Source organism: Canis lupus, chromosome 18, assembly GCF_011100685.1.
Source record: "Canis lupus familiaris isolate Mischka breed German Shepherd chromosome 18, alternate assembly UU_Cfam_GSD_1.0, whole genome shotgun sequence".
Taxonomy (NCBI): domain Eukaryota; kingdom Metazoa; phylum Chordata; class Mammalia; order Carnivora; family Canidae; genus Canis; species Canis lupus.
In genome coordinates, this window is record NC_049239.1 from 48,956,931 (window position 1) to 49,027,387 (window position 70,457).

At 52.9% G+C, this 70,457-nt stretch overlaps 1 protein-coding gene and 2 long non-coding RNA genes across 6 annotated transcripts; 2 read left to right on the plus strand and 1 right to left on the minus strand.

Annotated features, from left to right (window-relative positions):
• Window positions 1-1,081: 1,081 nt before the first annotated feature.
• On the minus strand, window positions 1,082-10,654 carry CCND1 (cyclin D1). Its single transcript, NM_001005757.1, is given in 5 exon segments — window positions 1,082-1,441; window positions 4,178-4,326; window positions 7,972-8,131; window positions 8,643-8,858; window positions 10,295-10,654. Coding segments are annotated over 5 exon segments (888 nt in total). The 5' UTR covers window positions 10,493-10,654; the 3' UTR covers window positions 1,082-1,276.
• A 3,764-nt stretch (window positions 10,655-14,418) lies between these two features.
• Window positions 14,419-26,556, plus strand: LOC102157321. Of its 4 annotated transcripts, XR_005372968.1 has the most exons (6): window positions 15,089-15,555; window positions 15,687-15,826; window positions 15,982-16,152; window positions 16,379-16,538; window positions 25,743-25,917; window positions 26,299-26,556. It is a non-coding gene; the product is annotated as an uncharacterized LOC102157321 (long non-coding RNA). The 4 variants fall into 4 exon arrangements; XR_005372969.1 differs by lacking the exons at window positions 25,743-25,917; window positions 26,299-26,556 and adding an exon at window positions 14,419-14,525 and having other exon boundaries at window positions 15,451-15,555; window positions 16,379-16,815; XR_005372970.1 differs by lacking the exons at window positions 25,743-25,917; window positions 26,299-26,556 and having other exon boundaries at window positions 15,096-15,555; window positions 16,022-16,152; window positions 16,379-16,815.
• Window positions 26,557-48,320: 21,764 nt separating this feature from the next.
• On the plus strand, window positions 48,321-68,336 carry LOC111090987. The gene is made up of 3 exons (XR_005373562.1): window positions 48,321-48,462; window positions 65,165-65,298; window positions 67,601-68,336. It is a non-coding gene; the product is annotated as an uncharacterized LOC111090987 (long non-coding RNA).
• Window positions 68,337-70,457: the final 2,121 nt, after the last annotated feature.

The window sequence follows — 70,457 nt, forward strand, 5'->3', positions numbered from 1 at the left end:
AAACACCAGTTGGCACCAAGGACTCCCGAACTTCCACTGCTCTACAGAGAAAGGAACGCATCATCCTGGCAATGTAAGAATGCACTTCTTGACCGGAAGCTCATCTTCAAGAACATCCCCTCTCACTAACTCCATAGTGACATGCACTTGCCTCGCAATCCTGTCTGCACACAAGGACGTGAATATTCCCAAACCATTCCATTAAGAAATTGTCCCCCCACCCCCACCCCGCTCCACACACAACATAAACAAGAGAGATTCCCTATAACCGCTGGATTGAAAGTGCTTTGAAATGGAATGGTTCTAGAATATTGAGAAGGAAAAAAAAAAAAAAAAAAAAAAGGAGCTGTGGATTTCACCTGGATGTGAGCAGGCTGCAGGTCTGTGGGGGTGAAAAACCAGCATCTCATCAACAGGCAACTACAAAAATAGGAAGATTATAAAAATAGAATATATTATGTCGCTATGGCGGGTTCTGTTTCGGGCAGCGCAGGCCAGGAGGCGGAGCCGGTTTTCTGTGACCGCTGCGCTGGCCGGGGCCCTGGCCACCAGTTCTGGGGCGGCCGAGCGAGGGTCAGCAGGCAACCACGCTGAGCTCTACGCTACGCTAACCGAGGTTACATCAGCCACGGACAGGTGAAGAGGTGACACGCCTACCTACAGAATAAAATAAACACGCGCAAATGACTTATAAAGTGACTACATGCACGAGCAAGCGAGATGCAGGATACCTAGAGCCGCCTTAAAGCACAAGAGCACGTTGGCTACCTAAAATCCTCTTCTACTTCAAAAATGGTTGGTTGGCTTTTTTTTTTTCTAGTTTTTAAGATGTTTTTATGCTTTTTTGTATGGTTTTGTTTTAAACACGTAAAGAATCAAATCTAATCCTCCCCTGCAGACTCATTCTTCCTGTTAATGCCTATCCTTTACGACACAGAGACACAAACACATCCATATAAAAGAAAATCTAGTTGATTATGGGGTATAAGATCCTCTATTTTTGTAGCAAACCTCCCCCCACCCCCCAGCTCAGGGTTATGCAAATACTATTTTTTTCTCTCCTTTTTTTTTTTTTTTTTTTAAAGATCTTTTTTTTCGGGTACTTTTTTTTTTCTTTTGCTTAAGTCAGAGACGGAAGGGAGAAAGAGCAAAGGAAAAAAAAAAACCAACAGTAAAGGAGAAGGAAACTTTCCCTTCTGGTCGTGACCGGTCCTGGCGAGGAGCGGTCCTGTCCGGGGAGCACCCGGGGCCGGCCCCTCCCGCGTCGCGCGCACCCTCAAATGTTCACGTCTCGCACATCGGTGGGCGTGCAGGCCAGGTCGGCCTCCTCCTCCTCCTCCTCCTCCTCCGCCGCCTTGGGGTCCAGGCTCTGCTGCTGGGCCTGGCGCAGGCTGGACTCCAGCAGGGCTTCGATCTGCTCCTGGCACGCCCGGAGACAGTCCTGGCCAGACAGGAGAAAGGGGTCCTCAGGCTGAGGCCTGCAGGGAGGGCCCTCTCCCAAACGCCAGGACTTGGACTATTTTTGTGAAAGTGAGGCTCATCTACAGCACTGCCCTCCCCCAGATCTGGTGAAGGCCAACGTGGAGCCACGGCCCAAACCCCAGGGCTGACCAGCGTGGGCTCCCCGCTTGGCCACCTACTGTCCCTGCCTGAGGAGCATACACACCTACTTGGACCAAAGGGGGCTGCTGGCCGTCTTCTGTGCACACAGAGGCCCTCAGCCACGGGCCGGGTGCCTCCCTGGCCTGGCCTGAGCCGCCCCAGGGCCCTAGCCCCCCGCTGGATTCCTCTACCAGGCTCTGAGCCCGGCTCGCTGTTCCCACCAGCCCTGCTGCTGCCCTCAGCGGATTCAGTGCCATTTGATCCAGGTCAGAGAAGGCCCCCCGAGCCCTGCTTTTCGGACTTAACCTCTGCGGTGTCAGCCCTCGCAGTGAACCCAGCCTTCTGTGATGAATGGCCATCAAAAGCGTTAGTCCGTGCATGACTGAGGATGAACGTTGGGTGGCCTGGGGGGACCCAGACCCTTTATCCCCCTCCATCCTCGCCGCTTGGCCTGTACCCAGCGCTGCCCCCCGCCCCCCTCCTGCCAGATCTCTTCTGCTAGCAGCCCCCCTGAGGTCTCAACACCCCTAGAGGAATCTTGTAAGTCCAGGGGCCTCTCCTGGTTTCATGGGGGCAAATCTCCCAGGAGCTCAGAGGTGCAGGTGTCAGGCTGCCTGTCCCAACCCCTGGGATGCCACACTGGGGCTTCTATTCTAGAACCAGGTAGACCTGCCAGTCAGGCCTGGAAAACAGACCTGTGCCTTTCCCATAGGACAGGTGAACCACGGGCGCACCGAGGGGAAGGTGCCGCTGAGCTTCCAACCAGGTGGGGCTAGAAATGGGGTGGGTGTTCACTGCCCAAAAGAAGTGGGTCGAGGCCAGCAACGCTTCTGAGTGGACCCCTGAGGACCTGCCCTGTTCACAGAGCTCTATGTTTTTACACGGAGAGCTTTCTTACCCCACCTCTTCGGTATTTGTCACGGCAAGTGAGGATGGCAGAGTGGGTGCAAACAGCCAGTTTTACAGATGAGGAAACAGAGGCCCAGAAGGCCTGGCGTGGGACCCAGGACTCCTGATAGCTTCCCCAGGCTCTGATCCAAGCACCCAGCACAGTCCCCCAGTCCCACCCCTGAGGCCCGACGGCACCCACCCACCCACAGTGGCTCTTGGCAGGCAGCTCGCAGGGGCAACGGGTTTACTTGCACCTGGTGACTTGGGAGGCCACGTGGTGGAGGGGAGGGCAGAGGGGTGCAGGAAGGGACTCCCTTTGTGTGGCCCCAACTTCCTCCCTGCAGCCACTGAGATCCCCAGTGTCAGCCCAGGAAGAGCCAGCTGGAGACCCCGGGGGCCAGCTCTGGGGATGGGCAGCCTGAGAACAGGGCTCTGCGGCCCAGGGTTTTCTGCATCTGGGCTCTGCTGCATTTGTCCCCAGGTGACCAGAATAACGAATTCCAGCCTCAACCAATTTCTCCCCCATCCATCAGCTGCAATCTTGGTTCCAATCTCACTTCTACAATCTCTCTCCACATAAGGGATCGTGTAGTGATTTCCCACAACTCTCTCTGTGCTGTGTCTCCCTTGCTGAGGGTCCCCAGCAGCCAGAACACCCCATTCCTCTAGGTGCTCAGTAAGCACGAGACTGAGAGGGGAGGGAGAGATGCAAGAATGCCACCCCCTCCAGGCAGCCAGCAGTGCCTGGCGGGGGTCGCACTGGCTGCTGCTCACAGCCTGGCGTTTCCGGAACGGTGTGGTGAGGCAGCAGCCACTAGGGCCCACAGGGCCTCCAGGGCACTGGAGGGCGGACCACCAGAAGGCAGACAGAGCCCAAGGCAGACCTGTACCGGGGTCAGGGCGGTCACTCGCTCCCACTCGGCACACCAGCGGGGCCGAGGGCTGACCCACCAACCTCGCAGGTCTAATCTGGTAAAGGCCACAAACCCCTGTAACTGTGACTTCCATTCTTTCTCTAAGACAAGAAAGGAATTGGGAATAAAACAATGGCATTTTTAAGAAGGAAGACACAATCGGCTCCGGCTCTGGGCTCCAAGGGCAGCAGCCACTCAAAGGGGCCGTAAAACACGGGGTTGTCTCCACGGGCCATTGTTGCGTCTGGAGACCTCACAGAAGCCTTTTCAAGCTCCCATTTATGAGCCATCCGCATTGTGGCCCAGACAAAGCTCAACTGGGCCCCAACTCCACATGCCATTAGGGCACGGATCATTGACGGGCCTGCCTTGTGGCCCCTCTTCCTGGACAGCTCACCGGGAGGGCTTTATGGCTCCTGCCTGCTCTGGGAGCCCCAGGCTGGGGGGGAGGTGCACCAGAAGCCGGAGGACCCCCCTGGCCTGCCCGCAGTTCTGGGAGGTGCTTCTCCTTCCAAAGGAGCCCCAGGAGAGTGGGGTGAGACTGGCACCCTGTCAGCCTGGCACCAGGTCCCATGCCTCTGAACCCGGGCACCAGTCCTGTCCCCCAACACGGTCCCCCATGCCCCCATCACCTCTGGGGGTCTTGGCACAAGTCATTGCATGTCATCAGTGAACTGGTTTGGAGCCCTAGGTGCTAAAAGTTTCTAGTACCTGGTGCTGGGCAGGCCCTGCCAAGCTAGCATGGGAGCAGCATGTACTCGATCACTTACCGCATCACACTTAATCACTTTGGAGAGGAACCGAGTGAGGCGGTGGTAGGACAGGAAGCTGTTGGAACTTCCCAGGTGTAGACCTTGCACGGCGGCCACCACACTGCCAGCTGCCACCATGGAGGGTGGGTTGGAAATGAACTTCACATCTGCAGCAGAAATGGAGAGAGGAAGAGAGCCATGAGCGGGGCACCCTCCACGGGACCCCATGATCCCAGCAGGCTGAGCACTGGCTCTGCATCAGGGTGCGTCCCAGCCCGTGGCCAGCCTGGGCTGTGGATTCTGAGGGCTGGTCAGAGGGGCTCTGGCTCCCTGCACCTCCCAGTGCCGGAGAGCAGAAACCAGGCATGGGATCCACCCAACACAGGCTGGAGATGTTCACTTGAAAACAACAAAAAAAGCCAACTAAGGAAATAGCCATGGGCAAAAACAAACTGCAGAGGCCTCTGGGGAGGGGACATTGCTGTACTCGAGCCTTGGGAACATGTCGTGTATTTGCAAAAAATTTATAACGACCTACAAGGGTAAGTGTGCTGGGCCACATGGGTCTCCCCGCCCTCGAAGAGTGTGTGTGTGTGTGTGTGTGGGGGGGGGGTGGCATGGGCACTGCTCCTCGTGGGGGCATCAGATGCTTCTTCCCACCCTCTTTTCCTCCTGGGACACAGCAGGTGTAGCATCACCTCACTACTTCACCTGCCAATCAGCCAGCACACGGTCCCCTCTGCCCCGAGGCTCAGCTCAGTGATGGATGGTGGGAATCCCTGCCTTTCCTCCTAGGCTGAGCCCAGCACCTCCCACATTGGTCATAAAAAGGTGGGAAAGCAGGAAGGACGTAGAAGTGGCCATGCAGTGCCTGTGGGCTGTCATCCTGTGGTGCCCAGTGAGGCATTCTTGGTGGGAAAGGCCACTGACCTCCACATCTTGGGAAGGGGGCCCATGTGCCATGAGCCCCTTGGCCTCATCTTGTGCACACAGAGCACCAGAACTGGGCTGAGTGAGCTGAGCTGGGGGCACTGAGCAGAGGGAGTGGAGTGTTGTGGGCCTAGGGATGCATCTCCGTGCTTCCCCCCAAGGCTCCATCCCAGGAGCAGACAGCAGGGCCCACTGAGCAGGGGCCTCCGGAGAAAGGGAGCCACCCTGGAGGGGCAACAGAACCCGCTGCCTGTGGCCACTTGGAAAAGAAATCCCTAACACAGCATAACACCTCTTACCCCCTCTTTAAATGGGAGCAGCCCCCACCCAGTCTGTGAGCCGGGAGCCATGAATGAAAAGCGCTTCATTGAGGCACATCGGGGCTGCAGGCAGAGGCTGCTGCCATCCGAACAATTTGGCTGGACCTTGAGACGGCCGTCTGAGAGGGAGGGGGGATGTGGGGCCAGCTCCCCATGAAGAGTGTGTGCACGTGTGGTGCAGGGTTTATGGGCTTAGATAAGGAGTGTGGGTGTGCACATGTGTGTACGCATGTGCACGATTATAGGGTGTAGATAAGGAGCAACGCAATTGCACCCCCAAAGCTGACACTTGCTTCCACTCTGTCAAGTGCAGAGAGCCTGCGGCCACTGCCAGAGCAACCACTGGAGCTGGGTGGCATTGCGACCCTTGCTAAGACCCCCTCACTAGACTCAACTGTCAGCTTCCCAAGCACCAGTAGTTTGCTTACCTAACCCACTGCAGCACCCTACAAAGCTCTGGTGTACACATGTATGCACACGTTAACAGAAGAACAAAACTGAACTCTGGTATGGGGGACGTGTGTACGTGTGCAGATATGTAGGAGCCCCAGTTTGCAAGCACACAGAGCAGGAAGAACAGAGTCCGTCCTCCCACAATGGTACCATTAAGCGGGACCCTCGCTCTGTGGAGGACAAAAATATCTTTTGGGCCTTTTGCTCATGCTTCCAACTCAGTTTCTGTTTTTGAGCTGCAATCATTCAGAGAGAGGTCCCCTTGTGATGGAGGGCACAGCTGCATTTTGAACCGTGCAGGTGAGGATCTGGGCCTGGAGAATATTTCTGGGGGACCTGGGTAGGCAGGTGGCCCTCTCCTCCTCTGGCCTGATTGTCCCCCTCGGGGCCCCACCCTGGAGTTAATGCATGTGAGGCGCTGGGTGACCACCGGCCATTCCTTCACCTTCCCCCAGCAGGCTGGAGGTGCTTGCTGGGCGCAGCGTTAGACAGGCTGGGTGTGCTCATGAACACTGACCCACGGCGGCTGGGGAGCCAGCACCAAAGCCCGTTTATAGCCTCTGCACCAGGCTCGCCTCCCTCAACTGCCAGCACTGCATGCAGGCTACACACCCCACTTCCCTGGGGTTCTGGGAGAGGGGGAGCTCCAGGCTGCCCCAGCCATCCTGGGGGGGATGGGTGTGCAAGAACTATTCCTTGCATTATCTCCAGGAAACTCTGCAGTTTCTCTGAACCACTTTCAGCTCCATAAAAGGCTGCCTGGAAGTCTCCAGAGGCCTCTCTCTTCCGAGGCGCCCCAGCCAGAGAATGCCTCCCCTGCCTGCTTGCGGGGCTGGCCCCTGGAGGCTGAGGGGATGGCCAGTGGGAGGCTCCCGGCCCCTGCCCCAGGGCCAGAGATGCCACCCTTCAGATCCATCCAGGCCGATGACCGTGTACCCCTACTCTTCTCACTGGGAAGGGCTCCGTGGAGGGGGGTTCACACCTTGAACAGGAGGTGGAGGATGGGGAGGCCAACAGAACCTTCCCACTCTCGCTTGACCCAGATATCAGGAGGGTGCTGGGAGATGCCGGACTAAGGGCTCTGCTGCTACTGGGGAGTGACAGATGCCAACTGGCCCCTTGGATGCCGTGTGGCCCTTTGGTCACCCACAGTGAGCCCCAAACACGTGTGACAGCTGAGGCCTGATCAGGGGCGAGGGTGGCCCACTGCAGAGCTAGCTGGGATGGGGGCATAGGTCCCCAGGCAGGGTTCTCCAGATCTCCTGGGCCCAGCCCATGTGATCAGAAGGAGAAAGAAAGAGGTCACAGGGTGTCAGGGCCAGGGCCGGGGGAAGTGAGAGGCAACACGGAGTGTACGTATGCATGGTCTGTGCTGAGTTCTCAAACGCCGGCTGCCCAGGGGCTGGGGCCGGGGCAGTGCCAGGGAGAGGCCCCCAGGGACCATCCAGAGCCCAGCCAGGGGCAGGGAGGGCTGGACCCCCGCTGCCAACCACAGCAGCCCGAGCCTGGGGCCTCTCTGAAGCCCCTCCCAGGGCTCAGTTGAGCTCTGCCGGCCTGAGGCACCCCTGGCGGGGCCTCAGGCAGCCAAGCTCCTCTGCTGGCCGCCCCCGCACAAGGGCTGCTGCTGGCAGCCCAGAGCACGTGGTGCAGGCACTGCGGGCCGCCGCTCCCCACCCCTGTAGGCGCCCCTGGCAGGTGGCCCAGCCCGGGAGAGGCCAGAAGGGGGCCCCTTGAGGACACGGGGAAGGACTGGGGATGGAGGGGGGAGGACAGGAGTAGGGAGGCAGGCTGGGCAGCCAAGGTAAACCCCTTTCAGCTCGGAGTGGCCACACCCTGGCAGACCACCCATCCCCATCCCCAGGGCACTGTGTGGTGGTCCTGGGCGGCCTCAATCGCCTGACCCAGGAAGGGACTGCCCCCCAACCCTGCACCTAACCTCAGCACACAGTCCAAGGAAAGAGGAGCACCTCAGAGAGCAGGAGGGGCCTGGGGACCACCTCCTCAGATGAGGAAACCAAGGCGAGGGGCAAGATGCTCCTCTACCAGGGGCAAGGGGCACCCAGGGAGGCAGGGGCTGGCGGGGGCTGCTGCAGGACCCAGCCGCCCTACCTGTGGCACAGAGCGCTACGAAGGTCTGCGCGTGCTTGCGGATGATCTGTTTGTTCTCCTCTGCCACTGGCATCTTGGAGAGGAAGTGCTCGATGAAGTCGTGTGGGGTCATGGCTGCCAGGTTCCACTTCAGTTTGTTCACCAGGAGCAGCTCCATTTGCTGTGAAAGTGGGGTGTACCAGCGTCAGGAGAGGTGCAGGGGCAGCTCCCGTCGCCTGCCGTCCGCTCCATGCATAAGGGCCCGCGAGCGAAGGGACGGGGCATGCTGGAGGGCCGGGAAGTGGAGGACGGCATGCCACCCCAAGAGGAGAGGGTGGGCGCCATCGAGGAGGCCAGCTGGCCAGCGGTCGAGATCCGCACCTGGAACGCAAGCCCTTGCAAGAGCGCGTGCCGCCCGCGCCGCCGTCGCTAGGGGGCGCGCGCCGCCCACTTTTTGGCCGCGCCAGGGCGCTCACGGGGTGGGAGTCGGAGCGGCCGCCGGCCCCGGGTGGCGGGGCGCTGGGGGTGGGGGGCGGCGGGGTCCGGCCCGCTGCTCGGGAGGGCTCCACCGGTGCGGGCGCCGGCCCTGGGGTGCAGGGCGCGTCGGCGGCCCGCGGGCACCCCCGCACCTCCCCCACCCCCGGGCTCCAGGGGCGTGCGTGGGTCGGTGGGCGGCAGGGGTCCCCGGTTACCAGCAGTTCGTCGGGCCGGATGGAGTTGTCAGTGTAGATGCACAGCTTCTCGGCCGTCAGCGGGATGGTCTCCTTCATCTTCGAGGCCACGAACATGCAGGTGGCCCCCAGCAGCTGCAGGCGGCTCTTTTTCACGGGCTCCAGCGACAGGAAGCGGTCCAGGTAGTTCATGGCCAGCGGGAAGACCTCCTCCTCGCACTTCTGCTCCTCGCAGACCTGCCGGGGCACGGGGGCCGTGACCGCCGCCGCCGGGGACCCCGCGCCCCCCAGCCGGGCTCGCGTGGGGGGCGGCCCCCTCCCCCGCGTGCCCCCGATGCCCACCCACCCCGAAACTGAAAGGGAAAGTCCCCGGGCGGCTGGCACGGCGGGGGCGGCAGTGGGCAGGGCGGGCGGCGTGCGCCGGGGACCCCGGCCCGCGTGGGGGCGCGGGGGCTGCAGGCCGGAGCTCGCCAGCCCGGGGCGCGGGGCGCGGGGCGCGGGGCTGCGGGGCGGGCCGCGGGGCCGGGCGCCGCGCTCACAGCGCCTGCGAGACACAAAGGTGGCGTCCCAGGCCGCCGCGCCGCATTTCCCCAGACGTCATCTTTTCAAAAAATATTTAAAAATATTAAAAAAATAACTGGGCGCATAAAAAACCCCTGAAAATGACCCTCGGGCGGCCCTCTACCCAGGCCAGGGGTCGTGAGCTCGTTGCAGGCTCCGGGGAGAGCCCCAGGAATTCAAACTCGGGCCCCCCCCCCCCCCGCTGGGCGCGGGCGCCGCTTCCCTCTCGCAAGGGCACCACGCCGCACTTTCAAAAATTATTTTAAAATATCTGTGGGTGTCCCGGGCGCCCGCCGAGGGGCTGCGGGTGCGCCCCGGGCCGCCAGCTCTCCGCAGACGCGTCCCCCACGCCGAGACCCCTGCGGACCAGGGTCAACCCCCAGGGTCCCGGGGGCCACGCGACCTTGCAGCTCGGCGTACTCTCCGGCCCAGGCTGGCCGTGCGGGGCGCCCCGGGACTCGCAGCTGGAACAAAGGGGCCCCTCTCCCCTCGCGGGGTCCCCCCCGGCCGCCCGCGCTCCGGCCCCGCGCCCCTCCCTCCCGCTCCCGGCGGCCGCGCGGCCCCTCGCGGCGGCCCCAGCGCCTCGCCGGCCGCTCCCCGCCCCCACCCTACCCCCAATTATTAATAAACACTTTTGCTTTGCAATAAAAGAACAAAGATGGCGCATAATACTGGCACGAGCGGCCCTTGCATACGTGTCCATGGATATTAATTTAAAAATCGAATCGATGCCCCCTCCCCCTGGAGCCGGCGGCCCGCGGCCGTGCGGCCGGAGAGGAGGCGCCGCCGGGCTCGGGCGCAGGCGGGGGCCGCCGGCCCGCACCCTCCAGCCACCTGGGGTGCCCCTGGCGAGCCGGCGTCCCGCGAAGGGTCCCCTCCCCGGCCGCCCCCCCACCCCCACCCCCACCCCCACCATCCCCGCCGGGAGAGGGAATTTCAACCGACCCCACCCCCACCCCCTCCTCGTTCAAAAAATACCCACGATATCTATGTATTTTGAAAATGCGGTTCCTAGCAACACCCTGGCACACTTCAGAGTTGGGGCGGGAGGGAAGGCAAAGAACCGTGGGTTCGGGCAACAAGTGGCAGGAGCGTCCGGCGAGAGCCCGCACCTCTAGCATCCAGGTGGCCACGATCTTCCGCATGGACGGCAGGATCTCCTTCTGCACACACTTGAAGTAGGACACGGACGGCGCGCAAGTCTCCTCCGCCTTAAGCATGGCCCGCAGCACCCGGTCGTTGAGCAGGTTGGCATCGGGGTACGCCCGGCGGATGGTCTCCACCTCGCAGCACAGGAGCTGGTGTGCCATGGCGGGGGCTGTCCTGGCGGCCTGCGGACGGCGCTGGGTCCCGGCTCGGTCCGCGCTCCCTCGAGCTCGTCTGCCCCTCGCCGGAGCGCGCGGACGCTGCTGCTCGCTGCTACTGCGCCGACAGCCCTCTGGAGGCTGCAGGACTTTGCAACTTCCAACAAAACTCCCCTGTAGTCCCTGTGACGTTACTGTTGTTAAGCAGAGATCAAAGCGGGGCAGAGAATGGGAGCGGGCGGGGGGGGGGGGCGGGCGCAGGGGGAGGGGGCGCGGGCTCCGAGCGCCGGGGAGCGGAGAGGGGCAGAGCCCGAAAGCCATCCCGGAGGCGCCGCGCCTGCCCCGCGGCTGAGTCGCCCCCGAAGCCTGGTTTTCATAGAAATGCAAATCGCTCGAGGCCGCCTTTCTCCCCGCCGGGGAAGAGGGGGTGCAGGGGGGTCTGCCCTCTCCGAGTGGGTCCCCCCGGATTTGGGGGGGGGGTGGAGGTGGCTCTGCAGGGGGGACCGCGGGGGCGGGGTGGGGGCGGGCAGGCTACACGCAGCGGGGAGAGAGCGCATGGAGGGGGGAGGGACCCCAGGGCCCGGCGACACCCTAGATCCGAGCCGGGAGAATGGGCGCGTTCCCGAAAGCGCCACGAGGGCACCCACGGGCGGCCAGGGGACCTCCGCGTCCACATCTTTCATTTTCATTAACACGTGTAAATTTCAGGAACCACTTAGCGCTCGGGGACGCGGAGCGGAGCCCGCGACCCTGCTGGAGGCTGCGCTCCCGCGCCAGGGGGGGTCGTTGCAAATGCCCGCGGGGGTATCCCCAAGTCTTAAAGGGATTTCAGCCTAGCATGCGCTCGCCCAGAAAATAAAATAAATAAAATAAATGTCCGAAAATTCCAGCGGCAGCCCAAGATGGTGGCCAGCATTTCCTTCATCCTGTCCTCCTCGCCTGGGGGATCTGCGGGTTGTCTTCCTACCTTGGCCAGTCCATCCTTTCAGGGATCCCCAGTGCCCCCCCCCCGCCCCCACCCCATCCCGGCAATTTCAGAACAGAAAAACGCCCTGAATGGAATGCTTCATTCACAGTGGTCTCTGTCCTGCTTTATTTTTTAATTAAAAAAATAAATTAATTAAATCGCTGGAAATATCAGTCGCTTCCCTTGCCTGTGACAAGACCACCGGAAGCTTTTTAATTGGTTTTGTTGGGGGTGTGGACACCATCGCACCTTTACAATGAGCTCAGGTTTGCATTCGCGCCTGGGGAGGGGGGGGGACCACGGCGGGGGGGGGGACTGGCAAAAATCAGAACAATTGTTAAGTTAAAGAAATGGGTGTATTGATCTGGTTTTAAACAAAATCTACATATATTAGTGTCTACCCGAGAGGGGATCCAATGTTATCGCTAACTTAAGAGCCATATAAAATAATAGAGAAAATGTGGGTTTTTCAAAATTTTTGTTAAGATAAGGTCTCTTTTAGTGCTTTTTTTTTTTTTTAATTAGGACATTTTGCTCAATTTCAACTTTTTCTGGGTGAGTTTTTACACTACCTGCCCCCAATGAAGAAAACTGTTCATGGACTTCCCTCTGAATGTAGTTTAGTGTCATCCAGCCGCCGCATCCCCGAACAGTAAAGGCTCAAAGGAAACGGACGAAAAGCCCCCTCCCCTGCGCAAGGGCGCTCGCAGCCGGACCAGACCCCCCTCCCGAGGCCGCTGCTTCCCGCTCCCCTCCCCCGCCGGGAATTAGGGTCACGGAGATTCCGGGTCCGGGAGGGTAATTACCCCCGGCTCGCGCCTCGGAAGCGGTGGGTGGCCCGCGCAGGGAGCAGGGGGCAGGGAGCGCCCACCGCCGGGGCCCGCCCGGGGCACCCACGCTCGCGCCGGCCGCGGGCACGCGGGTGCCTCGCAGCAGCCGCCGCCGCAGCAGCCCGCGCACGAGGGCGGCCCGGCTGCTTTTTCATTCATAAAATCCCGACCGGGCGGCTGCCCCGATGATTTATGGGGCTGCGCGCTATAGCCGGGCGGCCGCTGCCCCGGGGGGCGGGGGTCCGAGCCCCGCGGGCGCCCCGGCCCGGCCCGAGGCGGCCGGCGACGCCGAGGGGCAGCGGGTCATCAAGAGGCTCGCCCACTCCTGCAAGACGGGCTCCGGGTCCGGGAGGGAGCTTCCCCCTAACCCGCGAGCAGGACGGAGGAAACTGGAATTAGCATGAGCCAATGGGGGCGCGGCGCTGTTACTAGGCGGGCCGGGCAGATCTCGACGAGGAACTTCGTTGAGTTCCCCGCTCAGGGACGAGCGCAAAAGTGCAAGCCCGGCCGGCGAGCGTGCACAGCCGTCCAGGAACCCGCGGGGGAGGCGCAGGAATTCGGGGCCTGGCGGGGAGCGCCGGCTGCCCAGCCCCCACCCCGGGGAGCCCAGATACGCGTCCTCCGAGCTGCAGAGGGGGCCGCCGGCCCCGGGCCCTTGAGGGCGGCTGCTTCTAGGACAGCCGAGGACGCGTTTTTAATTTTTTTTTTTCCAAAGAGGAAAGCAACTTCTTAAAAACTTTATTGTTGCAGTTTTAATTTTGCACTGCCTTAAAAAAAAAAAAAAAAAAGACGCAGCACGAGGCGGGCACTGCGCCTTCTGGGCTCGTTTAGAGCGCTCTGCGTTTATTTCCCGGGGACTATTTGGAGACAAAGGGGCCAGCGGCCCAACAGGGAAGGCACCGCGTTGGTAGGAAAGAAAGCCCAAAAGGAACTTAAACCACCTTCCCGCTCTCCTCGCCTCCCCCCCGCCCCCGGGGGAGACCGCGGCCGGCCGGGGCGGATCTCCGGCCCCGAGAGGGCGAATTCCGCGGCGGCAGGCGCGTTTGCCACCGTCCCTGGCTGTGGGAACCTTCATTGAGGCGGGGGAAGGGAGCGCGTTCATTCAGGAACCGGCCCGCCGCGGCGCCGACCCCTGCGCGCTCTGCGGCTGCGCGTCGCCCCGCGGGGGGCCGTGGGGAGGGGGCGCTGGGCCCAGCCGAGGGCTCCCGGGGCCCCGACCTCGCGCAGCCGCACCCCCCACCCCCCGCCACACCAGGGGCCCGAGCGGGCGCGCCCAGGTGGGATCACCTGCAGCCGCATACCTGGCGGCGACTTGAAAGCACTAAGCTCTTAAGTCGCCCCGGAAAAGGCTTTCGAATGTGAGCCGCGGGGTCCCGGGGCGCTGGGGCTCCCCTTCCGCCACCCCCCTCGCCTCGGGCGAGCCTGGAGGCCCACGCGCCGCCCTGTCCCCGCCGGCGCTACGCGGTGCGGACTCCCCCCGCTCCCGAGCTGCGGGGCTCACCTGGGGCAGCCGCACCTCCCGCCGCCCCTGCCCGCGGACCTGCGTTTCCGCCCCCGATCAATTAATTTCTGCCACACACAGACCCGCCCCCTCCGCGCCCCCCAGCCGGGGGCCTGGCTGGGAGCGGGGACGGGACACTCCTCCCCCAGCTCTGCAGGCCTTGAGCAAGGTGTGCCCGAGGTTATAAAGCCAACCCCAACAGGTGTGTGTGTGGGGGGGGGGGCGGCTTACAAAGCCTCTGGTTGCCCTGGGGAGAAGGTGCCCCCTTAGGCGGGAAAGGAGATCTAACTCCTTGACCTTCGTCCCTCAAAGCGCACCGCCTGGTGCCCTGAGCGGTATGAAACCCCAAAGTTCACTAGGAATTCCCTGGCCTCCTGGCTCAGGGCCCTTGGCCCGTCTCTAGCCAAGTGCCGCGGAGTGGGGCGCCCAGACTGAGATCACCACCTCCAACCCAAGCAAAGAAACCGGTTGGGGGGCGGGGGTGATGACCTAGGTGGCCAAGTCCCATCCGCGTCTCCCTGGGCCAAGGGGGCCGCGGCCTACCTGAGGCGGAGCTGCCCCCCGCCCCTGCTGAGCGCGCGGAGCGCCCCTGCGGACTCTCGCGGGGCGGGGGCGGGCGCGTGGGGGGGGGGCGGAGGGGAGGTGGGTAGCCCGCGGGGCGTCTCGCCGGAGCCGCACCTTCCCGGAGGAGGACCCGCGCCGAGACCCTGTGGCTCCCCCAATGCCCCTCCCTCCTCCAGGGTAAGGACTCGACGTCCCCCCTTTCGCCCGGACGCCTGGCCACTCGCTCCCCATCCCCGCGCTTTCCCGGAGACCGTGTTGGGATGTGACCGCATCCTCGTGCCTGCTTCCTGGTGCCCTTGGAATGCCCCAGAGCGTCTCCATCCTTCCCTTCGGCCTTGGGGGTGGGTGGAGGCATGGTGGGCTCTTTATTATGCGGCGCCTCCGAGTTCTGGGGCTCCAGACACTTGCAGGGGGGGAAAGGAAAGGACATTGCTTTCCAGGTGCGGGGAGAGGGGTCGCATACCCAACGCCCTCCACTCCTGCGCTTAGGTCCCTTGGCCTCGTGCCGTCGGGAGGACGGGTGGCGGGGCGTGGACCCTCTGGGGAGTTCCGGGCGTGCGGAGTCCCAGGCGCCCGAAGGGCCGCGCTCCGTCCCCACACCCCGCCAGGGCGCTGCACGGGGCTCCACCCACTCCTGCGCGTCCCGGGGGACCGGGCAGGGGCTGGGGAGCCGCGCGATCGCGGAGAGGTGGGAGGCGAGGGCGCGCGCCGCGGGAAGCCGGGCCTTGGCTCGGGAGGCGCGCGGGACTGCGCCGCGCATTCCGCACATTCCCGCCCGGCCTCGGTTCCGCCGCCACGTGGTTGCTCTGCGCGCCGCGCTTACCGTAAGGCTTGGAGAAGGCGCGCACGCCCGGCTCGCCAGCGCGTGCGGACCTCCCAGGGTGCGGGGCCCGAGGCGTGGTCCAGCCGCCCTGCCCGCGTGCGTGGATTGGGGCTCTTGTTTTGTTTGGTTTTGTTTTTCACGTAATAAGGAGAGTTGTGCTGCTGGAGTGATGACGTATTCATTTGTAAAGGCGGGCAAGGAGAGTCTCAGGCCCCGTGGGTATTTGTAATCGGGTGACTGTCCGTCTGAGGAACAGGAGTGACCACTGTGTCTTCCCAGCGGTGACAGAGCCGGAAGAGGAACTGCAGCTTCTGATCGTTTTCTTCTCCTTTTCCTTATTATTCAAAAGCAGTGGGCGGCACAGCCCAGTGCTCTGCACAACTGGTAAGCCCAATCTGGGAGGTTCTTCCCCCATCAAATAAACTTGCTAGAACTATTTTTTCTTTTCTTTTCTTTCTTTTCTTTTTTTTTTTTTTTTTTTTTGGTAAAGCTCTGAAAGGTCTTTTTTTCTGAAGATTAGTTCAAGATAAAGAGTCTGGTTCATCCCTGGAACCTGAGCAGCTGACCTTAACCAACAGGATGCCCGGCTCTGCCTCTGGGGCCCACTGGAGCCCATAGGACCCTGCATGGATGGAGGTCCCCCCGGCTGGAAAGGGTGAGAGGAGTTCCAAAAGCTGTCCACATACTGCCACCTCTCCCAGTCCCCACATAGACAGAGGGCTCTCCCTACAAACACCCAAGCAGGGATGAATGGGAGGGGGGGAAGGGAGGAGAAACAAATCAGTACCAGCTCCCCCCTTCCCCTTCCAGGTGAGACATGCCTATTTGCTCAGAATTCAAACTACTGCAGGGTTTTGGAGAGCAAGCATCCTCCCCTCATGGACCAATCCTCGTGCCTCACTTCTCCTGCAGTTTACCTTGCCCCCAAGCTCATTGATGCCATGCATTTAATCTTCAAAGCAAACCCCAGAAACACACTTGGTGAGTGGGGAAACTGAGGAAGCTGAGCCTTGTCCAGGGCTCACAATGCAGCAACCGTGATGTCCCCAACCGTGATGAGTTGGGCTCTGCACTGTCCAAGCCCTTAGGCTGCCCCTCCCTCAGGGTCATGAGCACTGTCAGAACAATTTCAGGGGCCTTTGACACTGATAAGGATAATAATCTACATCTTCAAGAATTCATGCAAAACCAAGCCATTTTTTTCCAGACGTCAGGAGGTTTGCTCCCATATTTGTGAGAGTGCCAAGAGTGTCACCTACAGACCTGCATCTGCTGGGAGCTGTCCGGTCTTGGGTAAATCTTTGTCTTCGTCTGTAAAGTGGGGTATGATTTCACTCCAACCAAGGCCATGGAGCAGAGTCATTAAGGTAATATGTGTGAAGCAGTTAGCAGTAAGGCCTGGTGTATGTCAAGGTCCGTTAACTGTATTCATTCATGTATTTGTTCTTGTGCAGAATGAAGGCCATGTGATGCATAGTGTATGTGGAATTGATTAAACATTTCAGTTTATATTCAGAAAGAGGATTTTAAAAAAATGGCTTTCTGGTCTGTAAACTTGCTTTCATTTGCTGGCTTCTCCTGAGCTGTCTGTGGACGTGAGACTTAAATACTAGGATATATTATTTTAATTAAAAAAATATAAAGTTGAACCACATCAAGCTTCCCATCTCCCTTCTCACCCTGGAAAAGGAATAAAATAAGTGTATTTTAAAAATAAGCACCCTGGGGCGCCAGGGTGGCTCTGTTGGGAGTGTCTTGAGTCTTGATTTTGGCTCAGGTCATGATCTCATGGGATGTGAGATCCCACGAGCTGGGCTCTGCACTGAGCATGGAGCCTATTGGAGATTCTCTCCCTCCATCTCCCTCTACCCTGCCCTGGCTCCATTCATGAACACTTGCATGTGCACTATGTCTCCAAAAAAATTTAAGTAAATGTAAGCACATTGATTAAGGGCACAGTGTCAATGCAAGGATGAGGGACATATGTAAAAAGGAAGAGGTTTCTGTTTGGTCTGAGAGGGTGGATACCCTAAGGCACTACTCAGGTCTCTGGATGAACAGGGCTTGTGCCTGCTATCACATGTCATAGAAGGAGCCACTCTGTATTCAAGGGGAAGAGAGGAGGCAGTCACAAGGGAAACTGGCCAAAGATGTAGGTCAGTGACATGGCTGAAAGCAAAGAGGCACAACTCTCAAGACACCATCAGGCTGACCGGGGCACGGCTTGGCCTCAGAGTCTTGCTGCAGTGAGGGGAGGGTAGAGAGGGTGGAGAGGGTGGGGGAGGCTGACTTCAACATTTAGCTATGGTTAGGGCCTTGTGGGGAGAGAGGGCTCCTGGACTGGCCAGGGTGGAGGGGCAGTCCCTACTGTGGAGGCACTGATGGAGTTAGGGGCCGACCCATGGAGACGTATGGCAGCCCTGTGGCCTGGGAGACTGCAGGGAGACCTGGAGATGCTGAGAGGTTCAGTGAGGGGCTCCTAAGCCCTTGTGTGTGGGGGGGCGGCGGGGGGGGTGGTAAGCATCAGGATTAGGGCCCTGAGCTGAGTCCTTAAGTAAAGGACTTGGCATTACATCCAGCCCCAGGATATTTCCTTAGCAGACCATCCACAGCAGATTCACCAATACCAGAGAGGAGGGATGGGGCAGGGTGGGCCAGCTGAGTGCTCACCCTCCAACTGGAGCCTCAACCCCTCCTCGGCCCTGGCAAGACCCCTGTGACAAAGGACCACACACAGGGAGAGGGGTCTTAAAATGACAGACATTTGTTCTATCACAGTCTGGAGGTCAGAGACTGAAATCAAGACGCAGGGCCATGCTCCCCACTGAGGCACGAGGAGAGGACACTCCCTGGCTCCTCCAGCTGCTGGGGGTCAGGCTTCCCTGGGCTGCTGGATGCACCCTTTGAGTCTCTGCCTCGGTCTCCATGTGGCTGCTCCTCCCTGTGTTCTCTTGTCTTCTGTCTCTTATAAGGACGCTTGCTATTGGGTTTAGGGCCCTCATGGATAACCCAAGATGATTTCATCTCAAGAGCCTTCCCTTGATTACATCTGCGAGGACCTTTTCTTCCAAATAAGGTCAAATTCACAGGCTCTGGTGGTTAGGAGGTGGACACATCTTTTTGGGGGACACTGTTCAACACACTCAGGCTAGGGAGAGGGAGAAGCATGGGATGTGCTTTGTAGCAGCTTAGAACAGGCAATCAGATTCTTGGGTTTGGTTTGAGTCAGGCCTTATTAGCTGCTTCAGGGCAGGAAGACAGGCCCTAAACATGACTGAGTTACAGTCTCTGGCCTCCAGGGGCTTTCCATGGACACCTGAGAAATAATGCATGGAAAGCTGCTTTTACTTGAGAGTTTATGGCCAAATTGGCAGGTGCCCTCTGTGGGCTCCCACCGTCCTCGTCTTGCTCACTCCCCTCTGGAGGTAGACAGGTAGACGCACCGCACGAGCAGTCTGATTGCCATTAGAATTCTGACCTGGGTGAGAGAAAGGCTTCACCCAAGCACGAGGAAGGGTGGAGAATGAACAGGCAAAGACGGAGGACAGGGGAGATGTTCTAGATGTTTGAACAGCACAAGAGAAAACCCCGAAGGGAGACAGTGCAGGGTATATACACTTCGCTTAAAAGGGAAGAGTTTGGGCAGCCCGGATGGCCCAGCGGTTTGGCACCGCCTGCAGCCCAGGGCGTGATCCTGGAGTCCCGGATCGGGCTCCCTGCATGGAGCCTGCTTCTTCCTCTGTCTGTGTCTCTGCCCCTCCTCCCCGTCATGAATTCATGCCCTCCCTCCCCGTCATGAATAAATAAATTTTTTTTTTTTTTTTAAAGGGAAGAGTCTGACTCTGCTGGGTTTTCCCTAGGTCCTAAAGCATAGGGGTGGGCATGTGGGATCCGAAGTGTCCCCTTCTAGTCCCGGCTCTGCCACAGCCTATGTGTGTGACCTCCTGTTCTCTGAGCCTCAGCTCTCTCCCCTGTCAAACACACATCATGATAATGTAGACCTCCCAGGGTCGCCACAGAGATTCAACAAGTGAGGGGAGTGAGACCCACCAAGAATCCTGCACCCTGAGGACTCATGAGTAGGCGTGAAGGGGCCTATGTTCTGCCCTGGGTGCACCCGGGGGGCAGCACTGGTGGCGGCAGGGCCATGTCAGCTGTGACTGGGCACTCCCACCTGCACCTTCACAGACACTCTGGGCACAGTCCCCTTGTCCCCATTTTGCAGATGAGGAAGTCAAGGCCGGCAGGGTCCTGCAGCGAGGGCGGAGCTGGGAGGCCTGATGGCTGTGACTCTAAAATCCGAGGTGGGGGAACAGGTGACGGCAAAGCACCTGTAGAGATATTGCAAGGTTCACTTTTTAAAAAGAGCTTTATTGAGATACAATTTACTTAGCATGATGTTTACCCTTTAGAGCCAGTGGTTTTCAGCGTATTCCCCGAGTTGTGCGACCATCATCGAGATCCAATGGTAGAACCTTCTCCTCACCCCCAGGTCCCACCCACCAGCAGCCAGCTTGTTTTCCTCTTGCCTTCCTCTGTCAGAGTCATGCTGTCATGAGCGCTCGGGCGTGAGGTCTGTGTGGCTGCCTTCTCATGTCTCCTGCATGGCAGGGCTCACCCGGGAGGCACTGCCAGCTGCGGGGAGACCTCGGGGCTCTACCTCTCTGGGACCCGGGAGACCCGGGACCAACCTGGATGCTTTTGGAGAGGATCTCTCAGCCGTTTCCACCCTCCCCCTCTCCCTGGTCTGTCCCTCTGTCTTTCCTCTATTCCTTCAGCAGGGAGCTCATAAAGTCTGGAACTGCAGGCATGTGTAAGGGATGACTTTATGTCCCGAAATAAGCACGTGCACAGGAGTGGCACGTTGCCCTAAGTCGCCATGCCTAGCTTGGTGCTCCATGGAGCAGAGGGAGGGTGAGCATCGCTAGGAGCCCCAGCACGGGCATCTGCGGTTGCCTCGGCTCCAACTCCCACCGACTCAACCTGCGTGGTTAGCATCCCAGACATCACCCGGGGGGTCAGCCCGTAAGAAGAGAAAATAATCTTAGACGTGCTTCCTTTCCCTTCCTCTGTCCCTGCAGGCACCCCAGGGCAGCCAACTCACCCCGGTACAGAGTGCTGATGGCCGCACACCCTCCGCTGTTAAGGAGTTGAGGTGCTCTGGGCCTGTTGGTCCACCAGGGCATCAGGAGGCCAGGGACATCCTTCCACCTCCATGGGGATGGGAGCCCAATCTCCTCCCTCCCCGCCAGCGTCCCATACCTGCTCTGGGACCTGAGTCTCCTCTTGCCAGGGAGGGCAGCTGGAGAAGGTGGTGCCTCCCCAGGCCGACCGAGGATCAGAGCAGACCTGCCATGCGCCCCTGTCTTCCCTATCCCTGCACCTCCCTGCCCCCAGGGAGCATGCGTCCAGCAGGGCAAGTGGACGTGCCCCTGGCTCGGAGTCCTGTACTGGGGCAGTGGCCGCAGGCTGGGGAGCAGGAAGGAAGGAACCAGGAACCCCCACCCCACCCCCGGCCAGGGAACTTGAGCAAGGCTGTCAACAGCTGTATTAGTTATCTCCTGCTGCGTAAGGAACGACCGTGACACCTAGCAGCATCAAGCAGGTGACGCGTTGCTCATGCAGCGTCTGTGGGGTCCGGCTCCGGGGGTCTCAGGAGGGGACAGTGAGTTGTCAGTGAAGCCACGGTCACCGGCAGGTGGGAGAGTCCACCTGAGGGCCTGTTGCTCACACACAGGGTGGCGGCTCTGCAGACAGAGGTGGCTCACAACAGGGGCAGCCCCCTCCACAGCCTCCACATCAAAGTGACACGCTGTCGCTCTGCCACATGCTGTTGGTCACACAGACCAATCCCAGAATAGTGTGTGTGTGTGTGTGTGTGTGTGTGTGTGTATGTGTGGAGGGGAACACACTGCACAAGGACACTAATGATGCAAGAGGCTGTCACAAAGGCTCGTACAACCGGGTGGGCTTCCAGGCACAGGTGGGGACAGCGCGGTGGGTGCGGTGGACAAGGCAGGTGGGGCCCCTAGTCTTACCTGGCTTCCAGGGTACCAGGTTACCTGACTTTTCCACCTGAATATCCAGTTAATCCTGCACCACTTCTGGAAAGCACCATCCCTTCTCTCTAGCTTGTTGTTGGTGGTAACTTTGCCCTAAGTCAGGTGCATATGTGAGTGTGAGTCTGTTTCTGTCCTGTTCTACTGATCCACTTTTCATCATGAGGTCACAGAGTCTGGTGATGGGGTCTGAGCCATCAGTCATGCCAGAGTCTGGTGGGGGCAGTTCAGGATCTGCGTGAGGCAGGGCGCGGGGCGTGGTTTGGTTGTGATTCAAGCTGTCTTATCTGATTGTTTTCTCCATCTGCTTTTCCTTTTTAAAAAATATTTTATTTATTTATTCATGAGAGACACACAGAGAGAGGCAGAGACACAGGCGAGGGAGAAGCAGGCTTCCTGCGGGGAGTCTGATGTGGGACTTGATCCTAGGACCCCAGAATCATGACCTGGGCTAAAGGCAGATGCTCAACCACCCAAGCGTCCCTGCTTTTCCTTTTATACCTAAATCCACCAATGATGGTTTGTGTTGCTTGCAGCCAAAACCAGGTGAGGAGGGCCCTGGGACTGGGCACAATTGCAAGCTGCCTCGAGACCTACCACGTCTCTGCCAAATATATTCCTGTAAGAGTAGCCCTTGAAACAAGCTCATGTCTGACAACTGGGGAACTATAGCTTATGGTGTATTCAGAAGATGGAAGAACATTAAGGGGAAAAAGCAAGATTCAAACATATATGGACATCATTAGCTCAACTATAGGACAGACACAGCTGGTTTGAAGGACATAGGACAAGATGGAAGGAGCTGAGACTTTTGGGGTGATAATGAGTTTTTCCTCTTCTTCTATACTCTTTTTATATTCTATGTGCTGTATTTTCTTATGAACAAATATTTTATAACTAGAAATAAAAATCCAACCAGGAACGACTCCAGAGGTGCCCGGCTATTTTCAGATGCCCCAGCCCTCGCGGATGTCCTTGGAACACCTGAACCAGGTTCCTGGGGTTCGTCAGGCAGTGGCCACATGGGATTCTTTCAACCACTGGCCCCAGCCCCAGTCATCAGCTTGGGAAGATCTGCAATTCTAACAGGACCCCTCTTCTAGCAGACAAAGGAGTGGGGGTGCTGGTGTCTTAGGTAGAGTTTCATCCCCCCTGCCCCTGGGTTGACACTGCTTGCAAATGCAAGGCCAGGGTGATGACCACTCAGGAGCAGGAGAGGCCCTGACTTGCCTCCTAAGATGCAGGTCATGAGATGAAAGCAGGAACAGGTGCACACAGGAACCACGAGATGCAGCCTAAAATGTGAAATACTCTCCCCTCTGTGGATGGCTGGGCTGGTGCCCAAAGAACAGCTATCTTTCCGTAAGGTGGATTTCTCTGAGGATTCATGTGGCCCTTGGGAGACACGTGTGTTGCTTGATCCAGCTCCGTTACTGCTGTCAGGACACCTAAGGATGCCTTGATGGGGGCCAGGCCTAGAGAGTGCCCAGCCCTAAACCAGCAGCAGCATTGTCTAGACAGAAACGAGTGGGAGAGGCCCACGGAGAGGAGGTCATGTGGCAGGTACCAGTGGGGTCCTCCAATACTCATTCCCTTCCACAGACACAGAATTTTTAAGGAGCACTTACTACTCAGCTCTCGACGACACTTCCCAGCCTCCCCTGCAGCTGGTTGTGGCCGCGGGACCAAGTCCCAGCCAGGGGGCTGTGGGTGGAAGTGATGAGGGGAACATCTGGGTCGTGGCCTTAAAACGCAGGGGCACGTGGCAGGGTTGTGGGCTGTGAGGTTGGCCTACAGACGTCAGTTGCTTTTCTATATACCAGCAGTGAACAAGTGGATTTGAAATTAAACACACAACACCACTTCCATTAGCGCCCCCCAAAAGTGAAATACTTAAGGCTGCGTCTAATAAAACACGTACAAGATCTACAAGACGAAAAGTCTCAAACTTGGATGCCTGAAATCAGAGGACTAAATACATGAACAGAGATTCACGTCTGTGCATGGGAAGGCGTCCCCTTGTCTAGACGTTGGCTCTCTCCAGCTTGGTCTGCAGGTCCAGGGCAGTGACCATCAAAGTCCCAGCGAGTTATTCTGTGGCTGTTGACAAACTGATTCTATAATTTGTATGGAGGCAAGGCACCCAGAACAACCCACGCGATTCTGCAGGAGAACCATGCTTGCAAGAACGACATCACTCAACGTCAAGACTGACTATGAAGCCACATTGTAGAGTAGAGCCCCCGGGTACTCTGTCACGAGGCTCTGTGTGTGACTGTGCCCTTTCCCCGCCTGCCTTGCCTGATGCACTTGAGGACTCCACCTCGTGAGGCCACGCCGTGCTCATCCATCCATGCCGTGCTCCCCACGGCCCCCCTGAAGATGTTCTGTAATCACCAGCCTGGTGTTCCAAGACTGTGTGCCCTCATCAGCTTCAACCTTACCTCCCACTCGTCCCTGTAAAACCTCCACTCCTGCCGTTACACGCCCGCCACTCCCCTATGTCTGCCCTTGACCTTCGTAGCCCTGTGCAAGGGTGTCCCCTGCCCCCAAGTGCCTCGTAACTTGGCCTTCAAAGCAAGATGCAACTGCAGTCTAGACTCTTTAAAAAGTCTGCTCTGTGCTCAGCCTCACGTATTGGCTCCCATGGTGGGCTCCTCTCGCTCTGCTGGTTGCTTTGCATAGGAGTTATTTCCTACAGAGTGACCCCTCTGTCCCCTCCTACCACCATCCCGGCCTTCCCAGGAGCTCATGGACGGGAGAGACCCCACGTGGCTGGCCTCCCAGGGAAGACCTCTCTGGGGAGTCTTTGGAGTTTGGAAAACCAGCTCTGAGCTCTGGCACAGAGGCAGGCTGTGGGGTGGGGATGGGGTCGGGAGTGGCTCTGTCTGCAAAGGCAGCTCTTGGAAGTCCGGAAAGCACAGAGGCTCCTCTTGACCAGGTGCCCCACACTGGAGCACGGGGGCCACAGGAGAACCCACTCACAGGCTGGCCTCTCGGGTAGAGGTGTAGCCGGCGCATGTCCAGTGCTCTCAGCGTGGGTATTTGTTGTTGTAGACTCGGGCTTTCGATGCACAAAACCTCCTCAAAAGAATACAGAGAGGAAAATTAAAGGGAGACTGCCCAGGAACTTTGCAAAATTGGGAAAATGAGCATGCTCCCCATAGCAGAGCGCGTTGGCCCATCCCCTCGACCCTGATTAAGGGGAACTGGTATTTGTGGGGGCGTTCAGCAAGAGGCCTCTGATGGGGAGACAATTTTGTGGCTTCGGCCTGTAATTTGGATTCGAGGGCTCAGGCACCACTAATGTGATAAACTTGCAAACCTCCGCCTGCGACCAGTCGGAGAGAACAGCCCGCACAGACAGCTATCACAGCCGGCGTGGCCAGTGCTCTGCTCCTGAGGCTGCTCACCGCCAGTGGGGCTGGGCCCTTCCACGGCTGGCTTTGAAAATCTGGAAATACAAGTCACTGGTCTTGTTTATCATCTAGTTCTAAATCCACACTGTTGTTGCCTTTCCTTTTCGTTAGATGTTGGTTTTTGAGATTATCCATGTCCTGGGCAGGATGGGAACCCTCCCTACCCTATCCTGGGGTCTGGCATGTTATAGGGGCTTTGCAAGTATGCTGGACCAAGGAATGAGGGCATCAGTGGAGCTGAGGGTGAAAAAAGACATGGTTTTGGCTTGAAGATTGGTGGCTACAGGCCAGTCCAGGTTGAGCGTTTGCCCCCAGGAGATCTCACTGATGGTCAGGGTCATTTGATAGGTCACCGGGAACGGATGGGCTCTTTCTGGCTAGTGATCACTTTAGTATGTTTCTCTTGCTTCCTAAGTCACCCAGGTCAGGCTGCTGAGAGTGTGTGTGCATGCGTGCATGTGCGTGTGCATACGTGTGTGTGTGTGTGTGTGTTAGATGTTGCAGGAAAATTGGGAGGAGGGAGGAAGTGGTTCAGGAGGTAGAGGGAGGAGGGTGGGGTGGGTGGAGTAATCAATATCCAGCTGTGGGTCCCCACCCTCTCTCTGTCCCTGGAGGGTCCCCTGGGCCGGCATTCACCACCGTGGCCCTCGAGGACATACATCATACGTTGGCATCTCCGATGCTCTGGTTTTATACCTGTGTTTCTTGCGGTCAGCTCCCCCTGCCTTCGATGGGACCCAAGCAGGGTGAATTCCCTGCTCCCCCTTTATTTGGCTGGGAAAAGATCAAACGTTTTTAAGCAGGAACACCTCCGAGGAAACAGAAGGCAAACAAACCAGCAGCACAGGAGACTGAAAAAGACATGAATGAGTTTATCCGGTGCAAATTTCTGGTCCCAACTCATAGTCAGATCTAATCAGGGGCCGGTCGGTTAGCTGAGCTGACACCATCGATGGGGAACCAGGCTCTGCTTCTTCCTCTTCCTAAAGGTTAGCGAAGATACGCGAACATCTAGTGCAAAGTATACTTTCCGGTTTGACTTCAGCGGGGCATGTGATTTTGGATAACATCTCTGGTTTTCCCAATTAAACAGGGACCCTGAGCCATGACAACGGGGAAACGAGACTCCAGAGATGACCACAGTACTCGCCTCCCGTTCACCTCCACACAACGACTTCATGAAGAAGTTGAAAAAAACCTCTTTCTCTACCCGGCCAATGAGAGAGGACTTAGCCTCCAAGGATTCTTACTAAATACGGCTAACCTGGGTAAGCTTTCCTACACTGGGGTAAATTCAGGTGGTTTCAAAGTTTTCAATCTTATAAATAGCATCCTTATAGGAAACACTTATCTGATTCCCAGCAGCCTCGTGCCCTGTGAGATGGCGGTAGTTATCATAAGAGGATGGTGAGGTCAAATCCATTGAGTAAAGGCTACTTGCTCTTGGAGATTCTCAGTGCATGTTGCACGTAAAGGCACTGAGAAGTCCTGCAGTACAGAGACACGCTTGTGACCAGAACATTCTTTTTATGTCGCATCTACGGACATCCTGGGGCAGGGTTCCAAAAAGTTTACATGGGAAACACTGCCTCAGAACGCATTTTTGAAGTCATATAAAAGAGTATAAATAGCTTGTCTTTTCTCCTCAGTAGGATGAAAAGGGCAGTCAGAGTACTTGCCAGACAGAAGCAGATTATGGCAGGCATCGCCAGCGAGTGGGGGGGCATTGTTTTCCTGCCGCTCCCCCCACACAGGGTCCCACCAGTTTGTTTCTTTTTTGTCTGGATTAACATGCCCAATAATGACGCTTTCATATTGTCTAGTGTTTTATCTGTTTATTTTTTTTAAAGATTTATTTATTTATTCATGAGAGACACAGGGAGAGGTAGAGACATAGGCAGAGGGAGAAGCAGGATCCCTGCGGGGAGCCCAATGTGGCACTTGATCCCCAAACCCTGGGATCACAGCCTGAGCCGAAGGCAGACGCTCAACCACGGAGCCACCCAGGTGCCCCTGTTTTATTTCTTTAATTGCTGTCGAAGAAGTTCTGACACAGGGATCGATCCCAGGACCCTGGGATCATGACCTGAGGCAAAGGCAGATGTTTAACTGACTGAGCCACCCAGGCACCCTGAGAGTTAACCGTATTTACGTAGGTTTATTACTTACTTTCCTCACGCTGTTGCTCTTTTTGCATTTTATCACCCATGTGATCACGTAAGAAATTTATTTATTTATTTATTTATTTATTTATTTATTTATTTATTTATTTATTTATTTTACATATTCAAACCCCCTCCATCTTGCCTCCAGTGAGGCGCTTCCATTTCTTTTGTCAGAATTCATCTCTTTTGCATGGATGGGAAAATGCTATTCTGTTTTCCTCTAGCTTGTTAAAGTGAACCTGAAAAAATATAAACGTGCGTTTCCCCAACGTACAAGTAATACATGTTTTAAAGTGGAAAATAAAAATAAGAAACAACAAGGAACAAAAAACCCACCTGTGATCTCACCACCCAGACCCACTGGTAATACTTTTTGTAGCTCTTTTCAGGCTTCGCTCAGTGTTTATACACACATTTAAAAATCTTTCACTTGAATTTCTTCACGCGAGCACACCCGTGTGCGTGCATACACGCGCATGTGCGCACACCCTTCTTCCTCCGTGTGGTACTTTCTTCTGACTGTTTCAAGAGGGATTTTGGAATTTCAAGGGCAATTTTAGAATTTCATCATGAATTTATCATATGCCGAAAAGTATCAGTAAAAAAGCTCTGGCCTTCACCCAGTCTGATGGTGTGCAGGGAAAACTGCTTTTAAAGGGGAAGAGATTAAAAAAATAAATAAAGGGGAAGAGATGCTCCGATTTGTGGCTTTTGCTGATCTCTGTGGTGTAAATAACCCCCTGGGGCTGAGTTCGAGCTCTGTATGATGTCACCATACAGGGCTTGTGAATTCCCTGGATTTTTAGCCATTGGCTCCCACGTGTGGGCAGGGATGTCCTTGTCACCGTTAACCGTGCTTCTGCTTCCCAACAGGGGCAGCGTGAAGTTCTGCTTTTTGTTTTCCTCTTATTAGAGTCTTATCAGGGCCTTTTTTTAAAAAAAGATTTTTTTTTTAATTTATTCATGAGAGACACACAGAGAGAGGCAGAGACACAGGCAGAGGGAGGAGTAGGCTCCCTGCAGGGAACCTGATGTGGGACTCGATCCCAGGACTCCAGGGTTAATGCCCTGTCATTAAGTGGTTAAGGCAGATGCTCAACCACTGAGCCACCCAGGTGCCCCTTCTCAGGGCCTTTAAATAAGTGTTTTGTGTTCCCCGAGTAAATGGATACTCAATTATCTGAATTTTAATTGCTTCCGAAATCTCTTTTATGCTACACGCATATTCTAGTTGTGTGATATTTGTGTGAAACCCAGTTGATACACATTTTTTTTATGTGCCATATCTTCCAGAATTAATTTACTAGCACTTCTGATTGCTTTCCTAGGTTTATACTCATGGCTCCAACAAAACTGATATTTTTATACCTTCCATTTCTATACTTAAATGTTATTTCTTTTTCTTAATTAGCTCTCACCAACATTTCTGGTTGTCCATTCAAATAAGATTGCTCCCTGCACGGGGCACACCGTAGGATGATTTCGATGCTCAGTGCTAATGAATTATTAATTCAGGAACATTAGCTTTTGGTTTTTAAATTCACAGTGGTCATCATGTTTAGAATAAAACCTGTCACAGGGATTTTTAAATGGTGATTTTTCCCCCCAAATGCCCCCTTGACATCTATTGAGATAATTAAATGACATTTTACTGCTTCTCATGTTAATATGACAGATCATTTTCCTGCTCTATTACCTCTCGGTCTGGAGATAAACTCTGCGTGTGTGCTGCAGACACCTTTTTTAAAACGCTGAAAGTTTCTGCTTGTTTGGAATTTTGTAAAATAAATTTTGGGGGGTGGGGGATGGGCAACAGGGAAGGGGGGATGAAGAGGTACAAACTTCCAGTTAAAAAATTAAAAGAGAGCAGGGCTGTAAGGTACAGCATAGGGAAGGCGGTCCGTGGCATCGTAGGGAGCGCTGCGTGGTGCCAGATGGTGACCACGCGGATCGTGGCGAGTGTTTGGTGATGCATATAAGTGTCGGATCATTATGTTGTGCACCTGAAACTAAACACTATTGTATGTCAGATCCAGTTTAAAAATAAAATAAAATAAGCATTTTGTTTAGGAATAACTTTTGCTCGTGCAGAGGTCCCAGTCATCCCTCAGGCAGGGCCTCCTCTGGTTAACTTCGTACGTGCCCGCCGTGTGCTCAGCGAAGCTAAGAGCTGCCATCAGTACACTGCTGTTCACTAACCTCCAGGCTTCGTGGGGTTTCAGTAGTTTACTTGCTGGAAGAATTGCTTATTCCTGGAAGGATATGATTGTCCATGATTCAGGCAGGTGGGTAAACAGGTGGAAGGTTAAGGGGTTGTGATAATCATCTGTGTTCTTGCTGTTCTTGGAAGAGTCTAGGAAAGAGAGCTGTCTTTCCCTTCCCCCTCTCTCCTTCCAGAGTGCTTGCAAGACCTTGAGGCGGGAAGACTGGGGCTCTTCTGCACCCCCAGGCCAGTGCTCATTCAACTCTGTTTTTATTTATTTTTTTTAAGAGATTTTACTTATTTATTTATGAGAGACACACAGAGAGAGGCAGAGACACAGGCAGAGGGAGAAGCAGGTTCCCTGGGGGAAACCCAATGTGGGACTTGATCCCAGGATCCTGGAATCACGACCTGAGCCGAAGCCAGAGGCTCAACTACTGAGCCACCCAGGCGTCCCTCAACTCTGGTTTTAGGGTTGAAGTGGCTTAAAAAAGCAGGTAAGGCTCAGGTTTGCATCAGGTGGCCAGACCTGGTCGGTAAGATGGGGGGCTTTATTTAAAGGGGGGCATTCTGAGAATGGAAACGACCCTTGCCATGTCCCCCCAGCACCCAGGAAAGTGGCAGGCCTCTGGCAGAGTGGCAGCTGAAGGCCAGGATTGGGGACAGACAAGGCAGTGTGGGGTGGGACTCAGGTTGTCCACACCTGGCACGGCAGGGTGGAGCTCCGTCTCAAATGGCCAGTGAGGGCAGCTCACAGGTGACCCAGGTGGCCCAAAGACCAGCGGCCTCTCTCCCACCCCAGAATCATGTAGGTTGAACTGTTCATTTTAGGACTTGGCCCGGGACCCCCACATTCATGGATGGCCCTGCCGTTGAGATCTGCCCAGGTCACCTAGCACCTGTTGCAGACTGAACATTTCCGAGACATCTCCACTGTGTCCAGGCTCCTGACCCTGCCCCCGCCTCCTCACCTGCAGCCTCCCCAGTCGTGCGGGTCCTAAGTCCATCTCTCCAGTTCAAGCAGAAACCTTGCTGTCAACTATGACCCGTGTTTCTACTCATACCCGTGGCCAGTCCATCGGTGGGGCAAGGCCTTTCAGCTTTACCGTCCAAATATATGTAGGCCGGAGCTGCCGTGGTCTCCGGTGTGGATCATGGCCATGCCCTCCTGCACAGCTCCTCCATCTCTGGGTCAGGCTGCGTCCTGCTGTGGGAACAGGATCACCAGCCTCAGTGTCAGAGACAGCACAGGCTTCTTGTGCGTTCATTGAGTGGGTCGGCAAGGGGCTGGGTCCAGGCAGTCCCAGGGCCCAGCAAGGTGGGTCCTCACGCCCGAAGGGCATGTCTCTGGCTAAGTGTGCTCTGGCTTTGAAAGTGGCCACTCAGCGTCCCTGCTGACTCTGGATGCTGGTCCCTGGACGCTGCTTTTGCTGGCACTTCACTGGCCTCCAAGTGGGGGGGACAGTGTGGTCCTACCGCATGCCTGGAAGGAGACAGCTGGGACATTTGCGGCTGGTTCCAATCCCCCTACAGTTTCTCCAGACAGGTCTCCATGTCACTCAGAGGAAAACCAAAGTCCTTCTAAGAATGCCCCAGGTCCTGCCCTACTTCACCTTCCCACTGTCTCTGTCCTTCTGCACTACGATTTCCTGTGGCAGCACTGACCTCCTCGCTGGTCCCCCCACGCAGCAGACATGCTCCTGCCTCAGGGCCTTTGCACTGGCTGCTCCCCCGAGCTATCAGCACAGCTAGCTCTCTCACGGGCTTGAACTCTTCAGCTGTGATGCTTTTGGCGCCGCCTGCCCTGCCCACCCGATGCATCCCCTCTGCCCAACATGCACCACCCCCTGGCCATTTGCTTCTTCTCTGGTATGTATGGCTTTTTGACCTGCTCTGCAATTCACTTACGTATGGTATCGCTTGGATGTGAGCAATGTGGGGCAGGGCCTGGGTTTGTCTGGGACCCACCTCGTCCATTGCTGCATCCCAGAGCAGGGCCTGGCTCAGGGGAGCTGCTCTCTGCCTGCTTGTTGGGCCAACAAATGCATGGAGCACTGATGCATCAGGTGTTTTACTGTTACATTTTGCAGATGTCTTCAAGAAGGACCCTTGCCTGAAATATTATTCATGAGACTGAATTTCTTGCCTCTGTAGTTCAAAGTTAGACCTAATTTGATTTGGAAAGAACATGTGGCTCGGGAAGGATTGCTGGGGAGCAGCTGGGCAGAGGCCAGGGTCGGGAGTCAGGAGACGAGGGAAAGCCGGGCAGGGCCCAGGGAGAGCCCTGGGCTGGGCTTCAGGGAGCCTGCTGGTCATCATGTCATCAGGAGATTTTAAAGTTCGAGGGTCACTGGACAGCCGCCTCTTTGCTGTGTGCTCACATGGTGGAGAAGGGCGAGTGAGGTCTGGTCTGCCTCCCACAGGGGCGCAAATCCCATCGTGGGACCCACCCTCATGACTTCATCTGACCCTGATCACCTCCCCCAAAGCCAGTTCCAGATACCGCACATGGGGGGTAGGTCTCAACACAGGGATTTTGGGGGGACACATGCAGTCCATGGCAATCCACTTGGGCTCATGTGGCTCGGTGGCACCCATGGGTTCCTCCCTACCCTATTGCCTCCATAGTGGGTCATGGATGGGGAGAGATGTGCAAAGGGACCACCAAGCAATCATGAGGGCCAGCAGCATTAGGTCCTCCACCAGTTCCTCCTGGGTCCCTTGGGGGTTCGATTATCATCCAGTGGCTTCTACAGACCGGCATCAAGGCGTCTTTAGAATCACCAGGTCACCCTCTGGGAAACCGGCCTGCCCATCTGTAAATTGGGAGGTGGAGCCTCCCCGGGCGCAGGGCAAAATCATGGTTCAGGAACCGAAAATAATGTGGTTAACAGTAATTTAGAAGGCTTTTCACTGAGCAAGATTTAAAACAAGGAGGAGAAAAATTGAAAAAGAAAAAAAAAAAACAACACCAGCTTGTAAAAATCTGTTTTAAAAACTTCCCTGGAAGTCATTGCTTTAAAACACTACCATTGTTTCTAACTAAATTCAGTAAAAATTTTTATTAACTTAATTATTTTCCCCGGGTCTTGTTTTTGCACTCAATAAAAATATCTAAACAACGTTTTCAAAGGGTCCCGAATCAAGCCTTTTATCTTCACGGGGCAAATTCCACCTGCCAATTTGCAAATGGGCCTGTTTTGGTCAATAGACCGCAGCATTCCCTGCTCGGCAAAGTTTCCATCTGTAGCTGGTCCAGGCCCTCTGCAAGAGGGGCGGTCACAAATTCAAATAGGACTTTTTTTTTTTTAATTGATTGAGGGTATGCGTGGTGGGGGAGCAGAGTACAGATGCACCAAACTTCTTTTTTGTCCCAGTTTATGGCTTTCATAGCTTTGAAGGTTCGGAGGGAGGGAGGGCTTGCCTGAGAACGGAGCGTCCATCGTCGGAGACCTCCTACTGCTGGGTCTGAGACCTGGGGATGTGTGTGTCCTCTGTCCTCTCTCGCCTTGCTCAGGGGACCCTTCTGATGCCGTTGGCCCCCTTCCCACTCTCCTTGCCTTCTGCCACCATCTGCCAACAACCTGGGGCAGGCACTCACCTAGTAGCTACTAAGCATCTTCCTGTGACCTATGCTGGGCTGGGTGGGGTATTGCTGCCTTTTCCCTGCCCGGGGCTTCCAACATCTACAAACATCACAAAACAGGGACACCTGGGTGGCTCAGTGGTTGAGCATCTGCCTTTGGCTCAGGGTGTGATCCCAGGTCCTGGGATCAAGTCCCATATCGGGCTCCCCTCAGGGAGCCTGCTTCTCCCTTGGCCTATGTCTTTGCCTCTCTCTGTGTGTCTCTTGTGAGTAAATAAATAAAATCTTAAAAAAGAAAACCCACAAAAACAACAGGCAATGATCAAGAGGTAGAGGGGGTGCACAGTGGAGAGGGCAGGCTGGTTTTGGGGTATGGGCATGTCCTGTGAGTTGGAACCCATAGGGAGGTAAGAGTTCTTTGGGGCGGGGGGACAGTAGGTGGGGTAAGAGGCAGGACTTCCAGCATTGGGCTGGGCCAGAGCAGAGAAGGTGGGGCGCCAGGCCAGGAGCCTTGGGAGGTATTTCAGGGATGTGGAGTGGATGGCCAGGGTTCTCATAGAGGGCACACGTCCACACGTCTTATAGGAAGGGAGGGATTCTGACCCTGCCGTAGAAGGCCAGGCTCCCAGCCCGGGTTGGCTGCCTCTCTGGATCCTCATGGGAGGATCACACTCCTTAAACAATAACAGGAGAATCTTCTTCAGAAGGGCAATGTGTCATTCATTTTGTCCTCCCTAGGAGCACTTGTCCTCCATGCATCTGGCCTCTGTTAGCCACCGTTGAACACAGACCCCACATTCCCACACGTGAAGTGCCATTCTCATGATGCTAAACCAGATTGGAGCTCTGTTCTGTTTAGGCACCTTTCCATTTCGGGGCGTCTTTCCAGCTGACGAAGTTCATCCTGCGTCCCAAGACACAATATGATGGTTATTTTGGCACCACCACCACCTGCCAACACAGTAGCAGCCAGACGCTTATTTCCTAGCTCGTGGAGAGCGACACAGCCCTTCTAGGTCAGGGGTCCCTCATCCGGGGTCCGTGACCTTGGAGAGGACGAAAATGGTATGTTTGTTTTCACCAACCTCTGACTGCAGTTGGGCATTTTGAAGGTGGGCAGCAAACCACAGTGGAAGTGGTGGAGTGAGTGGCTTGCTGCTGATGGAAATCACGGATGGGTGATTTCCCCGGGTGGCTCAGTTGGTGGAGTGTCTGACTCTCGGTTTCAGCTCAGGTCATGATCTCAGGGGGGGCTCTGAGCTCAGTGGGGCATCTGCTGGAGATTTTCCCTCTCCCCCTGCCCCTCCTCCTCTGAGCTCTCTCTCTCTCTCTCTCTCTCAAAAAAAAAAAAAATCATAGATGTTTTCAAATCACATCACGGCCTTTGCAGATGTCTTGAGATGTTGTTTTCACTCAGCACCCTTCAAAACCACGGAAGCTTCTAGATCTCCTGCTCAGTTGATTTTATCTATCAGTGAAGCAGAGAAATTTCTATATTACAAATTAATTTAAAAGAATATTCGGTTAAAGCCGGGGCATGTGAGTGGCTCAGTGGTTGAGCATCTGCCTTTGGCTCAGGTCGTGTTCTCTGGGTCCTGGGATCAAGTCCCGCATCAGGCTCCCTGCAGGGAGCCTGCTTCTCCCTCCACCTATGTCTCTGCCTCTCTCCCTCTCTGTGTCTCTTATGAATAAATAAATAAAATCTTTAAAAAAAAGAATATTCGGTTAACCAATTTTGATGCAATTTGTTTCTTCTGTAACCCTATACATATCATGTTTTGCATTCACAAGTGTTAGTCTAAGATTTCCACAGAATTTTACGCCCTACCGAAGATCCCACAATGCAGAAAAGGCTCAGAGCCCCCACCCTGGGCATCTCTTCACTCCTGAGGAGTGAGAAGTGCAAACCTGAGCCTTGAAATCAGGAGCATTCCAGATGGTTTTGTGTGGGTGTTGTGCGTGGAGGACGTGGTCACTAGAATAAGCACAACATTAAAACCTTCACAAAGAAATTGTGGACAGCCCATGTGTGCAAGGATATGCCTGATGCAACAGGTTCACCTGGGCTTCCTAGTATGGGCTGTGTGCGGTGTCCACGGCCCTATCCCATCCTCGCCTGTCGATCCCAATGTTACATATCCTTCAAAGCCCTGCTGGGCTTCACCTCCTCCAGGAAGGCTGCCTGGACCCATGGAGGCCATGGGAACCCACCCGGCGGCCCAGGCTCATGCTCCCATGGTGAAGTGATGTCTTAAGCAGGCCGTGGACTTCGCTGCTGGTTCTGCTGGAACCTCGAGGCCTCACTGAGGCTGGCGAGACCTCCCCATGGGCTGTCCTGGCCAGTGAACCCTTGAGAGAGGGATCCTGCTTGGGGTCCCAGTGCCCACCCCGCTGCCAGGAGTGATAGGTTCCAGCAAAGTTTGCCCATGGTCAGAAGAACCCGAAGAGTCAGGAAAGACAGGAAACAGCCACTCTGCAAGCACTAAGGAATAAAGGCACTCACTTTCCAGGTGGCACCACCACCAGCCCCCTTTCTGGGGTGTTGCCCGGCCCCCCGGCTTCCTCACCGTCCCCCAGGCGGTCACATTAAGGTTTTCATCTGAGTGTGAAGTGCCATGTGGCTGAGGGAGCATGGGATGTCCAACTGTGAACCAAATCTGGGGAATAAGCCCTGAACCCCCAGACCTCTCTGGGCCCCCCAAGCCTTCTGAGGTCTCCCAGACCCTCCTGAGGCCTCTGGATCTCTGTGGTCCCCCAGACCCTCACAGCCCACCCAGACCCCTGAGGACCCCATGGACTTCCCAAGGACCCCAACTGCCCATGACCCCCCAGACCTCTCAAAGACCCACTGGGCCCCCAAAGCCCCCCAGACCTTGCCTGGGCGGGTTGTTAGGAATGGCCTGGCTGAGGCCCCTTTCCATCCATGTGCCATCAGCCAGGGCCTTCTCCAGCCAAACAGGGCTTCCCTCTGCCTTCAGCCATGTCCTCTGGTGGTCAGCATTCTTTCTGGACCAGGGTGGAGCAGAAATGAGGCAGGAAATCTGGGGTCCCAAGAGCTGGCTTTGAACTTGAGTCCTGTCCCTTCTACACCGTGCCACCTCTCTGAGCCTTGCTTCTTCACCGATGAAAGTGGCCAAAGGCTGGTGACCCCACAATCTGTGAGCCTCAAAGGCTGGACTTAGGGCAGACACATCGTATTTATAACACAAGCCCCTCTCTTCATGGGGCAGAGCAAGCGGTTTGGAATCAGGTAGACCCCAGGGTGCATTTCAGAACTTCCAATGGATTCTTGTGTATCTTTAGATCTTCAGCGTTTTTATTTGTAATACGGGCAGCATTTCGTCTGACCATGTTAATTCCTCGTCCTTACTTAACACAAAAAAACCCAGATGTGCAGTGTTTTGGTGGGCTGAGTGTGGACCCACATCATGAAATAGATGGTCACAATCACACCTGGGCTCCCACTTCCCACTCTTCCCTTCAAAATCAGGGCCTTGATGCAAGGGCGAGAAGCCCAAACTCTTTCACTCCATTCTGCCTGAATGCTGGTCCCTGAGTTTAAAATCCAGGCAGTTGCCTTCGTGCACTGCCTCATGGTGAAGATGACTACCCCCGTCAGTATGGCAGTGAGGATCACGTTCCTGGGGCCAGACCAGGTGGGGATGATCCTGGAGCACAGCTGCCCAGGTGCTCACCTGTAGTTACTGGGGAGAAGGTGCTCGAGGAAGGTGAGACACTGGGCCAGGCAGCCAGGCTGTGGCACTTGAACAGTGCGGAGTGGACTGCCTCCTGCTAAATGGCCCCTGTGGACCTTGGAATGGGAAATGACAGGTTTGGAGTGGCCAGCTGATAATTCCAGTCACTCTGGGGAAGCCAGGGCACCTCTGGCAACATTCAGAGATTTCCATCTTTTGTAGGATGGGCAGCAATGACAATCAGACCCAGGATCTGGTGATAGGAGGGGCAGAGTGCAAAGGAGATCACTGCTTGGCCAGACAGGTGTGCTTTGTCCACCTCAGGTCCCGGCAGGATAGATGTTCCTCTGAGATACAGGACGGACAGGAGGAGCTGGGAACACGGCTCCCCCGGACTCCTCTGAACCCTCCACCTCAGCAGGAGCGACCTCCTTACCTCACATGTTCTTGATCAGAAAATGTCTTATTTCAATTCTCTTCTTTAAAAAAAGACATTGTCACTGGATATAACATTCTGAATTGATAAGTCTTTTCTTTTAATACTTGAAATATCTGTGATCTCTTTCCACTGGCCTCTGATCGCTACATTTCTGATGAGACATCAGCCATCATTTGTTTCCTGTGTGTAATGTAACTTTTTTTCTGTGGCTGCTTTTAAGAATTTCCCTTTATCTTTGGTTTTCAGTGGTTTTGCTATAATGTACGTAGGTTCCATGGATGGGATTTTTTTGGTTTTGTTTTGTAATTATCTTGTTTGGGATAAAAGTGAGTTTCTTGCATCTGTAAGTAGCTTTCCCCCTCCCTTCATTATATGGAAATCATCAATTTTAGGACATGTTTTATTTGATTTCTTCAAACATCTTTCTCTGCTTCATGTCCAGCCTTTTCTTTCTAGGACTGTAATTACACATACATCAAGCCATTTGGTTTTGTTTCATAGGTGTTTGAGACTCTACTAATCTTCTTTTAATTTTTTTTTTTAGATTGGATGGTTTCTATTGATCTGTCTTCAGATCATTTCTTTCATCATTTCTAATCTTTTTTTTTTTTTTTTTAAATTTTTTTTTTAATTTTTATTTATTTATGATAGTCACACAGAGAGAGAGAGAGTCAGAGACACAGGCAGAGGGAGAAGCAGGCTCCATGCCCCGGGAGCCCGACGTGGGACTCGATCCCGGGTCTCCAGGATCGCGCCCTGGGCCAAAGGCAGGCGCTAAACCGCTGCGCCACCCAGGGATCCCCATCATTTCTAATCTTTTAAGTAAATCCATTTACTTTTTAATTTATTATTGTGCTTTTGAATTCAAGAATTTCCTTTTGTTCTTTTTTTCAAGTCCTGAATTCTCTGCTGAGATTTCCTATCCATTCACTCATTAGAACCATACTTTCCTTTAAGTCCTTGAACATATTTGTAATAATACCTTTAAAGTCTATCTGCTAACCCTAGCATCTGGGCCATCTTAGGATCACTTTCAATTGACTGTTTTTGTCTTTGATTATGAGTCACATTTTCTTGTTGTTTGGCATGCCTAGAGTTTTCTTCTATTATATAGAGCTGCATATTGTATATGGCATTGCCTATGACGCATTGTAGATTTTTGAGATTCTTATACTTGCCTCTGAGTAGTGCTGGTTTTTATTCTAGTGGGTGGTTGGATTCTTGGCTGATAACAGAACTTGCATAGACTTGGATCTGGTGTTTCCCCTCTAAGTTGACTTGACTCATCCCCCAGATTCTGTTTTCTCGCCACATGAAAGGCCCATGTTGAGATGTGGTTTAGAAACTTAGACTAAACCTCGCTCTACATTATGGTCTTCACTCCTAAGCCATGACTTTTCTGATGTCTCTTATGTCTAGAATATGAATGAAATCCCTCTTTTCTGGCTGGCCTGGAACTCCAGTATGTCTCAATGCTGTTTGGCCTCCCAACCCCACAGCAGCTGCTTTTATGTAATTGTTGGGTTTCTTTCATTGCATATGCACAACCCCACCCTTGGCAAGGACTTGCAGGTTACCACACAAATGGCTGAGGTGCCCCTGCTTGGCACAGCTCCCTCCTCTGGTGTCCTAACCACAGATTCAAGTTATTTTGACTGCCTCTTCAGCTCAATAAGATTTCCATACTCTGCTCTGCCCCAGCCACCATAGTCAGGGAGTCACCTCATGAGTTTTCTCTCTCTTGGGGATCACAGTCTTTGCTCCCTTTTGTCCAAAGTCCAAACACACCTGTTTCATATTCTGCTCCCCCTAGCTTTATGGTTGTTTATAGCAGGAAGGTTACTCTGGTAGTTACTTCTCTATCTTTAATCTAGGAATGGAAGTTGGATGAAATGCTTCTATTGATATAATGAATGTGTTCTTTTGCATCTCCATCAGTGAGGAGCATAAAAAGCAACTTGTCACTATATGAGAAAGATAGCAGGACAGATTCATTATCTTACTCCAGATCCAGGAGATTAATTCTCCTGTTCTGCGAACAAGATACCTCATTGGGACCATAGTCATCTTGCTATTCTGTAATATCAAGAATTAACTCTGTTAAATTTATAACATGTGCTACCTTGAGCTGGTAAGCAAAGAGCAGCAAGTACCCTAGAAGCCCTAGCAAGATACACACATGCCCAGGAAGTGGGAGACAAACTCATGAAAATGTAGAGGCCTGTGTATCAATGAAATGTATAGGGATCCAGTGTCTGGGACATGCTGGGACAGCCCCACCGAAGCAAACAACAGTCTGTTGTCCATCTCGCATCTCCTACTACTGAGAAAGGAATACAGCACTTAATGACTTTGGATTGAGGGGAGCAGCATATATCACACTTCAAAATTCTGTTTTAACCAGTTTATTGAGTGGCTTGAAAGGCATTCTGTGGGACCTGGGGTAAGAGAGGGCTTTGCAGCAGGTGGAGGCTACAGTTTGGGCCTCTATACCACTAGGGAACTGTGATTAATGATACAGATGGTGCCGACTATATCCATAGGTGGAACATGCAGAAAGCCTCTCCAAGAGAGTCTCAGTGTGGACCTGTAGAGCTCTGGACCAGACATGCTTTTTACAATATAAATAACTTGCGTTTGAAGGGCACGCCATTAGGCCACAGAGGAGGTCAAGCAGCTGGCCATGGCATCCCAAGTAAGTGTGTAGCTGGAGCTGTCCATCGTGAGCAATACGTTATGTTATAGGCGTGGCGCATCAGGGCCTGGATGGATGTGAGTAGGTCTGGAAGGCATGAGTAAGTGACACGGACTGGTATGCAAACTCCCATGTTGCCTGCAACTGATGAACCTATATTTCTCCAAGCTCACACCTATGATCCTATGGAGATGTACTCTGCAACAAACTATGGAAGAGGGAAGAGCTCAGACCTGGTTTTCAGAAGGGTTGACCCAGTATCATGGTGCTGGCTGAAAACTGACTTCTGGTTTTTTTTCTTTCCAAGTTTTTATTTAAATTCCAGCTAGTTAACCTATGGTGTAATAGGAGTTTCAGGTGTATGATATAGTGATTCACCATTTACACAGCCTGACTTCTTTTATATTTCATCTGCACTGAAGAGTAGTTGTGGAAGAGAGTGGGGTGTTTGAGAAATCTTTAGGCGGCACACTTGGCATCCATTCTGCATGGAGAGAGCAGTGCCCTGAAGTTTGAACACGTGTAGACTCCTGAACACAGAGAAATGGCTTGGCTGACTGGCCAGGAGCCTGGAAGGAACAAAAGGAGCAGATTATGAACAAGGTAGTCTGGAGAAAGGGCATGTAGGTAAACCTATGGGAGTGGGCAAATGCATGTGGATCTTAAGTGCCCAGCAGAGGGCTGTCCCACAAAGCAGGCTCTCAATACCCAGGTGAGTAGGATGACTTGTTCTGTGGATGACAGCCAGTCTTTCTCCAACCACTCTGATACTCATGCTGGATGCCCACCCTTTCAGCAGCACAGACAAATGGCAAACCTTCGACAAGTCCCCATTCTTTGAGGGCACCAGCTAACCACCTAGTGGCAAGGGAGTCACATCAGACCCCTTATAATCTGGAGGTGATGGCTATTTGTCTTCTCTGGAATTGACACTACTCTAGATACGGATTTGCCCTCTCTGCTCACAGTGCTCTGCCAGCGTCAATAAAAGGGCTTATAGAATCTCTCACCAAGGTATTGTGGCATGTCTTGGACCAATCACTTGTTTTGTAGCTGGGGACATACAGCATTGAGTACAAGGTCATGGGATCTACTGCTCTGATGACCTCTGTCAGCCAGAAGCAGACAGCCTGAGAGAATGCTGGAGTGTCCTGTTAAAGACTCAGCTAAGGAGGCAACACCCAGAGGCAATGGGGACTCTGTCTTCCTTCCATTTACCCTGTGTGGTGGATGTACCTGACCAGTGGCTATTATATGGTGCTGTGTTCCCCAAAGTTGGAATGCATGGATTCAAGAACAAAAGCTAGAGTAGAAGAGTAGGGTAGGACACTGCTCATCATCACGTCCACCTCTGCGCCTTGTTAGAGGTACACACTGCACGTGCTCTTTGCTTCCTACCTCCTGGATTCTCCGAGGACCTTGTGGGTATGTGGGCACTTGGAACTTGCACATCACAGTCAGGAAGGGCCACAGCAATAGCAGTTCCAGTAATCTTTGTATTGGCTCTCTCTCTTTCCCATCCTTGCTTACTGTCCTCTAGATCATGCTCCTCCATAGGGATTGACACTTAAGTTTTTTTTTTAGGTCTCTGGTCTCTGGGGGACCCAGAGCTAAAAAAGCTGGACAGTACCTACCATCCTATGCCACTGATGGTGGCTGAGGCCAACCCTCTAACAGTATTTCTTGAGTTCCTACTGTGTGCAAGGTAGTATTTTAAGGCTAGGGATATGGCAATGACTTAGACAGCCCCTGCCCCCATCCCATGGACCATGTGCTCTAAGATGGGAGATGGACAATAATATATATAAGAACAGGTCATCAAGGAAAGAACATCAGGTAAGAGATTGAGAGTGACAGTGTGTGAGGGTGAGGGAGAAGCTGGGGGAGTGCCCGGGGGCATTTGTGTGGAGCTTTGATTCATGCAGAGGAAGGAGCCAAGAGTGACCTTTGGGAGTAACGTGTCCTCTGTGGGGAGGACGGCAGGGGGGAACCTCACCAGGGAGGTGAGGGTCACTTTCATTCCAGCCTGTTCGGTGTTTAGAAGTAAAAAATATTCGACTTCACATAATACTCCTGAGAAAGTGGCTTAGCAGGATTACACAACTACTTCGAGTCCCGGTGAGCCTGGGAGCTTCAGACCACACATGATCCTCCATCTGTTTTTTTCTTGCCAAGTGGACACAATCTGAGCAAGAAAACCATGTTTCAAAGATGGCAGATCAAAAGGCAAAACAAAATTATGTGCATCCCAAATCCCTTCATTAAGAGACCAAATTTAGTTAAAATCAGTCAAGTCTTTTTACTTCATTATGGTACAGAAGAATAAATAAAACACGGTGAACCCAAGACCTCTCCTTGGCTGTTCATTAAAAAAGACCATTGTGTTTTGGGAGCCACTAGGCCAGGTGTGGTGGGTACCAGTCATCACAGAATGATGCTGTTGGGGATGGAGAAATGAGCAAGAATCCACGGGAAACAGCCAAGATTCCTTCTCCTCCCTGGAAACCGTGTCGCGAAGGAGTGTGTTCAGACCTAACGACTATCGTCTGGGAGCGTGGTAAGTGGCCCATGGAGGTCAAAGGGCTTTGCTGAGGTTCAAAAGCAGGTGTGGTGGAGAGAGGGACAAGGTAGGGAACGCCACTGCCGGAAGGGACAAAGTTCAGATAACGCCCACAGCATTTTATTGCAGAAAGGACGGCATCCGATTGGATCCCATAATAACACTCTGCGTTTGTGGTCTATTTTCATCTGAGGAGCTCAAAACATTTTCAAGCATTAATTAAGTTTCACAACGATCTGAGGCAGTGGGTATAATTAGACCCATTTCTTAGCCGGGTCCTCTGAGGCCCATTAAGAGGAGCTGACTTGTGGAGCGCCCCGGGGGCTGCCTTCGGGGCTGTGTTTAACTCCTCCTTGCCTCGTTTGTCTGAACGTCTCTAAATCCGAGAGGGACGTGAACATTTAAACAACTCTACTTGGAAACCAGTTACCAGCCACATTCTCGGGCGAGCCCTCTGTGGGCGTCCGTGGCCTCCGTGCGATCATGCTCTTTCATCACGGCGGATCGCCCGAGGTATTTCTTACACGCCTTTTGGAGAAGTGGTTGTAAGGAAATATTGGAAAGCGGGGGGCTGGTCCGCAGGAGTGGTGCAAAGGGCCCCTTTCCCAGGGCCTGACACGGATGCCCTCCCGGGCGAGCAGGAGCCGCAGGTATGCTAATTTCCCATCATTCTGCCGCGAGGCTATAAAATGTCTTTTCATCTTGAGTTACATACGTATCCAACACATAAGAAGACTGTTATTACAAAGGCAGCCACACAGGGGGAAGAAGAGGTTTCCTTTATTCTGAATATCTGCGCCCAACACTTTTGATGCCTTTTAAGGGACTCCCAAGTACTAAGAAGGAGAAAAAGGCACAAAAGTCCTTTTAAAAATGCAACCTGGCTGTGGCTAATGTTGGGTCTGGTGAGAAATCTATTGTCCATCGGGCAAGGGCTGTGCGATCATAATCCATCCTATGATATTTGCATTTGCTTCCCCTTCTGGCCAACAGGCAGCTTATGCAAAGCAGCTCGTGGTATTCTTACGGAGGCTGGGGGCAGGGATGGAGGCTTGTACGTTTACTTCAAAAACCTCTGCTCCCGACAATGGAGAACATTTGCAGTAAATATGTCATGCTCTGGATGTTTGCTCCCCACGTCTTCGGGAAAACAAATGGGGAATTTCTCTGACAGGGAGATTTATAGGTAACCGAAGGAAGTGTGTGGCAAAAGAGTGAATTCTGTGTTTTTAATGTTTTCCATAATCAAGGGCCTCTTTCACCGAGGTACCCCACCGCACTCTGTCTCTTCACATTCTTTCCTCTTGACTGACTCTCAAAAGATCCATTTCAACGAGGAAGAAAACCCCCAGCATCTTGGATGATGGTTGCCGATTCTGACACGTAGATACGTTGTCTGTTAAACAGATAGCTCTGGCTCCTCCGGATCGGGCGACCGACCTCGGGGGGTGAGCAGACGCGCGGACGGACGCACAGACTTGCTCCTGGAGGGGGGGACCTCGGGGGGCCCGGGGGGCGGGAGCCGGCCCTTAGATTAGGAACCCCCCCACCCCAGGAGGGGGAGCCCAGATGGATGCAGGTGCTCAGTCTTGTCTGTAATCTTTCTGGTGACGTGTGTTCAGTCGGCGACTCCTTCGGAAGCCTTCAGCTGCGTGGAAAGCAGTGTAGGTTCCGGTCTCTTCCCCGTCTCTGTCTCCAGGGCCACCCAGACGGGGCCCTGGCAGCGCGGGATAGCACCCACACCACGTGCCGCCGCCGAGGAAGGTGGCCTGCCTGGGGAATCGAGGAATTCGGTCCAGGCAGGGTTTTAACTTGACAAACGGGGCCTGAGGGTTTACTGGGTCCTGTGGGGAATGCAATGGTCAACAAATTGTAAAAAGAAATCTCTGCTGGGAAGGATAGGACTGTATGGGACTAATGTAAGGCAACATTATAAACATATATATATATAGAGAGAGAGACACAGAGACACAGAGACAGAGATGGAAAGACAGACAGAGAGAGGCACAAGAACATTCCAGATAAATGGTTCATTCTTTCTCAGAGAACCTGAAATGATAAGCTACCTGGATTATGAAGGAAATAGTCAACATCATCGAGAGGAAGGCTGGATGCCTTTGGTCTGGCTGCTGTCACAGAGAGGGGTTCAACATTTATTGTCTCCCAGGCTGGAGGCTGGAAATCAGCAGGTGGGGTCCTCCTGAGGTCTCTGTCCTGGTGTGTGGTGGCTCTCCTCTCCTTGGGTCCTCATGGGGTCGACCCTCTGAGCGTGTCTGTGACCTGATCTCTTCTTAGGAGTTATATGGGATTAGGGCCCACCTTAATGACCTTATTTTACCTTAATTACCTCTGTAAAGGCCCAGCTCCAAATAAGGTCCCACTCTGAGGGGCTGAGAGTTAGGACTTTAACGTTTGACTATTTAGGGGATACAATTTAGCCCATGACAAGGGAGGAGGAGGCCTTTCCACTGAGGACATACAGGGAGCAAAGTCAGAGATACGAAAGGGCAGGGTGTTGGGTCAGGTTTCCTGGACACAGAACCTGAGGCAAGGGTTGGGATCAACACGATTTATTGAGGGAAGGCTGTCAAGAGAAATGATGGATGTGAAGGAAGCAGGACAGGGCAGGGACAGAAGGTAGAGTGTATGTGGGGGGAGCTCTGCAAGATGATGGTTCTAGTCAGAGACTGCCCTGGGCCTGATCCCTCAGAGGGCTCTGGAGAGTCCACTGTACCATAGACTTGTCTCCACCTTGAGGGCCACCGTGGGGTCTTTTGTACCCCGGGGTAAGTCAGGTATTAGGCTGTGGCTCTGTGACTGCTGTGTGATATTGAGGCCCCCAGGCAGTCGAGAGAGCTCTCTGGACAAAAGGGTGGTCCTGAGTCCTCAGCGGCTGATGTCAGAGGCTGGGGTGCTGAAGGTGGCCAAGCCCATAGGGAGAACTGGGCAAGCACCCACAGCTTCCACCCAGTCAGCTTGGGGGTGAGAAGGTGACTGCCCTGCTGTGTTGACCACAGGGACCTGAAGCTGCAAAGTCCCACTTGGGGAAGAACTGCTGGAAAGCAGTGGACCTGTACAGACTCAACCTGTAGGAGGCGAGTTCCCATGTGACCTGCATCTGGTGTCCTCTTCACAAACACAGGATCTGCCTGTACCGCTGGGTCAGGAATAGGAAGCAGCAGGGCCCCACTTCAGCCTTTGCCCCCCACGACCAGGCTGGCCTGGGAAGCCAGGGACGAAGCTGCACTGTCTCCTGTGACCTCTCTGCCCTGCTGCCCTCGCCCCGTGGCTGACACATGGCAGGGACCCTGCAAGAGGGGTTAAGAGAAAACACGTGGGGACCAGCCACAGACCAGCCTTTGCACCCAGAGAACTGTTTCTGCCCCCACGCTTCGGCCTCTTATCAAAAAGAGGTGATTTAAGTCTGATGAATAAATCAAAAATGGATTGAATAAATAAATGGATCCGCGCTTCTCTGCAGAGGAGCCGGCTGCCCAGCAGAGAGGCAGCAAGAGGACAGCCACGGCCCTGGGGGACAGCGGATTCTGAGCCAAAAGCCAACACAGATCCTCCCTTCCTAAGAGGGACAGAGGGCATAGCCCGGGGGCAGGTATTTAGAGTGAGGAGCCCTGATTAATACCAGTCAGGGTTGATCCTTTCTCCATTTCTCCAGCTGGTCCTGTCTACACCCGCACAGGGGTCAGCTCCATCCATTGTTGGTTGGAACGAAGCCTTCCTGAATTCGATGCCATCATCACAGACTGCTGGAGAACGATGATGCACTTGAATTTCCCAAGAACGCATGAGTTTCGCCGGGTCTGAATTTGGCACCAGCTGCTGGTAGTGGGGGTGGGGGGTGGGGGTGGGAGCCATGTTATAAAATATCCAATCCAGTGTGGACGTCACAGGACACTTCATAGTGCAGGACACATGTGCATGGCAGCAAGCCTGCCCCCCAGTGCATCTCCCTGTGGTGGACACTGGCCTAAAAGACTCTGCAGGACGCCAAATGGCCTAATGAGGGTGTTAATGAAGGAAACCAGAATCGTCAGCTCATCATCCTGTTGAATCTGTCCAGGGCCTGAGGGTGGAGAGCAGGCCGGGGGTGCTGACCCAGCTCCTGCGGTGCCCCTGTTTTGAGTCTGTTTCTGTGATGGGGGATGCTGGAAGAGCCATACAGGTCAGCTTGGGGAGGCAGTCACATTTTGCTCATATCAGTGACTTTGGGAAACAGAGCCGCATGTTATACAAAGGGATCGGAGCACCTGGGTGGCTCAGTGGTTGAGCGTCTGCCTTCGGCTCAGGGCGTGATCCCGGGGTCCTGGGATTGAGTCCCACATCAGGCTCCCCACAGGGAGCCTGCTTCTCCCTCTGCCTGTGTCTCTGTCCCTCTCTGTGTGTCTCTCATGATTAAATAAAATCTTTAAAAAAATAAAAAGGGATCATTTCCTTAGAAAGTTATTATAGAGAGTTTGTGTTCAATTCCTTATGGAAATAGGTTCTCCTCCCCCCTTCCCCTTATGGCCCTGACAGCCAGATGGATGCACCTTAGACCTGAGGCAAAACTCAGCTTCCTGCTTGGGCTGCGTGAGCAGGTGCTTGGTGGCTGCGTCCCACGAGGAACTGCCAAACGGCAAACATACGGGTTATTAATTTTTATAAAACGATGATGTTTATTTGTAAAACCGAACGGCAAAAAGACAGACAAAGAAGGTAAGGGAGAAATGCTAATATAACCCGAGCTATTTTTTTTTTTTTTAGCTGACTTTAAGGCAGGACAGAAGTCTGGAAAAGATAAAGCCTCAAGTTCAAATGTATAGAGCTTACTTTTCGTTTGCATCAAAGCAAACCAAACACTGAGAAGGTCTAGAAGCAGAGCTAACAGACTCAATTGATCCTTTTTTCCCCCTGACCGACTGCTGGGGACCGTGGATGCCTCGGCCTCTTAAGTAGCGCGCCGAACAGCAGGCCGATTGTGCCGCAGGGCCAGCGCTGCCCCAGGTAGCCGATAACTTCCCGTGTTGAAATGATGACTTGGGAGATTTCATCGTGATATCCCTGCACGGCAGGAAATATCACCTTACAGACCTGCCATTTCTTAAAGTAATCGGTGAGAATGCCATTAAAGTCCATGTCTTAATTAAGCCGAGCATTAGCCAAGGAATTGAAGGCATCCGAAGGCTTAGCCCTCCTGTGGGATCCGGTTTCACGGGGCGGCCGTGTGCGGAGGGCTGGGAGCTCCGAGGGGGACATCCCAGCGGCCGCGGCCAGGCCGCCCAAGCCCAGCCCGGGAGGGCCGCTCCGGAGCCAGTGGGAGGTGCAAGGTGAGCTGGAACCCGAAATGCTCTGGCCTTTAATCCGATTCTTGGCAGCCAGTCAGCTGCCCTTGCGCCCTGCACCGACGTGCGGGGCCAGGCTGTGGGGAGGGTGCTGTGGGTGTGGCGCCTCCGACTGACCAGGTTCCCCTGTCACGGAGCCTACACAGAGGGAAACTGAGGCCAAGCGGAGCCCGCCATATCCCCATAGAGCTAGGGAGCCATGTGTCAGGGATTCCACCCACCTGGCTGCCCCTCTACGAAGCCAAGACGGCCAGGAAGACCTGGAGGCCCCCTGGGGCAGGCCTGGCTTCTGCTTCCCGCTTCTAGGCTAGGCGTTGGGCTTAAATGCTTCTGTTCTCAGTTTTCTTTTTTTTTTATTTTTTTTATTTTTTTTAATTTTTATTTATTTATGATAGTCACAGAGAGAGAGAGAGAGAGAGAGAGAGAGAGGCAGAGACATAGGCAGAGGGAGAGGGAGAAGCAGGCTCCATGCACCGGGAGCCCGACGTGGGATTCGATCCCGGGTCTCCAGGTTCGCACCCTGGGCCAAAGGCAGGCGCCAAACCGCTGCGCCACCCAGGGATCCCATGTTCTCAGTTTTCATCTCTGGAAAATGGGATGGATTCCCTGGTGCCCACGTGGAGTGAGCCTGCGTGTTGCTAATAAATGGGGATAAAATGTAACTTCAGTGTATGCACCGTCCTTCCAGAGCGGGTCAGGACCAAGAGGAATGGGTAGGAAAGCTTTGTGAATACCCGAATCCTGGTGCACCTGCAAGTGGTGATCGTTTTTAAAACAAGGGCACCTGCCTTGGTCTGCTTGGGCCGCGGGCGCAAACAGCACATGTTCTGATGGCCTGGAGGCTGGCGGAGTTTGCTCTCTGGTTAGGACCTGCTTTCTGGCTTGCAGGGGACACTTCCTCACTGTGTCCTCACAGAGGAGAGGGGGAGGGGAGGGGGAGAGGTCTCTGTCCCTCTCCTTATAAGGCCGCAGTCCTGTGTGATCAGGACCCCACCCTTACGACCTCATCTGACCTTAACCACCTCCCTAAAGCCCCGTCTCCAAATTCAGCCACAATGGGTTAGCACTTCAGTGTATGAGTTTTGGGAGGACACAACCCAGGCCTCGTGGACTTGCCATGTGTTCTGTGAGGTAAAAAGGGGATCGGGCTCCCTTTGGCCTTAAGGTAAAACAATGTGGAGCTGACTGTCTACGCAGCAGACCACCTTTCCTTCCTCCTCTTACCCACCTCCTTGCACTTCCTGTAACCTCTCTCTTCATTATTGGGGAGGAGGGCAGCACAGGTGCACACAGGTGGGGTGTGAGGCTACCTGCCTGGGCCCTGGGGCCTGCATGGCCCATTCTTCCTGGGCCCAGAGCCGCTGTAGGAATGCACCTGCTCCCAACTGCGCAGACAGGGCAGGGGATGAGAGCAGACACCCAGGGTCCTTGCAGCCCACCCGCGGCAGCCCCGTCTTGTGACGGTGAACCCAAGGCTTGGAAACTGTGAGGAGGGCTGGGAGGGAGCGGCACCCTCACCCCCGAGTTCTGGTTTGTCCTGTTTCTCCTGCACGGAGAGGCCAGGGACACCTCGCGGACTCTGTTTCTTCTCCAACTCTTTTTCTGCTCTGATGCTGCATGTCCCCTTCTCTCGCTTTCCTGGGGCCGCTGTCACAAATCGCCACAAAATAAGGGCCTGACAACAGCAGAGATGTATTCTCTCACAGTGGTGGAGGCCAGCGGTCTGATTTCACCATCACTGGGACTCAAGGGGTCGGCAGGGCCACTGGCCTTCCAGAAGGTTCTCAGAACCCTTTCCTGCTTCTTCTGGGCCCAGTGGCAGCCATCATCCCTCAGCTTGTGCATCAATTCTCCTCCTGCTCCCCTCTCAAGAGGACCCCTGTGGTTACATTTAGGGTCTGCATAATCCAGGATGATCTTCCCACATCCAGCTCCCCAACATAATCACATCTGCAAAGTGCCTTTTCCTTCTAAGGTAACATTTATAGGTTCCAGGAGTGAGGACCGACCTGAAGTCTCCGGGTGACCACCCTTCACCTACCACCTGCCCACAGGTGACCGCCCTTCACCTACCACCTGCCCCCAGGTGACCGCCCTTCACCTACCACCTGCCCCCAGGTGACTGCCCTTCACCTACCACCTGCCCACAGGAGGTGCTTAAGCAGGACTCCCTGTGAGAAGGGAAGCTGCTGCCTTGGTCCCTTCCCGTGTCACCTCCTCTGCGTCTCCTGCCTCATTCATCCTTCCTGGGCATCATGACCTGTCAGGACAAGCCCTCAGCAGCCCACATTTCCTCCATTGCTGCCCAGGTGAAGGGGGTTTCTTGCTGGCCAGCCTCGCCATGCCGCAGGCAGCAGATAGGAGCACAGACAGTCCAGGTACTGCTCCCCGTGGTGCTCTGGCCATCCTGGTTCAGGTGTCGGGCTCTGGCTCCCCACCCCTGATGTAAGCTGGTGGCACATTCCTGCCCACTCATGCCTGGGACCCTGGGCTGTGCACTTGACCTTGCCAGAGGCCCCTACACCTCCATACTTCACCCCTTGATCCTGAGCTTGGAAGCTTGCAGCATGTAGGTAGTTATCCACAACCACATAACAAATCACCTTGCAGACTTAGCGCCGTCAGGCAAGAATAAGCACCCATTATCACACTGAGTGAGGCATTTGGGAGCAGCTCGGGGTGAATGGCCCCAGTTCAGGACCCTCATGAGCTTGGGGTTGAGGTATTGGGCGATGCCGTCTGAAGGCTCGAGAGGGCCCGGAGGGTAGGCCTCCAAAATAGTGTCCTCACAAGGCCTCAGCTCCTTACCATGTGGACCTCTCCACGGGGCCACTTGAGTGTCCTCACAACACGGTGGCCAGCTTTCCCCAGAGTGCAATTCTGAGAAGTCCAGCCCCTAAGTCACACGCTGGTGTCACCACACTCTTAATCAGCACGAGAGGGGTCTGCAAAGGACAAGTGACAAGGAGGAGATGCGTTGGGAGCCATATTGGGGGCTGGCTGTCACCCGGCCTCTCCACCACACTGAGCCTGCCTTCTTTCCTCAGACAAGAGGAGACCAGCTCCTTGGTCCCCTTCCTCCTTAGCGAGACCACACAGCCTCAGACCAAGGCCACACTGAGCATGGCTGGTCCCGAAGGACTCTGCCAGTCACAGCTCTCTGGGCGGAGAGGCGATGCCCTACCATTCCACCTTCCTGGATTTGGTGCAGGGGGTCATCTGAGGGTGTTAACCAGGTGGGGGCAGGTGTCTTCCTTAAGCCCCACCTGTGTGGCCTCTACTTTCTTTCTTGTGGCAGGGCCAAAACCAGGGGGACAAATGTCCCCTGTGAACACTTCACCAGCTGCTGATGGCCTCTGGGGAATGACCCCCTCCAGAGCTTCCCAGGCTCAAGGCCGTGGCTGATGGCTGCAGCTTCCCAACCCGCCCCTTGTTCCCCAGCCTAATGCAGGAGCCAGAGGCTGTGCTGCATCGAGTGTCTGGAGAAGAAGCTTAAAGAGGGTGTCCAGTGCCTTCTATGTAGGCTGGGAGAGGAGCAGAGGCCCCAGGAGGGACCCCAGCAGCAAGCAGGAGGCTCCTCTGCGTAGAAGCCCCTGTGGGGTCGGGGCCGGGGGAGAGCAGGGGAAGGGGCTGCTTTGGAGGCCACGGTCTTTCCCGTGGTCACCCTCCCCCCTTCCGCGCATCTGCACACTGCCCGTCTGTGTCTCCATCGCACTTGGGAGCCTGGGTGGCCCTCACCTGGGCTCTCCAGGAGGCCCCTCACCCCCACCCCGGGGCAGGTTTGAAGGAAGATGTGAGGCTGCATTCGTCTGGGTTTGTCTAAAGCTTCCTCACGGTTCTGAGGTGGAGCCACATTTGCGACGCGCTAGGCCAGGCACAGGCAGCGGTTCTTTAAAAATTTTTTTTTTTTAATTTTTATTTATTTATGATAGTCACAGAGAGAGAGAGAGAGAGGCAGAGACACAGGCAGAGGGAGAAGCAGGCTCCATGCACCGGGAGCCCGACGTGGGATTCGATCCCGGGTCTCCAGGATCGCGCTCTGGGCCAAAGGCAGGGGCCAAAGGCAGCGGTTCTTAAACCAGGACCCCGGACAGCACATGCGGACCCGGGCAGGGGTGGGTCTTTGGGGCGAGGGTGCAGGGCCCCCGTCTTGAGAGTCCAGTTGAGGCAACCGACGGCCTGTTGACGCCCAGCGTGGTTAAGAGGCCACGGAGGCCAGTCGAGCCCCCCCAGCATGTGGGTGGCGCCCGGGCAGGGCCCCCGCAAACCGCCCCCACCAAGCACCCTCGCCTCCGCGCGTGCCGGGAGGGGAAATCATTTAGCCAGATTTAGCACTTGCCTGGGTTCTGGGCGTTCTGTCGGTGGCATGGAGAAGGCCGCGGGGAGGGAGGGGTGGGGGCAGGCGGGGATCGTCTGAATTCATTTAGAGCTGCCAGAACGTGATTCAAAGCAAAAATGGCTTCAATGGGTCTATAAAAAGAACACCCAAATCCTCTTAGACAGACAAAAAAGCATTTTGATGATTTCAGTATAAATGAATCTGGAACATAAGGATTAAATTTCTCCGAAAATACTTGAGAATCTAAAATGGTGCAAGGAAGGAAAACGATGGTGAAGAACATGACTGCTTTTGGAGAATTTTTCAGGGAAAACGTGGCTTGTCACAGCGCCCGGAAGCAGGTCCTTTTGTTTGCCAGTGTCAGGCTAACGAGACAGTGGCTCGCAGGAGGGTCTTCCTTCTCTCGCGGAGCAGGGCCACCCTAGTGACCCCATTTTGCCTCAGTTGCCTCTTTCCAGACCCAACTACAGCTGGGGGGCTTTGGGGGTCAGGACCTCAAGGTATGAATTTTGGGGGGACATGGTACAGCCCATGACGATTGCCATCAGGGTGTTTGCTGGGGTCAGCCCGATGACCAGCAGCATTTCTCCTGCTTTTCCAATCCCAAGAGCATGTCACAATCTTATGACAATCAGTGGCTTAATTGAACACATATCTCAGAGGGGAAAAGATATTTTGGTGTTACTGCTGTGATAAGGGGGTGGGGGACACTGGCGGTGACTCCGAGCCCACCCACCAGAGCAAGAAGTGACATTGGGACAGGACGTTGGCACGGTGTGTCTCCCCATGCATCGTTTTGTGAGATGTTTACCTTCAAGTGGTACATGTTACCTACGGGGTGGGGTTCTGTTGATCCGTTTTGTATTTTTGTCAAAATGCAAAGGCCTTTTCCTTCGTGTGGCTCTGAAAGAGCTCTTCCCTGTTTTCCCCCAATCTTTCGTGATTTGTTTCTCTTCTTTTCTCATCTGGTCCCTTGGTCCACCTGGGATTTATGGGAGCATGTTCAGGGAGCTCTCCCAACACCGTTTGTTGGTCATGTTCTCCCCATTGACCTGAGGACCCTTCCATGCTCCGCGTCTACCTGGGCCTCCTGGGCTGTGTCTCTGGGCAGCCTGTGTACCCCTCACTGTTTTAGTGACCGATGCTTTGTGATCTGTTTTACTACCTGCCAAGATAATGCCTCTCTTTGACTCTCTTCATTTTCAAGGTCCTCCTGGCCGTCTTGTGCATTTTTCTGCACGGAGGTTAGCACTGCCTTGTCTGGTCAGAGAAAAAGACCTGCTCGTGTTTGCAATGGAGTTAAGAAACTGTCATAAATCTATTTAGGGAGAGTGACTTCTAGAATCTGGCCTACCTTTCCCATTGTCTTCTGTCCTTCAATAGTTTTTTACGATTTTTCCATATAGGCCTAAAAAATTCTTGTTATGCTTTTTCCTCATATTTTATCTTTTTAAAAAATTAGCTGAAAATCAAGTGTTCTCTTCCAAGATAGCTCTGGGGTGTGTGTGTAGGGAAGCTATTTTTTAAAAATATAGTTGGTCCTTTGCTCATGTGTTTTATTGTTTAGAATGGCTTCTCAATGGATTTTCTAGGAATAAAAGCATATCATCTGCAAAGAGTAAGACTTTGTCTCCTTTTTGACTACCATACTTCTAATATCTTTTAAACTAAATTTGCTAGTAATTCTGGAACAATGCAGAGGATATTCTTAAGAGTTTCCCTGTTGAGCACGGGGCTGGCCGGGATGGATATATTTTGTCATATTAGAGACACTTCCATCTATTCTTACTTTGTTGAGGGTGTTATCAGGATATTGTCAAATGCCTTTCCAACTGTGGAAACAATCCTTTGATTTCTCCCACTAGGTCAATTAATACGATCAATTATGTTAACGTATTTCCTAGTATTGTACCTGGCCTGGTCCTTTAATATGCTTCTAAATTGTTATATTTTATTTTGGATTTTCCCCATGATATTTATAAAAGATATTTATCTAACCCTTCAGCAAATTTTGGTTTATGAAAACAATTTGAGAGTTTTCTTTCTCGTTCTTTGCTCCACAGAGTTTTAAACAGCACTGGGATGAAAGGTTTAGGAGGTGTGTTCCCTGTAAAAGCATATGGGTTTGGTGTTTTTCTTTGGGTGGGGGAGTTTATGTAATTTGCTTTTAAAAATAATGCTCTAGTGAAAATCCTTTTATGTCTGTCTTTATACACTTAATGAAAGTTCTTAGCTTAGATTAATTTCTCAATGTGTAATTGCTGTCAAAGAGGATTAAAGTTTGACTAATAGGGCCACACAGATCCTAACTCTCCTGTGAAGGCTAGAAAGGTTGATGCTTCCACCAATAACCAGTGATGCCAGGTATTGCCAACCTCTTTTGTCTTTGCCAATTTGGTAGACAAAACAAAAACAAATCCCTTATATTATTTCAATTTTTGTTGCTTTAACTAATAATAAAGTTGGGTGCCATTTCATATATTTACTGGTAATTACATCTTTTTGTTTTTTGATGAATTGTCTGCTCCTGTCTTTTTTACATTTTCTCATGGCATTCCTTCTTTTCTCATTGATTTTTAAGAGCTCTTTATGTATTAGAGATCCTTAACCATCCCATGGAATATGTTATCCTAGGTCTGCCTGAGTCCTCCTGGTGAATGGCTTTTGTTATAAAAATTGTGTAGTGAGTCTGTGGTATCTAAGTTTACTCTACTGGGCAGTGGCCAAAGTGTGGGTGAGTCAGTCTTGGGTCATGTGGAGAACTTGAACTAGTAGATTGAACATCCAGAACTAACTTGAGGAACTTGACTCAACTATTCTGTATCCAGTTCCAATAAGCTCTTAGAGCACTGGGGAAAAAAACCCCAAAAACAAACATGCCAGTAGCTGGAAAACTCCCATTGATCGGAAACATACCACAGATAACGTGTAATTCTGGTCACCAAAATGCATTTCCTGAGGAGGGTTAGAAGCATGAGTCTGTGCCTAGGTCACAGCTCTAAAAAGGGAAAGGAGCCATATGCAAATTTTAAAAGTCAAAATTCAGCCAGGTTTTCTATGAGATTATGTTTACTGATGTGCTATAGATTTCTGGAGAAAACCATAAAGACACGGTTGAGATGCAAGAGAAGTTTCATGGCATTCTCTGCTGGCTCTCACCCCAGGGTGTGGCCAGGAATTCTGATGGGTTCCAGCTCCTGGCTGATAACCTCAGGGGGCAGGGGTGGAGGGGGAACTATCTATAAGGCATCTATCATAAACAGCTTTTTAAAGTGAAGCAAACCAGCCGTGACTATTTCAGACCCATCCCTTTGGAAGCTACATCTTTTGCCTCAGACTTCAGTTCCAGCCCATGTGTCCCAGCAGGAGGAAACGCAGTGATGAGCCAAAAGGACAGGTGAAAAATGTCAGGTAACACTATGTGGGGAGAGCATGGCTCTGTCCCCCAGCCCCTGTGACAGACAACACTTTATGCTTTAGGCATCGACCCTGTGTCAGGCACTGTCCAAGGCCCTGGGGAGACAGAGGTGTAGAGGGTAATGAGCACACAGTCACAGTGATGACAAAAGCGAACATTCCTTTCCTGGTACTGGCTCTGTGGGGAAGCATGCTACAAGCACTCTCAAGAAGGAGGCAGGTGCTATGGACACCCCAATTTGTGGATGAGTAAAGGAGGCATGGAGAGATCAAGCCCACACCCATGTTCCATGCCACACTGCCTCCCACATCATCCAGCCCTAGGGCAATCCTCCCAGGGCTGAGCACAGTGATGCTGTGGAGAACATGAATCAGTGGCTTAGGGCACCTGCTACTATGGGGACAGGCAGTGAGGCTCTCGGAGGCAGAGTGATGGAGCCTGCCTGAGGCTGTCAGAGAAGACTGGGTCCTAAAGGATGAACTGGATTTTGGCAGGAAGAGGAGGAAGGACATAGAAAGAGGGTGGGCCTTCCAGGTGATGGGCCAGCCTGCAGGAAGGAGCAGAGCCATTGAAAGGACAAATGACATCCAGGGCTGGTGAGGAGGGCCAGTGGGTCTAATGAAGTTGACCTCAGGGGACAGTCTGCAGAGGCTGGGGGCTGCTCTGTGAGGGGTCTCTCAGGGCTACCTTAAGGAGTTTGGCCTCCGTGTCTCAGCAGTGAGAAACACTGCAGTTAATTGAGCAGAGAGAAGCTTGATTAGATTCATGATTTAAAAAGCTCATGACGATTGTAGCCAGGAGGGAAAAACCAGGGGGGCACTCAGTGTTCTCCACATAGCTCACCATCTAGGACCACATTTGGAAAAGTCTGGGAAAGGTGGAGTTATAGGTGCAAAGTGACACCCTGACCAGCCCAAGGAAGTACATGTTTGCTGAATGAATAGGTTTAGAGGCCGAATTGTCATGCTGGCTACAGATGTGGGGCTGACTGACGCAGGCTCCAGGGTTCAGTACTAACAAAAGTTGGCTGTTAGACACCTGTGTAGCCCAGTTCTGTCAACAAGGAATGCTACCGAGGGTCTCATCTGTCTAATGACATTGGATTTTTGTATGGGAATGTGATTTTTAAGGCTAAAATCTGCTGTCATGATTATCAGAGTATTTGCTGCAAGGAAAGGTTTATCACTGTTAGACTGAGAACAGATGATGTCTTGTGTGTCTAGGTAAAACCATCTGCCATAAGTTTGCTTCATGGCTCCTTTTTGCCTCGTTCGCCACCATCATTTTATGTCTGCGGGTTTATGTTAAAATTACAAGGTGCTTAATGCGTGACTCAGAAGAACCAAACTTTACATGGGACATGATAGCATGAGTTGGTGGGGGATGAGTTAGCTAACCGGTTCAGGTAACAACCAGAGCTAATTCTCTTCCAAGCTAATTCTCTAGTAAAGCACCTCCAGGGACATTGAAAAGATGAAGATGTATGACCCCACAGCGAGCAATGAGTGATGGCCTATATCAAAACTGAAGAAAAACAAACAAAAATGCACCCAGCAGATTCTAGGTAAAGTTCTAGGATTCTAGGTAAAGTTCTGCCCAAGGAAACTGGGGATCAGATTGGAATTGAGCACTTAGCTTGCTTTCCTGTTGGGATCTTAGAAAGGAAACCCAACCAGCAAGACTGATTTGCCCAATTGTTTAAAAACATGTCAACTGGACAAATCTCACTTTGTTCAGGGATTTTAAAAGCAAGCAAACAGGGGCAACTGGATGGCTCAGTCGGTTGAGCATCTGCCTTTGGTCTGGGACATGATCTCAGCATTTTGGGATGAAGCCCCGAATCAGGCTCCTTGCTCATCAGGGAGTCTGCTTCTCTCTTTCCTCCCCACTTGTGTTCTCTCTCTCTCTCTCCTTCTCTCTCTCTCTCTCTCTCTCAAATAAATAAATAAAATCTTTTTTTTTAAAAAAGCAAGCTAACAAACAAGCAACAAAGAACAAACTCACTGATGTGGGACAAGACAGGACAAGTGGGGTAGTATCTAAAATATGAAGACTCCTGAAAATGATCTACTGCAGAATTCAGAGGGGAGAAAAATCAGGGAACTGATCGGCAGGAGATAATGGCCAACTACCAGATGGAGCTCTATAAAATGTCCATATCTATAATTCCCAAACTGCTGACTATAGGCAATTTCATCAGATTCAACTTCGTATAGATTCTACACACCAAGACAGAAACACGATGGATGACAAGAGGCACACGCACACAATAATCAAACAAGGAAACAAATAAGACCGAATATCTCCCTTATAATAATAAACATAAATAAAATAGATTCTTTTGTTAGGAAGACTCTAAAATTGAACAAAAGAGTTCAAATATGCACCATTTCTTTTCAAAAGGTAAAAAAATGATAAATGAATATATTCACCTATTCATGCAGATTTTACTAGAAAATGCAAGTAAAAATAAATAGGAGTCACAATAATAATATTGGCTCAAGTAAAATTCGACAGCCAAAGCACAAGCAGAACAAAGAAGGCAATTTTATTTTGATAAATAGTACAAGTCACCAAGCCTTTTGGTGATAATTATTGCCTTAAAATATGTAATGTAAAATTGTTAGAAATGTAAGGATGGAAACCCACCAAGGCCCACCAGCTCTTTTCCATATTTGGAACCTCCAAGACTCTGAAAGACAGAACTTCATCAGCCCTATGCCCGTTAGGCAGCCAAACTGGATCTGAATTGATGGGAGGTTGTTACAGTGCTGTGTCACTTAGTGCTAATGTTTGTGCATTTCACTGAAAAGAGGTATCTTCTGTGGGAGTTTTAGGTAAAATACCATATGCTACCTTTCTCAAAACTAAAAAATTCTGAATTCTGAATCATTGTCTACTAGTGGATGAAGTTTGTGGGCCTATAATAAGGAAATCTATTAAATAGGCAAAAAATAGAGCATACAATATAATTATAATTAAACATTTTTTAGGTGTGTGTGAGTGTACAGACATATCCACAAGCTGATTCTATAGCCTACAAATAGGGAATGAACATTTTTATGGCTCTTATGTCATATTTACATAAGTCACATGCTATGATTACAAAGCAATACAACCAGAAATTTATAACCCAACCATGTGGTCTTAAAAAACACTCTTCTGATTTTACTCACAAAAAGAATTAAAAAATAAAAATGAAAACAGTCAAAATTAGGGCAAAGCAGAAGTAAAAACTGAAATTGCAGACATATTGACGTTTGCGGGATGAGGTCAAGACTGCTTTCTGAGACAGATTAAATGCTTTCATTATTAAGGTACAAAGAGGGAAGCAACGAAGAGTGGGTGTTGGGTGTGGCCACAGAGCAGGTGATATATAGTTCTCAAAAAGGCTATGTAGGACACACTGCTGAGAAGTCACTTGTGCTCAATGGGTGCTCGGGAGATGCCTGTTGCTGCCTAGAAAAATGGGAATGACCCAGTGATTGAATGAAGACAAGGTTGACAATCTGAGAAAACAAATACCTAGAGGAGAAGTTGAAAAGTTATCAGAGAAATGTCCTCCAAAAAGACTGAGTTCCATCAAACCCGCCAGTAATCCCACATCTCCGCACAATTTAGACTACTCTTCCCAATGAAAATAAAGATGGACAGTCTTCCTATTTGCACAAAGCAAAACTACAGATATACCTAAATTATAAATATAGATTATTTGTAAAGTAAGGTTTCAAATATAATAATGACAAATCAGTTCCAATCAAATTTTTTAAAAAAGATTTTATCTATTTATTCACAAGAGACAGAGAGAGAGAAAGGCAGAGGGAGAAGCAGGCTCCATGCAGGGAGCCCGATGTGAGACTCGATCCCGGGACCCCAGGCCAAAGGCAGATGCTAAACCACTGAGCCACCCAGGTGTCCCTCTAACCAAATTTTTAAAAGCAGATAGCATACATAATCGGGCAGGTTTATTGAAAGAAGGTGGGGCTCCATATTAGGAAATCTGCTAACATAATTCTCCACATTACTAGGTCAAAAGGAGGAAAAATCTATAATCATCTGGATAATTTCCAGCAGCTGCCTTTATACTCAATGACTGAGCACTAGACACATTTCCATTTAAATATGGGACAGGGGAGAATGCTTCGTTATTGCTGTTACTCATCAATATTATTCCAAAAGTCCCCACAGAGGGTAGTTTTGGTAAGACTATATATATATATAAAACATGATTTTCTACAAATCAGGAAACATTCACAAAAAAATGAGTGTAGGAGAATTCAGAAGGTAGCTAGTTAAAAACTAATTATACAAAAATGAACAGCTTTCTTATATGCCGGTAATAGCTCAGTAGGAACTATCATAACAAGTACAGACCTTACGCACGATGGCAACCCAGTTTGTAAAATCTCGAGTAATAAATTAAACAAGGACTGTGCAGAAAGAACGCTATAAAAGAAGAGAACTATAAAACTTTACTGAGGAACATAAAAGAAGATTGGAGTAACAGACCACTTTTTTATTAATGGACAGAATATCCATGACTTCAAAGATGTCAAGTGTCTGCCCAAATAATCTATGTGTTTAACACAAGTCAAATAAAACCCCACTAGGATTTTTGGAAGAAGCTGACAAAGAGAATTTAAAAGCTATCCAGAAACCTAAATGTTCGAGAAATGTGAAGGAAGCCTTAATGAAAGCTTTTACAGTATGGAGGTAGAGATAGTGTATGGATGGTACAGTAATGGGAACAGACTTACAAATTAATGGGATGAAAAAGAAAATTCATCAACACGCCCCCAATAGGTTGAATATAGTTTGTGTGTCAAATCAATAGGGAGTATATGGGAAAAATATAAACATAGATCCACACTCATCCCTTACACCAAAATAAATTCCAGATGGCTAAAAAATGATTAAATGAAAAAGCAAAGAAACAAAAACCCCAACCATGAAGACAGTATAGGAAAGTGGAGGTGAATACATAAAGGAATCTTGGAGGGAGACCACTTTTCCTAATTGACAGTACAGAGGTCCTTTCCTCGATGGAAAGATGAGTAGCTACTTTCCTGTCCCCTCAGTCTGGTGTTCACTGTACCCTGGTCCGGATCCGTTTTCCTGATCTACTCCGTAGGTATCGTTCATCTCGTTGCAGCGGGCAGTTTATGGAATATGGAACAATAATTGCTGCCTCCCTGCAGGCTGTCAGCCTCGTGAAGGCGGGGCGTCCAAAGGGGGCCGTGCAGGCCTCCCCACCAACGCAGGGGCTGGGAGGCAGCAGGCGCTCAACAAAAATTTAGTTAAATGATTAAGTTAAAAAAAAAAAACACTATGTAAGCTCAATCACAATTGATTACAACTAATCATAATTCACAATACAGACACGAATTAATAAAGTAGTTTATACAACATGATGTCCCCCCACCTTTTTAAGAAGGCTCCACACCCAGCATGGAGCCTAATGTGGGGCTTAAACTCACAACCTTGAGATTCACAGCTGAGCTGAGATCAGGAGTCAGGAGCTCAGTCGATTGAGCTACCCAGGCACCCCCAACATGATAACCTTTTAAAACATTGAAAACACGTTGGTGCATCCTCAGAAATAAGCCTGCAATCGCATGCAAGAGTTGGTGAGAGTGGTGCATTCTTTTCTCTATTCTCTAACTGTTCTAGAGTCCAAATACATTGGTTTTGTAGGAAGAAACTTTTCTTTTCTTTTCTTTTTTAGCTAAAAATAAAAGCCAGTATGCAATGGAGCTGGAAAGCATATGTCCAGGGCAATACATGTGACCCTTTTTCCACACAGTGGGGTCACTTCCACACTGTGACCTCTTTTCCATCTCTCCTTACTCGTCACCAAGCATGGCTGAAGCCAGCTGACGTCTTGTGCTCACACTGCCAACGGCACCTTTCCAGCTCACCGTGAACGGTGGTTGGGTGGTCAGTGCTCCCCAGACTAGTGCTGATTCGGGAACTTCAATCAGTAGAGCATTAACACCACGTCTGTCGTGCTGAGCCCGGTGACAGGGAACTAGTCCTGCCACAGTGGGTGCTGGGCCCTCTTCCTGATGGAGACAGTTTCTCCTCCCAGCTGCCCACCAGGTGACGCGACTGTTCGTCCACTGCTTTGCAAGCACCAGCAAACAGATTCCAGCCAGCCAACTGGTCTCCCATGGATGGAGGGTGTTACTGTTCACAATCTTTTCCGAAGTCTAAATCAACTCCAGTACAGTGAAGTCTATGGTCCCGCTTGCGACGACCTCTGGCTTTTACAATCTGCCATTTTTAGGAGTGCTCCTTGTCTTAAATTCTCTACTTATACCCCAAAAAACATTTAAAAATAATGAGAAGGGAAGACATTTTGTAAAAAAGCTTTGTGTTGTTTCATCTCTGGTGCCAGTCTGAAACCCGGCTCTCCAAAGTGGTTAAACCACCGTGACTTAAGTATACCTAAAGTCTGTTTTTAATGGGAAGAAAAACAAACGAAGTGAGTTCTGTGTAATCAGGTGAAGCAGTGAAATATTCTGAAGGGACATTTAACTATATCTCTGTATCACCTGTACCCCCCAGATTCACACTCAAGTTGTTCGAAACCTCTCAGCAATGTGTCTTGGAGTCCTGGGACACGAACCAGCAGAAATGTGCTTTCTCAGGCTGATGGAGAGGAGAAGGCTGAAATCAAGGTGTGGGCAGGGCTGTGTTCTTTCTGGAGGCTCTGGGGAGGGTCCTTCCTGCTTCTTCCAGCTTCTGGGGCTCCACTGCTCCCAGCCTGGGCCTGCACGTCCCTCCACCCCCAGCACCTTCTCCGACTCCATGGCCTTCTTCCTTGTGAGTTTCTCTTCTTGTAAGGACATCAGTCACCGGATCAGGGTCCACTCAACTGCAGCATGATATCATCTGAACTTATTACATCTGCAAAGGGCCTGTTTCCAAATAAGGTCCCGTTCACAGGAACCCGTGGGTAGAACTTGATCTTTTTGTGGGGCACCGTTTAACTCACAACCCCATCTAAACAACAAACAACTTATTTGCTTGCTTTCTTCACACCTAGGAAGTTTGGTTATTGTTGCGTGATGGGTCATAGGTTGTTACTGAAGCCACAGCCTTCCTCTGGGGAGGCCTTAACAAAAGGAATGGTTTTGTAGGGTGTCCAGCAGTCCCGAGATCTCACAACTGCATGAAAATGGGAATCTGATGGTCAGGGAGCAGTAGATCCAGGATAGAGTGATTCCCAGGAGTGATGACATCCTTTCCTTCATGTCTGGGAGTAGGAGCCCTGGAGAGGCTGCCCAGGGCCAGGCCTATCTTGGTTAAGGGTGACCCACCTCCAGGGGCCCAGAGATCATGCTGAGGTTCCAGCCAGTGCCGAGGGCACCTGTTATGAATACAAGGCTTGGGAGCTGGGTCTGAGTGTCTGAGATGGGGTCAAAGCAGCCTCAGGGAGTGGACACTCTACCCAAGACCTTGAATGACCCACGAGGGACAGGGGGCAGGTTAAGATCCAGGGCTGAGAAGGGCAACCGATGATGCTTCCATAGGGCCTCTCACACCTGGAGCAAATTTCACAGGACATCCACCTGATTAGAAAACACTATTAGAATCATCACCAGCATATCATTAGTGTATCATTAGCATGTCATTAGAATCCACACGATTAGAATGTTTCAGATATTACTAACTATAGAATAACATGATTAAAAAAATAAAAGTATAACAATTTATTTGACCAAACGAGTCTTTGCAAGTCCCTTTTCTTATCCCACAAGACAGTTCTTTTACGGGCCTGATGATCCCAAATGGATGGCGATGGTCCTCCCTTTCCCCAAAGGGGAAAAGATTAAAGGAGGGTTACCTTTTGATGAGCTTGACTCTATGAGCTTCTGGGGATAGAGGTGGAATTTAACACACCTACCTCCTTTATTATTGGCCTCATTGCAGACACACAAGCACGCACATACACATATTTAAAATTACACATGACGTAAGATGTCTTTTTTAAAAAAGATTTTATTTATTCATGAGAGACACACAGAGAGAGGCAGAGATCTAGGCAGAGGAAGAAGCAGGCTCCCCACTGGGAGCCTGATGCGGGACTCGATCCCAGGACCCTGGGATCATGACCTGAGCCAAAGGCAGATGCTTAACCACCGAGCTACCCAGTTGCCCTGATATGTCTTGAAGCATAAATACATGGTTCTTTCTTGGGATCACATCTGATGACATGTTCTGTTGCAATTCCTTCTGTGTTTTCCAGAGCATGTCCCCCTCCCCTCTCTAGATGGACGGCTCCCACTGGCCCCTGGAGGGGCCATTGCCACCAATGTGGGACAGGCGCTTTATCACCCCTTTTGTGGGGCTGGAACATGAGGCCGGTCCCAGGGGAAGTTCTAAACACTTGCTAAATGCCCTTGCTTCTCTTGAGGGCAACTTTCATAGGCCTGGAGGGTCACTGGAGACCCGGCTTATGTTTGCTAGTGAGGTTTTTCAGATAGGAAAGAAATAGTTTGACGACATGTCATAAAAATCCAAAATAAGCATCTTATGCAGCAGAGAAGTTTGTTTCTTTTCCTCCTAAAAGAAGCCTGGAGGTGAGCAGGCTGTGGCTGCTACGGGGCTTCGCCAGAAACCCTGTTCCTTCTTGGGTCCATCTGCTCGACCAGCCTAGCACACAGTTTCCCCGCCTCAGAGACACCTCGTGGTCCGCAACAGCTGCAGGAGCTCAGCCATCCCATGCAAGTTCTGGGCTGCGGAGAGAGGAAGGGAGGAGGGCGCACGTCCCAGCTGAGCCAGCTCCCTTTAAGGAGTGTCCCTGGAATCCCACCCAGCCCTTCTTGGAGATTCTTCCAGAAGGATTAGCAAATGACGGAACCTGGGTGGGCAGCTGAGAGCCTTGCTCTGGTGCTTCTTCAGACTCTGCTGCTTGGCTGAGTTAATCATGACAAGAGTTGAATCTCACTAAAGAGGATACAAAGATGGCAAATAAACGTGTGGAAAGATGCGCCACGATGCTGGCAAGGACGGGCAGCCCTGGGAAGTCTCGCTCCCTGCGGGCAGGATGGCAAGGTGGTGCAGCCACTTTGGATAAGCGAGTGGTGGTCCAACCAGACAATGGGATAGGACTCAGCGCCAAAACAAACAAACAAACAACAAACAAACAACAAACAAACAAACTCTCAAGCTACGAAAAGACATGGGGGAAACTTAAATGTGTCTCTGTGTCTTACTAATGAAGCCAATCTGAAGGGTTACAGACTGTGTGATTCCAACCATAGGACATTCTGGAAAAGGCAAACCTAGGGAGATAGTGGAAAGAGGAGAGGCTGCCAGAGTTAGGGGTAGGGAGAGATGAACGGGTGGAGCATGGAGGATTTGGGGGTGGTGAAACTGCTCTGTAGGGTTCTGTGGTGGTGGACATACTGCATTATATATATATCCTAACTATAGAACGTGCAACCTTGAGGGTGGACCCCGGGTGATGATGTAGAGTCTATGTAGGGTCACTATTGTGCCAGCTGCAGGTTACCAGGCCAGGTGAGCACCCCACTCTGATCAAAAACAAGGTGTGGTCATAAAGTCACAGGGGTTCCTAGTGTGGCCGACCAATTCTAAGAGGGGCTCAGGCTGTTCTGAGCCACGCCTGGCATCGAGAGGCCTTGAAAGGACTTCTCTGCGAGTTTCAGTGAATTTGACCCTGGGCAGTGTCGTTCCTGTGGCTCTGAGCCTTATTCTCCGTGACCTGTGTCTTGAGACTGCAATTGTCACAGCCAGTGGGAGGAGCAGGCAGAGATTGATCGGGCGGCTGGGGCTCAGCCTCTATGCCAGCGAGCCGACCCGGGGCACTGGGGGCAGCCCAGGCCTGGTGGAGGACAGAGTTGAGCCACTGCGACTGGCCACCGCACTGGCCCAAGTGCCCGGGCCTGAGGCCTGCTCAGCCTGCACCTGCCACTTGCCGGGCATTCCGGCCCGCAGTGGGGAAGGGCAGCAGACAGAGGCCCCATCCTGGGCCCTCAGGACCAGCTGGAGGGTGTTTGTAGCTGGAGGGGTCCCTGGAGCCCTTCTGCCCAGGCCTTCCTTTGCAGATGAGGTTCCTCGTGGGTGACCGGCCCCGGAGAGGCAGCTGTTCAGCCCGTCCTCGGGGGTTGGCCACTGCCCCCCAGTGCCTCCCATGCAGGCCTGGGGCCACCGGTGAGGCAAAGCCACACCGTGTGCAAAGGTAAGTGACCTTTTCTGCCTCCTGGATGCCTACAGGCCTGGCCTGAGACCCAGCACCGCGTGAGTCAGTAGCTCCTGCCCACTAGCGCCTGGGGCGCGCTCGTGAATTCCTGCCCTCTCCCTCTGGCCTGAGAACCCTCGGGGCGGTGCTGGAGTCCAGCCCACATGCCTCGGGGACCTTCCGGCGGCGAGGGGATGAGTGTGGAGCCGAGGCAGGCTGGGGAGGGACGGACAGACAGGCGGACGGACAGACGGGCAGACGGGCAGACGGAGAGGTTGGAAGGAGAGTGAAGTTTTCAGACTTTGGATGAGAAAGCACTGAACCCTGGCCCCCACCAGGCAGTGGGTTTGGAGGTGGCACCTCCACTGTCCCCATGTCCAGCCCTCCAGGGGCTACAGACACACTCAAAGCCCTGTCCCCGATCTTACCTGGCTTTCCCTCTGCCTGAGGTCACATAAAGATATGCAGAGCAATGAACAGACGGTGCACCCCATCTCGTGATGACACCCCCAGGGACAACAGCAAAGGCCCCTGGGTGGAGAGGAAAGACCCCGAGCTGGCAGAGGAGGCCCCGGGCTCTTACCCTCTCTCTGGAGTCGAGGTCAGTGGGAACATCCCAACATGATTTCCTCCCTCCAGCCTTCGAATTGCCAGGATCCTTTGCCTCTTTCCAAGCACCGCTAAATCCACAGGCCTTGTTTCCAGCGCCCATGTTCTCCCCAGGGTGCCCGGGGAGGACGTCCCCCCAACCACGACCCTCAGGGCCGCTGGGCAATGTGGGCGCATCCCATGCACTCTGCCTGCGAGCAGCCCTGACCCGGACAGCACAGGTGACACCACGTGCCAAAGGCGGTAGGAAACATATGGATCGTTTTTCTCCCTTCCTCCAAGTGCAAATGCCAGCAGCCGGGACCCAGAGCCTTGCAGCCCGGCCCTGCTCACAGAGAGCTGGCTCGTGGCCTGGTGAAGGCACAGTGTTCAGAGGCCAAGAGACGAGATTCGAACCTTTGTTTGATGTCAGAGTAGCTGGTGGAACCGCAAAGGAAAACCTCGGGTTTGTCACAAAGGTCCCTCCTGGCTGGAGGCCCTGGCTGGGGAGCTCATTGAACACCAGGCCCTTTCTGCCTCCTTCCGAATTAATCACACAAAAGGATAGACCCCATAAGTGCCCCCCCGCCCCCTCACCTGTGAAAGCTGCAGGGGTGGTGATGGCCAAGTCGGTTACAACAATTAGGTTCAAGAGCAGACCGCATATCCACTACCCAAGTACCCAGGTCAGCCCCCAGGGTTTTCACTGACTTTGAGGTAAAACTCAAACCCTAGAGCCTGATGCCCACCCTTACCTCCACCCCTGAGCTCCAGCTCTGGCACATTCTGGGCCCCTAAATAAGCTAGACCGCCTTGCCTCCTTGCCTCTGCTTCCCTTCACAACTGGACCAAGTTCTACTTTCTGAGAACCCCCCGAGCTGTCACCTCCTCCAGGAAGCCCTCCCGGATCCACCTCAGGCACTATCCAGACTGCCCTCAGTGGTGACATGTGGCATCCCAGTGTATCCCCAGTAGGACTTTCCATGCAGTCCTCTGGTTGTCCTCATTTCTTGGCCCTGCTCACCTGGCCAGGCTGCAGTGGAGCAGAGAGGTGGGCACCCTGGGCATGGCTGACCTGAGCAGTTTTGGAGATGGCTCATGGCATCAGAGCCCCTTGGAGGTTTCTGGCATAGTGATCACCACTTTTCCTGTGCCCCTCACCCTGGGCCACATGTACACACAAGTGTGTGCACATACACAATGTACCTTTGGGAGGAGGGGCCACCAGGCCATGCTCTGGGGGAGGGAGGACAGCGTGTGCAAGGGCCCTGAGGTGGGGCTGGGCCTGGCCAGCCAGGAGGAGGTTGGAGCCCAGCAGGTCTCAGATGGGACAAGCTGGTGTTGGTCCCAGTGGACAGGCCTGACTTGGAGGATGTGGGGATGTGTGTGAGGCTGTGGCAATGCTGCTGGCCCAGGTCCCTTTTATGGAGGGGTCGCCTGCCCCCCCCCCCCCCCAGTTGCTTGAGTCTCGGTTGCCAGTGGTTCAGGGCTGCCCCTTCTGCTGATGCCACCCCGCCCAGGAAACTGTGTCTCCCCCACCTCAGGGGGCAGCCCACACCAACGACTGACTGACAGGGTGTCCAAAAGGCTGCCCCATTCTCAGAGACAACTCGGCAGTGTGGTCTGTGCCAGGTGTCCCGGCACCACGTCCTCACTCCCCTCCCTCCCTCCCTCCCTCCCTCCCTCCCTCCCTCCCTCCCTCCCTCCCTCCCAGGCTTCCTCCTCAATAAACCTCTTGCACCAGAATCCCTTCTTCAAGCTCTGCATCTGGAGAACAGGAGAGCCCAAATGACGGAAAACCCACGGGGCTTTAACCAGCCCACTGCCAACCTCCCACGTGGACCGGCCCTCAGGATACAGAGTCTGATGTGAGAAGCAGCCAGGCTGTGTCATTAGAAAAGAATGACTTCACAAGTTGGAAACAATGTACACGTCCATCACCTGGTGAACGGACAACACGGATGACCCTTGGAAACACCGCTGAGTGAAAGAAGCCCCTCCCAGGAGACCTCGTGCTGTGTGATTCCCTTCATGCAAAACATCCGGAAAGGTGAACCCATAGAGACAGCACAGCGATTAACCGCTGCTTGGGAGGTGGCAGGGGTGGGGTTCGAGGGGAACCAGCCGCAAGCGGGCGTGAGATGTTCACGGAGCGGCGGGAGTGGCACAACGTGGTAAACTTACTAAAGCATCATCAAATTGTATCCTTGAAACTGGTGAATTATGTAATATGGAAAATTTACCCCAGTGAAGTTGTTTACAGCCTCTCCGATGGAGGCAGGACTTTCTGGACGTGAGTCTGTGGACGAGACCACCAACATTCCCATTTTTAAAATTTTCCTCGGTGAGAGTCAGGTAAAATCCTTAGCATCAAATATCTGGTTTGCAAAAGCATTATGAGGTTTGGGGGATTAATCAGGCAAAATAAAAGGTGCTTGTTTTTTGTTGCTTCCTTGGCTCAGACCTGTGGTCAATGCTCTGGATACAATCAAGAACCTGTTTCCATCACTCGTGAGCACAGATCCTTGTGGGAATATGGTCTTGTTTTGTTTTTAAAGACTTTATTTATTTATTTATTTATTTATTTATTTATTTGATAGAGAGAGAGCAAGCGCACAAGCAGGATGAGCTGCAGAGGGAGAAGGAGAGGAAGGTTCCCCGCTGAGCAGGGACCCTGATGCAGGAACTGATTCCAGGACCCTGAGATCATGACCTGAGCCAAAGGCAGATGCTTAGCAGACTGAAATCACTCAGGAGACCCGGAATGTTGTTGTTGTTGTTGTTTTAAAAGATGACCAAAGCGAGCAATTCCCAGACCGTCTTTCTCTGCAGCAGTGTTTCTCAGACCACTTGTGTCATATGAAAAGTCATATGAAAAACTTGGTAGAAATGCAGATTCCCGGCCCCCGGCACAGACTCTGTATTAGAACCTCAAGGATGGGCCCTGGAGTCTGCATTTTCAGAGCTCCCTGTGGAATTTTCGGCTCCAGCGAAGTCTGAGAGCTGATTATAGGGACAGGAACTTTGGCCTAGCTTTGCAAAATCAGCCCGGCTGTGGCTGTTGGGGACAGACTGCAGGGACAGCCCTCAGCTTGCCAGGTTCCACTGAAATAACGACTTCATTATCCCAGAAACACACTTGAATAGAAATATTTTCCATGCTCCCCACCCATGTGAGTGGTCAGATAGTTCACAGTGACTGACAGGTGCTATTTCAGAAGACCCAGGCTGACAACCCCGGGGAGGAGACCTGGATCAGAGTAGAGGCTGTGCTCACACTGGGTGGGGCTCCCACATTCCAGGCTTGGGGGTCCTCAGGGGGATGGAAAGCCGCTGTGCCGCCTGCAGAACCATGAACGTATGGACCAGGGAGCCTGGAGCGCTGCTTCTGCAGACCATCTACAGTCACTGCTCAGCTGGTTATAAGGTGAAAACGACTCGTCCACCAGCTCTTTGGCCCGTAGACTTGAAAATGAGCACTCCTATAGGGTCTGTGCAAACAAGTCTGTGACACCAACAGTGCCACACTTACGCTTACAGGCTACCTGAGGTCTGGTCTTGAAGGAATGGTCACAGGAGCTCCTGTTTTTCCAGAAGCCGCAGTGAGAGTCTCATGAGGAAAGGGAAAGCACACAGGCCTCCTGGTCATCCTGGGATTTAGTGAGCGATGGGTGGGGTGTCCTTCCTGGATAAAAGGCTGACAGGTTATTTTGGAGGCAAGGAGGGGCAGGGAGGTTGTTCTTTTCCCCTGGTAAGGGGCAGACACTGCAAGGTGAAAGGGTAGCCTTTATTTTATTTTATTTTTAAAGATTTTATTTATTTATTCATGAGAGACACAGAAAGAGAGGCAGAGACACAGGCAGAGGGAGAAGGAGGCCCCCTGCGGGGAGCCCGATGCGGGACTCAATCCCAGGACCCCGGGTCATGCAAGTGTGGTTCCCTGGGGTGGCCCTTCTAGCCTGCCTCCTGTGGGGCCGAGAGCACTAACTGGGGACACTTGGTTCCTGCCAGTCCCATACACCAAGGGACATGACAGGCCATCGGTGAGGCTCCTCCACACCAGCTCTGGCCAGCACGTAGCTGCGCCAAACATGCATCCACACTGCCTGGAAAGCTTGTCACATGGGTGAGTTTCTGCAAGATGTGTCAGCTGGCTGGGGCATCATCCTCTGGCTGTAGCAACAAATGACAAATGACCAGAAATTCTCACATCGAGTTGTCAGTGGGGCCGCACTCCCTCCGGAGTTTCTAGACAAGGACCCTTCCTTGCCTCTTCTGGCTCTTGGGAGCTCCTGGGGGCTGCTGGCAGTCCTTGGAATTCCTGTCTTGTAGCTGTGTCCCTCCGTTCTCTGTCTGCACATGGCGTGTGTCTGCGTGTCTGCACCCCAACGTCCCCCTGCTGATTGGGACGCCAGTCTTCGGGTTAGGGTCCACCCTAATCCAGCATGAGCTCCTCTCAACTTGATTGCATCTGCCGAGACTCTGCCCCAGATAAGGTCACATTTGCAGGCCACAGGGATTAGGATTTCCACAGAACATCTTGGGGAACACAATTCAACCACAGCAGTCCG